At 36.3% G+C, this 62,289-nt stretch overlaps 1 protein-coding gene across 1 annotated transcript; it reads left to right on the forward strand.

Annotated features, from left to right (window-relative positions):
• Positions 1-11,272: 11,272 nt before the first annotated feature.
• Positions 11,273-46,389, forward strand: LOC124359428 (protein hairy-like). Its single transcript, XM_046812164.1, has 7 exons — positions 11,273-11,396; positions 19,731-20,048; positions 37,149-37,244; positions 38,715-38,846; positions 39,713-39,946; positions 40,784-41,011; positions 44,098-46,389. Exons 2-7 carry the CDS (start codon positions 19,845-19,847, stop codon positions 44,335-44,337), a joined length of 1,134 nt encoding a protein of 377 aa, XP_046668120.1. The 5' UTR covers positions 11,273-11,396; positions 19,731-19,844; the 3' UTR covers positions 44,338-46,389.
• The last annotated feature ends 15,900 nt before the right edge of the window (positions 46,390-62,289 follow it).

Here is a 62,289-nt window from a genome sequence, read left to right on the forward strand (position 1 = left end):
AAATGTAATTAATCAAATACTATTTCAAACTAATAATAAATAACTCATTAAGAGCATCTTTATTGTGAAAAAACACTGTTCGTGGAAATAAATGAACAGCAGCTTTAGAGTATCTTATCCCTATTTTTTATTTTTGTCATTTATTATGCAAAACATTTGAAATACATGTTTCAGGCCTATCTAAGGATAGAATCACATATTTGATGTTTAATGAATTTATTTAAAATAAACATCTATTTACGTAAATAAAAATGTTTTAGGACATATTTATTTACAAAAAATTTAGTCAAGCGACAATCAGATGTTATTTCCAATAAAATTAATTTTATTTCCGCTTATCTTTGATTTTGTAATCTAAAAAAGCATTATTGTCTGAATATTACTGTAAGATTTTTCTTTTTGTTTATTATTCTTAATATAAAAACGTATAACTTAGTCACTTTATTTAGTTTTTTTTAACATATAATTGTGAATAAATTTAAGCTTTATGATAAATAAAACAGTGTTGTATTATGTTAATTGAGACGTTTGTTTTTGTCCTTCATTGTTCATAAAGGCGTTCATTGTTGATAAATTTGCAATATCTCTAGTAGTTTTTAATTTTATTAGACAAAAAAGTTGCTTGGCAACAGATATTTAATGTATTTTCCTGTACTATAAATGAAGGGACTAAGATGTGAGCACAATTGGCGTAAGATATTCTGGAGCTGCCGTTAACTCGATTTTTGTATTGTGACCTACTCGCTGAGAACCTAAATGTCGACAGTGTTTTGTTACAGTAAATCTGTGCATATGGTATTTTATATATTTGGTCATTAGATTTGTGGATAGAACCCTCTCAAATTAATTTTCTTGCAATATTTTAGAAAAATTGCAGATTTGAAGAATTTAAAAGGTAAAATATTTTAATAGCAAACATCTTGAAAGTGTTAAAGATAACATCATAATATATTTTTAGCCGCCATAAAATTTTGACCAAGACTTTGTAGGATTAAATTTATTAGGGTTTTTAGATATTCCATTTTTATCAACAACAAAAAAACGCACACTAACCGACAAAGGGGAAATTAAGCAATGTAGATCTATAATACTCAGTATATAAATGTGTTTTGACCTAAGCAATAACGCTTTTGAAAGTATGGTAGTATATTTATTGCTACTTGTTTTAACATTGTTTTCAGCGTTTTTTTTTTTATTATTATATTAGTTTAACTAACTGATATGGATATAACTGAATGACATTGATTCTTGTAGATATAAAATAATATTTCAATTGTTTGTCGAGTAGTGCGTTTGAAATTATACTATTCAGTTAAAATATTATTTATTATTATTATTATTATTATTTTATTATTATTATTCTATTCCGTTGGGGTAATTATTCATCTCATAAATAAGGTATAGGCGCTGATTTAGCAGCCCCCAGACTCAAGGGGGTGCTAAATCAGTACATGAACACGGTCAAGGCGCTGATTAGGACCCCCCTATTCGAAGGGGGTGCTAAATCAGCACATGAACACGGTCAAGGCGCTGAATTAGGACCCCCGTATTCGAAGGGGGTGCTTATTCAGGGCCTAGACACGGCCACTGTGCTGATTTAGCACCCCCTTTCGTGACGTCAAAATGACGTCAGTAGCGAGGGGGTGCTATGTCCAGGGGGTGCTAATTCAGGCGCACCTGTAGAGGCAGGGTGGTGTGACGTTACGGGTTGCTTGTGGTCGCTAGGGTTGTGTGTGTAGTGGTAGGGGTGTGGGATGAGCAGCGGGAGGAGGTGTGGAGGAGCGCTGACGCCGCATCATATCCGCGTAGCATGGTAAGATAGGGTGTAGAGGGAGGGTAGTGTGACGTTACGGGTTGCTTGTGGTCGCTAGGGTTGTGTGTGTAGTGGTAGGGGTGTGGGATGAGCAGCGGGAGGAGGTGTGGAGGAGCGCTGACGCCGCATCATGTCCGCGTAGCATGGTAAGATAGGGTGTAGAGGGAGGGTAGTGTGACGTTACGGGTTGCTTGTGGTCGCTAGGGTTGTATGTGCAGTAGTGGTAGGAGTGTGGGATGAGTAGCGGGAGGAGGTGAGGAGGAGCGCTGACGCCGCATCATGTCCGTGTAGCGTGGTAAGATACTGTGTAGAGAGGGTAGTATGACGTTACGGGTTGCTTATGGTCGCTAGGGTTGTGTGTGCAGTAGTGGTAGGGGTGTGGGATGAGCAGCGGGAGGAGGTGTGGAGGAGCGCTGACGCCGCATCATGTTCCTGTAGCGTGGTAAGATACTGTGTAGAGAGGGTAGTATGACGTTACGGGTTGCTTGTGGTCGCTAGGGTTGTGTGTGCAGTGGTAGGGGTGTGGGATGAGCAGCGGGAGGAGGTGTGGAGGAGCGCTGACGCCGCATCATGTCCCTGTAGCGTGGTAAGATACTGTGTAGAGAGGGTAGTATGACGTTACGGGTTGCTTGTGGTCGCTAGGGTTGTGTGTGCAGTAGTGGTAGGGGTGTGGGATGAGTAGCGGGAGGAGGTGTGGAGGAGCGCTGACGCCGCATCATGTCCGCGTAGCATGGTAAGATACTGTGTAGAGAGGGTAGTGTGACGTTACGGGTTGCTTGTGGTCGCTAGGGTTGTGTGTGCAGTGGTAGGGGTGTGGGATGAGCAGCGGGAGGAGGTGTGGAGGAGCGCTGACGCCGCATCATGTTCCTGTAGCGTGGTAAGATACTGTGTAGAGATGGTAGTATGACGTTACGGGTTGCTTGTGGTCGCTAGGGTTGTGTGTGCAGTGGTAGGGGTGTGGGATGAGTAGCGGGAGGAGGTGTGGAGGAGCGCTGACGCCGCATCATGTTCCTGTAGCGTGGTAAGATACTGTGTAGAGAGGGTAGTATGACGTTACGGGTTGCTTGTGGTCGCTAGGGTTGTGTGTGCAGTGGTAGGGGTGTGGGATGAGTAGCGGGAGGAGGTGTGGAGGAGCGCTGACGCCGCATCATGTCCCTGTAGCGTGGTAAGATACTGTGTAGAGAGGGTAGTATGACGTTACGGGTTGCTTATGGTCGCTAGGGTTGTGTGTGCAGTAGTGGTAGGGGTGTGGGATGAGTAGCGGGAGGAGGTGTGGAGGAGCGCTGACGCCGCATCATGTCCGCGTAGCATGGTAAGATAGGGTATAGAGGGAGGGTAGTGTGACGTTACGGGTTGCTTGTGGTCGCTAGGGTTGTGTGTGCAGTGGTAGGGGTGTGGGATGAGCAGCGGGAGGAGGTGTGGAGGAGCGCTGACGCCGCATCATGTCCCTGTAGCGTGGTAAGATACTGTGTAGAGAGGGTAGTATGACGTTACGGGTTGCTTATGGTCACTAGGGTTGTGTGTGCAGTAGTGGTAGGGGTGAGGGATTAGTAGCGGGAGGAGGTGTGGAGGAGCGCTGACGCCGCATCATGTCCCTGTAGCGTGGTAAGATACTGTGTAGAGAGGGTAGTATGACGTTACGGGTTGCTTATGGTCGCTAGGGTTGTGAGTGCAGTGGTAGGGGTGTGGGATGAGTAGCGGGAGGAGGTGTGGAGGAGCGCTGACGCCGCATCATGTCCCTGTAGCGTGGTAAGATACTGTGTAGAGAGGGTAGTATGACGTTACGGGTTGCTTGTGGTCGCTAGGGTTGTGTGTGCAGTGGTAGGGGTGTGGGATGAGTAGCGGGAGGAGGTGTGGAGGAGCGCTGACGCCGCATCATGTCCCTGTAGCGTGGTAAGATACTGTGTAGAGAGGGTAGTATGACGTTACGGGTTGCTTGTGGTCGCTAGGGTTGTGTGTGCAGTGGTAGGGGTGTGGGATGAGTAGCGGGAGGAGGTGTGGAGGAGCGCTGACGCCGCATCATGTCCCTGTAGCGTGGTAAGATACTGTGTAGAGAGGGTAGTATGACGTTACGGGTTGCTTGTGGTCGCTAGGGTTGTGTGTGCAGTGGTAGGGGTGTGGGATGAGTAGCGGGAGGAGGTGTGGAGAAGCGCTGACGCCGCATCATGTCCGCATAGCATGGTAAGATAGGGTATAGAGGGAGGGTACTGTGACGTTACGGGTTGCTTGTGGTCGCTAGGGTTGTGTGTGCAGTGGTAGGGGTGTGGGATGAGTAGCGGGAGGAGGTGTGGAGGTGCACTGACGCCGCACCATGTCCGCGTAGTGTGAGAGTAACGTCCTAATGTCAAAGGCAGATTGTCGGCTGATTGACACCGGCTTCATTTGGCTCGTTTGTTTCCCCATTGTTGTCCCTCTAACTTAATTGGTCAGCAGCTCCGTGTGGCTCCATAATTCATTGCGGAGGTTCCCATTGTTTGGTGAGGATTATAGAAGGGCGCTCTGCTTTTGAAGTTGAATTTTTATTTATGACAGTATTATTGTGGGAATTATTGACGAATGCAAACCACCAGAATATTTGTGAAGAGATGAAATGACGCGTTCATTACTCCCTGCTCAGTTTTAAGATACCTGCACTGATCAATTATGCTTCTAACGTAATTATTACACGTACGTATTTACTAAACATCTGCCGTTTCCTTTTTCTTTAAAAAAAATGACGTACTATCTGATTCTTTTAGACATATTTCAGCCATCAATATTTGAGTAGTGATTATATCTGCGATTTATATATTATTATGTGAGCATCTTAAACTTCTTAAAATGTTAACTATCACGTCATAGACAAGAGAAGAAGTGTAATGCAAACAAGGAAACTCTTACCAATGGCATCAACAAAAATGTTAAGTATTGAATGATAAATTGGCGATTTACTAAAATATCGCTAGGACTCCACTAGCGCACCCTGTCGTAGCATAGGCTACATTCAAAAAATCGAATTAACTGTGATTTCCTTGATGTCATTGGAAATACAAATCGTGTTTTTCAATTTGTGTGAACTTATGAGACTAAAATGTTTAAACTATTATAATGTATAAGCATTAAATACGAATAAACTTTTTAAAATTGTCGGAATTGTCTTGTTTCTTAGACACCCATCTCAGTCCCTTCTTCAATGGTATCATTACATATTGGTATTATTAGCCTATCAGATTTTAATCGTGATCCCTTTTTATAATTCAAGCTGTATTATAAACCAATTTAAATAAATGTTAATCGGAAAACGCGATTTCTTCTCTGACAAACCAGAGGTCTCACACATGTAGCCTAAAGTACTTACTAAAAAGGGTTTTCGTTTTACAGAAACGAATTGTGCATGTTGTGGCTGGCATATCTCGCAGAAGTGCATGCAGAAATGCATTTAAAGAGCACAGAATTTTTACCTTTCCATCTTTGTATATCTACGAGACCATCATCTATGCCAGGTTTCATTGTGCAAATGTAGTAGATGGAGCTGCTATACATGACCACAACACGCGAGCCCGAGTAGACCTGCGAAAAACCCAACATCGCTTGGCTCCGGGTGGTGGACTGCCTCAAAATTCAGGAGCTAGGTTTTTTGGAAGCTCCCCAGTCATTTAAAAAATAAAAAAGAAAAAACAAAAAACAACTAAAAGAATACATATTAGAGGGTTGTTTTTATTCGGTTGGGGAGTTTCTAGCCTAAACTCTATTTTATTAGTCATTTGTATTCTTTTATTATTTAATGTAAAATTAGTTCTCAGCTTGACTTTGATACAAATATTGTATTTTTATATGTTAATTATTAATAATGTAGTGTAGGCTACTGACGTTTGTCATACATGTAATACATGTCTACGACAGTAAAAACACTGAAATTGAAATTAAAATTCCGTAAAACTAAATACTAACATCAAGTCTATTTCACCGATACCCACACAAATTTGGGTTGCGTAGAAAGAAAATAGCCAAGTCACTGTACATTGGTATCCATACAACCGTGAAGCTGGAGGGATCAGTTGAAATGCTGGCAAACATGATCGGTCAGTATCAGCTGTTACAGGCGCGGTTTGGTGAGAGATGTGGCGCACGAGAGAGCGAGTAGCGGTAATCGATGCCGCACCTCGATATCGACAATCGATAGTGTAATCCCAGTCCCGCGGGATAGGGCGGTGTTCTGGCTGCCCGATAACCGACCTACCCGCATCTGCCACTACCAGGAGATTATCGATTCATCGGACCGCAAATCCAAATCTGGATCAGCGCGGATTTATAAGTGCGATAGGCGACACGTGATTTAATGGATGTTTTCAATAATTTATGAACCGTTCCCAAACACCTAGAGAATAATAGTGCTCTTTTCTATCGCGATTATGCTATTTTGTTTACAATGGTGATTTTTCGACGTGCTCATTTTCTGACAACAGGGAAGAGGATAAGAACTTAAGGAGAACAATTTACTTATGTATGGAACTGCTGAATTTGATAAATCCACACTTAACTCTGAAATTAATAATGAACCAAACAAATAAAAATTTAACACCTCAATCTCTTTTAAAGTCGATAAAATAACAATAAGAGGTCTTCAATTAAATATTTTTCTTAGAATAATGGTTTTGGCAACAATTCTTAATTTTTTTTATATATAAAAATATGTTTTAAATGGAACGAAAGAAAGAAGTAGAGCAGATTCAAAATTACATGATATGTATACATAAATATACATACATATTTACATCTGATTTATCGTGCAAAACAAATTTACAAACACTTAAATAGCAAAATAGTCAATGTTATAAAATAAACGGAAAATACAAAAGGTACAAAACTAGTACTATAATACTGTAGTTATAGATCACCGAACTTTTGGGTGACACGTCTTTTCTAGACCTTAAATCCATATTTAAAATTAAGATTGGCAGTGCCGGTTCTTGACAGTAGACACACAACTTTCACAAATGTACCTCAAAACATTAAAGGCATTAAATGATAAACTGTATCATAAAAATCTTGGGCATATATTACAATACAATGTGTAATTAAGAGGCGTGTCAAAGCGCCGACAGCGACACCTTTATTTCATGGACCCGTTTTCAACAGTTTTTAAGTTCTAACCTAAATCCGATGTAGTCCATAGTAGATTGAACGTTCCCACGTTATGGGATTACAGATGCGGTTCTTGGTACTAGCATCAGCAGTCATTGATAATACATCTTGGGATATGACAATGAAAGATCGCATATAGTACAGCTTATTTTGAGTTTGTGGTGATTGAAGACAATTTAAAAATTAAAACCACTGCGCAAACTTAGCATTGCCATACAAAACTGTTTCATTTCTTTGTAATTGACATTTTGCAGATTCTATGTAACAGATTTGTCCTCACATTATATTTTGGTTTGATCAATTATGCTTATTGCCCTCTATTACACAATAACAGTTGTCATAAAATGAAATCCAAAATTCACAAAAATATATAGATTTAAAATGAAAAATGTAAAAAATTGGAGTTTTGCAGACTTGATATTTGAGTCATCGAAACGACAGTACCGGCAGATAGGCCCGACTACGCGTGTGACAGTGTGTGCGCGTCGGGATGCGACATTCAAATTCTCTTAGGCACTTGAGGCTGAAGACAAACTATCACAGAGAGAGAGCGAGAGGGAGAGGGAGAGAGAGAGAGAGAGAGAGAGAGGGAGAGAGAGAGGGAGAGAGAGAGAGAGAGAGAGAGAGAGAGAGAGAGAGAGAGAGAGTTGCTAAGTAAGCTAAAGTTTTAAATCCCCCAAATCACAATAGACAAGACAGCAAGCTTACCGAGAGAGGTGTTAGCAGTGGAGCATCGGGTTCAAGATAAGAAGTGACTTGTGTTCCTTATCTATATCCCTATATCGTTAATATGTTCTCATCCCTATCCGCTAATTTCTGACATCCCTATCCGTTACCGTTCTCATTCTAGCGAATACAGGCCAAGCCTAGACGTATCAATGAGATTTTAACACCAGTCAACAGAGTTCGCTAGTGTTGGGCTGGGTCCCAGTAAAGGTCCCGAACACTGACAGAGATCGAACCCGCGCATAACCTTATTTTAGCAACTCCCAATTCCACCACGTCCCACTCAGTCTTCTACCATAGTTTTGTACTACCTATATATTTTATCGTTGTAACGATCACGCTTTTCGTGTATCAGTCTGGCTTCTATCTTTATCACAGTACAGGCACTATGCTCATGCCGGTAGCGATATGCAGGTCGATATGCCGCTTTTCACGGATCAAAAACTGTGAACTGTTTTGTTTTCATTATTCAAAGACATGTCTTATTTAAAAAGCGCTGTCATTATCAAAATCAAAACATGTTTTTTGAGTTAATTACTTTTTGGATGAAATCTTATCTTTTGGGTAGACGGCAGTACGTACATACTAAGAGTGCCATATCTGATTCTGATTGGAAAAATGTCCTTTGTGGTGCACCGCAAGGTTGTATACTTAGAGAATTACTGTTTGTTTTTATACGAATGACTTAACTTCCTCAAAACTATTAGCCTCTGTATTACTTGCCCTGTTTCAGTCAACTAACAAATAGTCCGAATACAAACAAGGTGGTGTATGATCGGAGGGGTTACGGGCAAGAAGGGCGGAAGTGAGGGCGATTTGAAGAAGTGAAGTTCTGCCTGTTATTTGTGAGTTTCCAGACATGTAGTATATTATATGTATGTTGGAATGGTATCAACTTAGTTACAGATTTAATTTTAAAGTGAAATACATTTTCAGATTTTATGTTTTAGCATTAGTGCCTTCCTCTAAACGGCGGTGCCCCGTGCAGCGATCTGGGTTGCACGGGCCTAGATCCCCTTGCGTTATGGCTTAGCCATCGCATCAAGTTGACAACTTAGATGTTCCAGTGCTCTATGAATTCCAGTTTCTTTTTAAGGTACTGTTTTACAGACTGTTGCTCATTGAATCTGGTGCATTACGGCTTGTTTCAATTAAATGAAACATATCCTTTGTTTTTTCAGGTGGATTGTTTAAAAGGATACATTAGGGACTTTTGCCATCGCTATATGTTACAAAATGTATAACACTTTGTTTCGAAAATTGAAATCTACTCTTTTTACGCCTGAGGAAGATAGTAGATTTATGTCCTCAAAATGTAGCTAGTGTTATATTGTAACATATAACTATGGCAAACGTCAAAAATCTGTTATGATTTTATTGAAGGTGTGGTTAGGACTATAAATCACATAGAAGAAATTAAAGTACAGTATCTAAGAAAAAACAACAGTGCATAACATAAAATAAACATTTACAAGACGTAACATCTTATGGTAAAAATTAAATATAATGTTAGTACGTACAACGGAAACAAAGCATAAATTTCAAGTAAAATAATTCTGCTACGAGCTGATCAATAAAAGAGTAACAAACTAATACAGTATAAATATTAAACAATTTTTTTTTTTTTTTTTTTTTGAGAATTCATGACAATTTAATTTATTTTAAATGTACCCAGGCCATGATGGCAGAAATTACGAAAAAAAATTGTTTATATGTTTGAAGATGTGTTTTTTTGTAATAATGATCTGTTTTGTGTCAGCATAAAATCTGTTAATACTATTCATCTTTTGGAAATGTAATTCGTCCTAAATCCCTAAATCCAGATCCCTGACCTGCATGACTGGCAGCTCTTCCTACAAACATGTTTTGACTCTGCTGCGTTTTTGGTAGTTTATTGATACGTTCATTGTGAGCATTTTGGATAGGTTGAATTGTAGCAATATGTATGATTAACTCAATTTAATACTCTATTTTTAGAAACCGTGGCTTGAAATAGAGCAACAGTGGGTTACGCAAGTACAGTGGTGGAGGTGGAGGTGGAGGCGACAGTGCGAAGTTAAGAGCGGACAGCAGACTAAGGGACTGGAGCACTGAGGGATAAACACTTGACTTGACAATAGCAGCGAGTGCGGTGGCTAGGGGGTGAGGAGGGGTGGTGGCAGGAGGCGGCGAACTTACCGCCAACGCGTCGGTATTAATGTCTTGTCGTCTGCCTCTGCCTACGACGTCATTCCAAAACTGCGAGATCATTAAATATAAAAAACGTTTTTGAGCGCTAAAGCTTGGAAAATGCTAGTAGTGCATATAGATCTTCATTCTATCTCCAAAAAAATACATATGTACTAATATCAACACCGAAAAACACTGCTTGTTGAGACTAATGTATTACTTCTTTGTCGTATGCTTTACAATACGCATGCTCTCTCAAGATACCTACATCTATTATGCCTAGTTTTAGCCTATCAAGTTCAAATTCCAGATGAATACTTCAAACAAGTCGAAAAATAATACCCAGTATAAGACTGATATTTGTAGTGGTCTGTAATCCATTGACACTGCACTTTTTAATACTTACTGCTCAGTTGGTAATAAACCATTCAATTAAGTTTCAAACACTTTAGTACGTCTAGGTAATGACGTTAGAATTGAGCATTCTTTTGTACCTTCAAAGTGCAATAAAATCTATTTTTGTATACTTAAAAACCTTTAGGGCAAATTTACCTTACTCAATATTAAAGTGTAATAAATTGCATCGCCATACGTTTCGACACATTTTACTTTTAAACAATTGTAAAAAAAAGTGAAAGACTGATGCGAGGATCGAACTGTGGTCTACCATAGACGACAAATTAGACTTGCCATTCTTTGTATATTTACAAAATGCTAACAGAAATTAAGTGATGAAAACTGAGTGAAATGGTGTTTGTTTATTTCAGTTTCTTCAGTTATGAATCTCACACCCTTGTAGGTCAATATTGTTGTTAGTACTCTGAAAGTATTAAAACCAGCTAGGTTAATACTAGGACAAGGGTAATAACAATCAAGAGTAAGATATGTTACTTGTTCAATCAAACTGAGAACATTAAAAGCTTCAATTAAAAGTTGTGTTTATAATCCTGTTTTTTTTTTTTTTTTTTTTTTTTTTTTTTTTTTTTTTTTTTTTTTTTTTTTTTTTTTTTTACTTTCAAATGTATTAAAAAAACAAATTATTGTTTAGCACAGTGTTAGCTATATAATGAGATATTGTATGTTATGGGAAATAATATAGTACAGCAATTGATTTTGTGATATATTCGCAAGGCAGAAGCCAGTGGAGCAAGAAACGGGAGAGGCAGTTGGCACGAGAAACGCGCAGGGGAGTCCGACGGTGTAATAAGCCTCTATAACGAGAGCTATAACGCGCCGCGCCGCTTCTGTGAGCGAGCGAGCCGAGCGCCGGTGGCGGCGGCGTTTCATCGGTGAATTACGAGGGAGGAGTGTTCGCCGCCCGCCCGCGCCCGTCCACGCCACGGAGCCGGCTAACTGAATTATTCAACGCTTAAAGTTTGCAGAGGCGGTGGGACTTTTGTCGCTGCGCCGCGCGTGGGGTGGCCAGCCTGGCCTCTGTGTCAGTCCAGTGCCGCCGTTCCAGCTGTTCACATCTAGATCGCAGTTCTCCCACCTCAGTTATCAGTTTATCATCCCACCCCACCACCCGCGCTCGCGCCACCACCCTTCTCATACGCCGAACAAGGTAATGTATGCGGTGTTTGGAAAGTTTAGGTTAGTTTATGTATGTTTTTAAATCGACATTTAATTTACTTATATTCTTATTCAGTCGGAGAAAAAGTTTGATTTGTTGACACTAAGTAAATTGAATAACTAATAAAGTATTTAAATTACACAAAAGACTAGGTTTATCTAATACAAAATGTAATATTAAATTGTTTTATAGATGAATTGTATAGATTTACATAATATTTGAAAATGTATTATTGTCTATAATAGTATTTAGTATTTATTTTATCGCTCTGTCTTACTGGCAACTTTACATTTAAACTCAGTTTCAACTCGAAATCAATCAAATTAGAGTCTAAAGTTATAATAGTCTAAAATATACAGACCAAGTAGATATGATATATAGATAATTCTTTTATGTTACAAATTATGACATTAAAATACATGTTATACTCAATATATTACAATCCTAAATTTCTTTTAGAATAATAAAATTGTATCAAGTAATTAATATTAATACTAAACGAGATCAATAACTTTATTGAATAACATATTATTAAACATTGTATTAAATTGACGATCATCAGAAGTGAATAAATTAAAAAATAAATAGTTTCCTGACTAAAATTATTAAATCAAATTAACAATACATTTGTACAAAAATCCAACAGTTTTACAGAAACAAAATTAAGTATTGTTGTATTAAGTGTTGTACAAGTAAATTTGTAGTATGTATGTTAGATAATAATACCGACTTTTCAAAAAACATTCCTTTTACTCGTTTTTAATCACATAAGAACTAAAATGATTTTCTTTATGTACAACGAAATAGAGTTACAACCTTCGTGACAGACGTATAGAAATTTTTATAACGATCAAAGTAGTTACGAGATTTCTCCTCTCTAAATTTGTGTCTAAGTGCCTCGTTTCAGAGTTAGAAAAATGCATTTTGTAAGGAGTAAAACTATTCGGGCAATTTGAAGCGTAGCATTCATTTTTAAACATCAGAATTTTTTCTGAGAAGAACAGAACGCATTAGGGATATGTGATAGCCTACTGACTAATGTTATTGTCAATTGTTTCACTTGGATACACCGTCTGATTACACTATAAAAGTAGAATAAATGTTATAGCCCATCTTATATTCTGTTGTTCTGATGTACCATTTCTAGTTAACTGGGTTTGAATGTGACAAACCGCCACGCATGACGTCATCGGCCAAATATTGCCAGTATGGTGACATAAGGGAAAGTTGTCGAGAATTCGTTCTGCTAATGTACTTAAACTTCAGTTATGAAACCCTCAAAATCACTAAATTATTTAATATATTTAATTGAGTAGCGCAGATAATATAAATAATTTGTTTTATATACTTTGAAAGGCACTAACTGGAAAGGGTTTGATTACCTAAAATAATAAAATCCTTACATACAAAATAAACATTCAATAATAACTATCAGAACGTATCAGTGACACTCACAGGACTAATGTTTACTTATTCCTACTAGATTACAATAAAACAAATTAAGCTTACGAATTGAATTGTGATAATTTAGGTTTAGTAGATAATAATATATACATCCATTGTATGTGTCAGAAAAGTATAATACACAAAGATTATGTAAAGAATCGTTAAATACATGTAATCGCGAATCTCACATCAATAAAGTATAAGATTTTTGACAAATAATTTATATAAAGGTAATACGACGGTTTCTCCTGCATAAAATCGCAAAAATAAATGTGTTTGCATATAAATTTAGAGAATTTGTGTTAAAGAAAACAAAGATTCGACAAACCATGAGTACGTCGTATTGTTTTCGGGGACCCGTGTCGTGCTTTACTTGGTTAGGAACGACAACTTGCTTTTGGAAAAAAGCAGAAAATAAAATAGAATTTGCTTGACTCAGATACCATGCTTAAGAACATAATCACCGTAAAATGGTTTGGAAAGAACTAAAAAAACAATTTCGATATCCGCCCACTTCGGTCATATGAACTTCGGTACACCGGAAAATCTCTTCTTTGTAAAAAGATGCAAAGAATATAGATAATTAACAATTGCGACATCCGCCCCTTTTGAGTCAAACCAGGGCGACATCTGTCCCATTAGAGGTACACCATTACATCACTGCACTGTAAAGAACGTAGATAATAAACAACTGCGATATCCGTCACTATCGTGTCGTACAGTCAGTAGTACACCGGTAAATCTCTGCTCTGTAAAGAACGTAGCTAATGAAAACTTGCGATATCCGTAACTGTCGTGTCGTACAGTCAGTAGTTCACCGGTAAATCTCTACTCAGTAAAGAACGTAACTAATGAAAACTTGCGATATCCGTCACTATCGTGTCGTACAGTCAGTAGTACACCGGTAAATCTCTGCTCTGTAAAGAACGTAGCTAATGAAAACTTGCGATATCCGTAACTGTCGTGTCGTACAGTCAGTAGTTCACCGGTAAATCTCTACTCAGTAAAGAACGTAACTAATGAAAACTTGCGATATCCGTCACTATCGTGTCGTACAGTCAGTAGTTCACCGGTAAATCTCTGCTCTGTAAAGAACGTAGCTAATGAACAATTGCGATATCCGTCCACTATCGTGTCATACAGTCAGTAGTACAACCGGTAAATCTCTACTCTGTATAGAACGTAGCTAATGAACAAATGCGATATCCGTCACTATCTTGTCGTACAGTCAGTAGTACACCGGTAAATCTCTACTCTGTAAAGAACGTAGCTAATGAACAATTGCTATATCCGTCAATATCGTGTCGTACAGTCAGTAGTTCACCGGTAAATTTTCTACTCTGTAAAGAACGTAGCTAATGAACAATTGTGATATCCGTCACTATCATTTTATCGTACAGTCAGTAGTACACCGGTAAATCTCTGCTCTGTAAAGAACGTAGCTAATGAACATTTGCGATATCCGTCACTATCGTGTCTACAGTCATTAGTTCACCGGTAAATCTCTACTCTGTATAGAACGTAGCTAATGAACCTTTTCGATAACCGTCAGTATCGTGTCGTACAGTCAGTAGTACAACGGTAAATCTCTACTATGTAAAGAACGTAGCTAATGAACAAATGTTATATCCGTCACTATCGTATCGTACAGTCAGAAGTACACCGGTAAATCTCTACTCTGTAAAGAACGTAGCTAATGAACATTTACGATATCCGTCACTATCGTGTCGTACAGTCAGTAGTACACCGGTAAATCTCTACTCTGTAAAGATCGTAGCTAATGAACATTTGCGATATCCGTCCCATCCATGTCGTACAGTCAGTAGTACACCGGTAAATCTCTACTCTGTAAAGAACGTAGCTAATGAACATTTGCGATATCCGTCACTATCGTGTCGTACAGTCAGTAGTACACCGGTAAATCTCTACTTTGTAAAGAACGTAGCTAATGAACATTTGCGATATCCGTCACTGTCGTGTCGTACAGTCGGTAGTACACCGGTAAATCTCTGCTCTGTATAGAACGTAGCTGAATAACAATTGCGATATCCGTTACTATCGTGTCTACAGTCAGTAGTTCACCGGTAAATCTCTACTCTGTAAAGAACGTAGCTAATGAACATTTGCGATATCCGTCACTGTCGTGTCGTACAGTCGGTAGTACACCAGTAAATCTCTGCTCTGTATAGAACGTAGCTAATGAACAAATGCGATATCCGTCACTATCGTGTTGTACAGTCAGTAGTACACAGGTAATTCTCTGCTCTGTATAAAATGTAGCTAATGGTCATTTGCGATATCCTTCACTATCGTGTCGTACAGTCAGTAGTACACCGGTAAATCTCTGCTCTGTATAGAACGTAGCTGAATAACAATTGCGATATCCGCCCCCTTCGTTCCGTATAGAAAGTAGTGCACCGGTAAATCTCTACTCGATAAAGATCGTAGCTAATAAACAATTTGGAATTCCGACCCCTTCGTTCCGTATAGACAATAGTGCACCGGTAAATCTCTACTCGATAAAGATCGTAGCTAATAAACAATTTGGAATTCCGACCCCTTCGTTCCGTATAGACAATAGTGCACCGGTAAATCTCTACTCTATAAAGATCGTGACCATTAAACAATTTTTATATCCGACCCCTTCGTTCTGTATAGAAAGTAGTGCACCGGTAAATCTCTACTCTATTAAGATCGTGGCTATTAAACAATTTGGATATCCGACCCCTTCGTTCCGCATAGACAGTAGTGCACCGGTAAATTTCTACTCCATAAAGATCGTGGCTATTAAACAATTTGGATATCTGATCCCTTTGTGCCGTATAGACAGAGGTACGCTGGAAAATCTGCTTTGTAAGGATAGAAAGAATCTCTGTCTTCGTGGTGAGCAAGAGTGACCTGACGCAAATTCCTTAATGGAGGAATATTGGGGGTGAAAAATGAGGAAATGAATGCAAAAGGTGGACAGTTTTTAATAAACGATCCGTTAATCATTTATTAATACATTATTAAAAAACACACACATTACATTTTAGGCATTAGAGCAAAACACTGCATTTGAGCATATTGTAATGCAAATAGAAAAACTCAAATTGGACTTGTTTTGATATATATTGAAAATTTAAAGGTAGTTATATGATTAAAACGTATATTGATGGGTAAATGTATTTTGTGAGGCTATTATGTTGTAGCCTATATATATATATATATATATATATATATATATATATATATATAATATATATATATATATATATATAAAGAATTATCAGTATAACATAAAAATATAAAACGTATTATGACAAAATTAATCTTTTACTTTAATAGATAAATATAAAAACAAGGTGTAATAGCGCCAGTGCAGTTGAGCTGATAGAAATAAGAGCTAGTACTTGACACTACAGACAACACTCAACATACAACTGAATCTAACAGTAGGTCACATGGTACGGCATTACGCGTGCGCAGCGATAACTTTCCCTGGCTTATCTTTGGGGCTTTGGAAATCGGAAGAAGTTGTTGATGTAATGCCACTAATTTCGAATATTTAAACATTCACTAAAAAGCCGGACATTTTAAATAATTTCCGAAGCCGGGAGGACAGGAGCACACACATGAGGACATGTCATCCTAAAGCCGAACGTCTGGTAACCCTGATTGGAGTCCCAATTTTGACATCTTGCATAACTAATCTCAAAATTCGGACAATATACACGCAGTCACGTAGATTGTATGGTGTACTCAAATGAAATACCCTAGTTCTACTATATTACAAGAGATGTCACAGAGCGTGTACGGCAACCGCTATTTTTTGCTAGAAGTGGAGAAATGCGGTTAAAGTACGAGCAGTATGGGGCGTGAGGCAAGTGCGGAGCCAGGGTCGGCAGTATTTCTTGATTAGCGAGCCGCCGCCTGACAAGCCCGAGGGGTTGGGGGTGGCGTTGTGTGAGGGAGGGTGGCGGCGATAAGCTCTGCGGGCTCGGAGCACGTCAGTCGCCCCCTCGTCTCGCCACCCCCCCCCAACCACACCCCCCACAGTGGGGCAAGTGTAATGTTCGTAATTACACTTGGCGCGTGCACCTCTGGACCGTGTACTACTCAGCACATGCTCCTCTCTGCCTTGCGTACATTGCTTATTTCACAGAAAAGTTGAGTTACACAATTTCTTGTAGGCTTACTATACTATTTTTCTATAACCTGTCAATATCTGTATAAGTTTTACAGTTTTGTTAATTATAGTCCTTGTTTAATTCCCTTCATATGAATGGTAGACTATCCGTAGTAAAAAATTTGAAATAAGGAAGTAGTAAGCTAACTAAAAAGTAATTTATAATAATCTCCATAAATATTGCTGATAAAACTGTTAACTTACAACTTTTAACTCTAAAACTAAAGATTCTCGACAATAAACAATATTCGAGTGTAAAATTTTAGCCAACTACAAGCCCACAATAAAAGTTTGTTAGATACTATTTATATTATTTGCACTATAGCAAATAACATACCTTATTTTTATATGATCTTTTATATCAAATAATTAGACTATTGGGTATTGTGGCATAATTAATGTTGTCTGTGGCCTACAAATTACACAGATTATTTTAGATTTCATACTTAATAATTGTTTTGAAAATAGATATAAAATAATTTATTGTTATTAAGGATAACTATTATGCATGATACCGCTGTGCACAGCGACTAGAAACTGACTCGTCACCACGCACAAGCCTCTATGGCCCATGTGGGACTAATTTCATTTATATTATGTGTACTGTGCTTGTTTGCAAATTTTGAAATAAATTTGATTTTGATTTGATTTGATATTAAACTGCGTTTCTACTTACGTACGTAATATGTTCGGGATTTTCTACGAACATGATGTGTTTATTTAAATTCTCTACCTTACTTATTGTTTGTGGTTAAATCGATTTAAGTGTCTTACATCGCGCCTGGTCGTTACTTGAAATTGGTTCGATATTTTTTCAGACAAAATCGATTTAGTTCTGATTTTTTTACGCGAAGGAATATCAATTTTTTTGAAAGCCAAACGTTTTGTTACTATTACTAGTTGAATTATAAAATGATAATTATTAAAATGTAACATCGTAAGACATCACTGGCGTAATGACTTGTTTAATAATGGAATGTCTGAGGCAATATAATTAAAATTTATTTTCACTTAAATCTAAGACCAACATTATAAATATTAAAGCATAAAGGTTGAAATTGCGCATTTTCTGGTAAGCACTCGGGCATTACTTAAGGGATCATCCCAAATCCATACGGTTTGGACTGTACGTGTATCATAAAGGTTTTGGTAATCAGTCGCAGTACATCTGTATCACATAGCTATACATCACAAAGCGTATAGCTATCACGTCCACGCCACCCATTCTGTCATACTAATTATAATCATCACATGTAGGTAAGTGTTCATTTCTTTGTTATTGTAGTGTAGTAGTGAATTCTCCCACGAATTGGACAATATGTTGCTTAAATTTGAAACTTCTCTGTCTACATCATTGTCTTCATAATTTCATTTCAACGTACCAAAGCATAAACGTTGAGATTTCTGCACCTGTTTGCTTAAATCCCAATCATAATTCCTATTGGGTTGCAGACAAAATTGATTCTGGAGAGATTGTTGGTTTTAAATTAAGGATCCGCTTTGTTCAAAAATTATATTATTGTTTGTAAAGAGGTATTACCTCTCTAAACATATTTTTGTTTTTCTCAACACAACGTCAAAACTGAACACTAATGCTGTATGACTCTCCTGCTGGAGAATGTTGTTGAACACAAACCAGAGTATTGTGACTCAGGTCGGGTAGAAGCGGAGGTTGGAGTATGTCCTAGCAACGGCGCGGTGTGGAGTGGAGACCACGAAGTGACTTGATTAGTCTGGCAGCGCGCGGAGACCGCTGTAGGGTGGGTTGGGTCGTCGGGGGATGGTGTAGGTGGTGGCGTGGAGTGAGGGTGGGGGGAAGACGATAAGCGCTCTGCTCGACGTCGTATTCAAATTAGTCCCCGCCGACACCGACGGCGTGCAACGCCGGAGGCGAGGTTTAAATATCGCGTTCGCTTCTGCCTCCGTCCTTTTGTTCAGATACGTTGCATATTGAACGTCTCTATGTCGGTGTCTTTGAATGGAACGCGCTTAATTCAGTAACTGAATTTAAATCTCCCAGGAGAATAAAAAACACACATCCCAAAACTCGCCTGTAGCGAATGTAACCCTTCCCTGGTTACAAAATGGGAGTTTTCTTACCTGTTGTAGGTTTCGAACTTTATTTAAACCAACGTCGGTGAACTCGAATGATCGCAAACAAATCGAAGCCGAACCACTGTTGATAAATCATTAATAGGGGCAAGGTCCGAGGATTACAGTACTTCCGTAAATTCTGAGGAACGCTAGTGCCGCATAACTTTGTTTTTTACCGTTTAAATATTTACTACTTGAGCTATCTGAATCCCTCACTTCATGGAGGGCCATCCGAACGCTCATTTTTGCCGTGCATCAATTTGTTGCATTGGATGAGTGATATCTTGTGTGACTAATACAATCAAAGCTAATATGTTCGCCTCTCGGAATACGGTGGAACCTCGATAGTCCGCCATTAATGATACTAGGTCTTCCACACAAATCGCAATTCACTTATAACATTCATATTCGTCAATTCAATAATATTGTTTGATCAACACAATCGGTCATGTAGATGGAGAAACTGTTACACCTTTGACATTCCAATACACGACGACTTCCAGTAATAAAACTTATAAACTGCCAGTGTAGTTAGTATTGGATTACCGAGAGTACAATCTCCTAATTTCACAACATAAAAAATTTTAATCGTTTTTTTTTATTTTCTTCTGTTTCAGAGTACTAAAGTTCTTTGTATCCAGTCTCTGATCTATGTGAGCCCTGTTGCCTCCAAAAGTACAAATGGTTAGTAAAGGTTCTCGCGGCACTATCTGGTGGCCTGCGGCGGAACTATGACGGCCAAACTGGTGGCGCCAAACGAGAGCAGCGACCGGAACAACAACACACCCACCGATACGCTGATCGGCCAAGAAGCCAGCTCTTCGACTAATAGGAGCACGGCACGGGCCTGCAGGGGCGGAGCGAACAGAAGAACCGCCAAATTGGGCCCCGGCCTGCCACTCTCATCTGTCGGCATCAGTAAGGACGGCCGTCGGGTAAGTCACACTAACGACACGGGGTCGAGTGACGCCTTGTTTTTCTGATACTAGGCACGCCGTAACTAGGAAGCCATAATTTTAAGTTGCCATTGTACTTTCAAATCCGCTAAGCTTGTTATGTGCGCATGACAGACTTCAGTATAGATCTATTCATCGAGTGTTGAGAGTGATACTCCGCCCAGCGCATCGAGCCTCTGGATCTGTTACTAGTTGGGGAGACGAATCTGGGAAGAGCGGATTCCTAGAATTTTGACTCGCAGGTTCACAGCCAGCCACTTCCGCCTTGCTTTCCCCTAAAAAAGAGTGCCAGCAGCCAAGGTGAAAGAGAGTGACGTTTATTCATGACCTTGTTACCAACGACCCACCGTCATTTAAGTAATAACACGTTTACTAACAATTAAAATGCCCAAGCGGGGCACTGCTGTTGATCGCATGTGAGCCGGTCTGCTGTAACGTTGTGGCTGAAGTGGGCGGCGCATCTCTCTCAACACTCGGTGAATCGACCACAGATATAACTAATGAAACAGGCTATAATGTGACTATATATGAAAGTGATGTGTTCTTTTTCAGCTTGGTGTATAGTCAGATAATTTGTAGGACGATGTATCATTAGAAGTGGTTCAGAACTTAATATAGATAGTCACTTTAGAATTTTATCTGGTCACCAAGATACTATTACTTATAGTGAATGACCTTACATATAACCAATTAACTTGACAATTAGTTTTTCAAGTTTCATAGGGACACATAAAACGCAATTCAATACTATATTTCATACATAGCAATTATCTTAAGAATTATATTTTAAATACGTTGAAATAGAAGAATATACATGGACATGTGTTTAACAATACGTAATAACTATGTATAATTTAAATGTATCATCAAGTTCCTATTTTAAAGTTTCAGAAAGAAGGAAATGTGGATGGATATTTTACTACACTAATGTACGGTCAAGTTTACGCAATTCATTTTAGTATATCCTTCTAACTTACTAAAATATATATCATACGGAACAAATTCTTAAACAGAACTAGTCTCAACATTTAAATTTTAACCCGTTTTTAATGCCAGAATGAAAAGATTAATGGAGGCGATTAAGCGAATAATACGGCCCATTGGAGTGTGGAGGGTGCGCAATTAAAATTATCGCCGGGTCGAGCAATTAACGGGGAATAAGTGCGGACCAGCTGACCGCCCTGTAGGGGGTGGGAGGGTGGTGAAGGGGGAGGGGTGGAACAGCTCAGACTGTCTTTTTACGTGTCTCTTGCACTAAGACAGTATCTAGATCGTGCAAACTGCTCCTAAACCCCTTCGCAGGAGAAATATTACATCTCTGTCGTGTACGTTACACAGTGCACTAATTGTGTTTGTGTTTTTACGTTTTCTACCATTTTACGTAAACAATTATATAAGAATAACACACGTATATAAGTAACTTGTAGTTTTTTCAGAGAGATCGTGTCGTTACCGTTACGAGTGTGAGTATGTAGATTTAATCATTGACAAGAATTACATACAATGTACTCATTTTGAAGAATTTAAATATAGTGTGTGCGTTTCATCATACTAATATAAAATTATATTTCGATTCTTTCTGAAATCATACAAAGAGCCCTGCCTGGCTGAAAGGAAGTACCTAGTGCCTGCAAACTATTGTAAGGCAAATTCTACAGTACAAAGTATAGATGTAGCGGCAGCGTCTACCGTAGCGCCCGCACAAAGTACATAGGCAAGTCCCGCAATACACGGGTGTTTAAGTGTAGCGGCAGCGCCGACCGTAGCGCCCACACAAAGTACATAGGCAAGTCCCGCAATACACGGGTGTTTAGATGTAGCAGCAGCACCCGCCGCGCCGTGTCGCATGACGCATTATGTTGACACTACTCCAACATAAACCTTCTGTGTTGACGCGCCCGCACTCCTACCACTAACCAGCTGTGTTACGTCATTCACCATATTGTGCATTATGCCCGTTCACGCGCCGAGTGCCAAGTTCTGTACACATGTCATTACCACCGTATGTACAAGTAATTAATTACTTTGAATGGAAAATAAAATTTATCACCCTACACAGTTTTCATCATTGTGACTCTATACATTTTTATAATACGTTTTTTGTTTATCAATTTCTTTTGTAGTGTACAATAAAATCATAATTCGTCTTGATTGTGTCAAACCTACATATCATTTTCATTTACAAGTAACACTGATAGTACACCTCTTTCTTCCAGACAACTTTTTGCATTTTATTAAATTATTTACGTAATCAATATTTTTAATCTATCAGATGTAGAATTTTAAATTTTATAAACAGTTTTATTTTGTTTGCTTTTTATTGAGAATACAAAGTACAAAATACCTATTAGAAACCATTAACTAGAATCAGCAAAAAAATATGGGGTGAATAAATTAGACCTAGTTCTAAGTCTAGATAGGCAGACAAATGTACTAGGTTAGTTATATAGGTAAATCTTAAAAGGTGATACACACATACGAAGTCAACCCCAGCGATAGAAAAAACCATACCGATATTTGTTTGGTTTGCAAAAGTAAATTTAGGATAAACTAATTCGAATTTCAATAATACAGGTATAACTATAACCGTACAAGACAAATTTATACTTGAAGTACCGGGGATATTCCATAGTATGAATAAAGTTCTGTCCGTGACTCACCCGGAAAATACATTCACCACGATTTCTACGAAAATATCCACTTGTGGTACTTTCGAGATTTTAAAGAACGCTATACTTTACACGTTAAGTAATTATTACATTCTACATTACACGTGGACTCAGAATAAGCTTTCAGTAATGTAAAGAAAAACTTGCCAATATTGCATTTCTAACTCATCTCAGTCCCGAAGCAAGTCTGGAATTGTTTTGAGACACATTTTCAAGTTCTTCCGGACCTTATCAGCTTATCTATATCTCAAGGGATCGTTCTGGTAACAGTTAACTTTCTTTCATCACTAACTCACGGGGAAAGGAATAACTGACGGCTCATATCTTTGCCTATGTACCACACTTTCAGCAGTATGGTACTTTTTGCATTTACTGCAAATACAGCTTTTGCACTATCTACATGGATCACAAGCCTCTTAAAGAGTACTTTTCAACGACAACAAGATCCCGTCCAAATCGATAGACTTACTTTCATTTCGCAGTTTTCAACCGACATTCATGGTCCAGCGAACTGAACAAAAGTTACTTAAGATATTTCATTCTGGATGTATTTCATTTCTCGACAGTGTTTCAGGCATTATCACACAACCTATCTACATTTACAGATTATCGTTTAAAAATTAGAGAACAATACACTAATAAAAGCATATGTTAACTGATGCAAACATTATACAGCAGATTTCATTATACTACCTTTTTACTAATACATTGTAGCAGTTTAATACAACATTTAAGGTCTCATCGAATATGATAGATTTCTCCTTGTCTTATAGCCATAGCAAAAACGTGTTTACTACAAAATGGTACCGGTTGTAGTCGTACTGTCATTATCGCCTCGTCGAGTATGATAAATGTATTCCTCTTATTTGCATAAACAATAAAATGGTAAAGACGTTTTTACTATAAAATCGTAACGGTTGTTTACGCCCATTCACGCCTCATTGATTATGCTAAATTTGTTTCTCTCTAGCCTAGTTCACCATTAACATTACGAGAACGTGTTTACTACAGAAAGGTAACGGATGTATTCGTACTGTCATTAACGCCTCGTCGAGTATATGATAAATTGTTCTTCTTTTATTTGTATAAACAATAAAATGGTGAAGACGGTTTTACCACAAACCCGTAACTGTTGTTTACAGTCTTCCGTATCTACTTGAATATAATATATTGTACCTCTCTAGGAGTAAATTACTACCATTAAAATATATTCTCTATTAGATTAGTAAAAACAGTTTTACTACAAATTTGTAACGGTTGTATACTGTCGTAAACTATTTGTCGAATATGATAAATGTATTCTTATCTTATTTGCATAAACAATACAATAGTGAAGACGTTTTTACCACAAAATCGTCGATGGGTGTCCTGCCTTGTCGTACCTGACAAAAATGTTTCTCACTGGCCTTATAAACAATAAATTGGTAAAAAACTTTTTACTACAAAACTGTAACAGTTAGTATACTTACATCTCGACAAATATGATATATTTGTTCTCTGACAAACACCAAAATTTGTGAAAATGTATTTACTTTTCAATCATACCAGTTGTTAACGTCGTTTATACCTCATTGGATTTGATAAATTTGTTTTTCCTCTGTGGAAAAACATTTATACACAAGTGCTTATTGTCAACTAAACTGTAAATTGCAAAACAATCTGGCTGACCAAAATTATAAAAATTATTAGATGCAACGAAACCTATGAATTGGTATCTTTTCTTTATTCGCTACAATCTTAAGTTAATTAGCTACAAGTAGAGACAAAGTTATGTGAACACTTTCACTAATACTGAACCATAACATGCACCATCATAAAATTCTATGTTAACTATGCAGTATAAACAAATTAAACTCATGCAAAATTTCAACTCTATAAGTCAATTCATGCTCTGGATATCTCGCGATAGACAGACAGGAATTATTGTATCAGCCCCTCCGGTGATGATGGATAGGATTCCCCAACGCTCAGCCAATAAAATGTAATTAAATTTAATCCTAAATGTATACGTTTAATAAAAGTATGGTCTGAAATTTTAAGGATTAAATATTTTCTTTGTCCTAGCATTCCATTTCATAAAGTAATACAAACAAGTGTTCTAAGAAGGCAATAACTCGACTAAATTCAACGATGAATAAACAGCTGAGCGCGTGGAGTATTATTTACCTATAATTAATACTGACTGATAGTCCTGATGCCCCACATATCTACTGTATGTACATACAGCGCGAGTGCGGCATCCCACACATGCATAGCTTACGTACACATAATTCACAGCACACATGAGAGATTATATGCGTATTTTTCAATGTGGTGTTTACAGTATGACACTCCCCATGCAACATATGTAATTTTTAACGAGATAATTAAGTTCGCAGGGGCCAATATTTAAACACGAATGAATTTATTTTTCAAATATAAAATTCTTTACATACCACTCAATTTTGTGTGGATTTGTTAACTGCTAGGACGTCAAATTGAAAATCCACATATACTGTATGTGTTCTGTGAATTGTGGGTGTACGTAAGCTCTGAATATGTGGGCTGCCGCACGCGCCCTATTTCTATGTACTATGTAGATATGTGGAGCATCGGGACTGTCAGTCAGTATGAATTGTTGGTAAATTTGAAAAAATAAAATATGATAATGGATTTAAAAATAAGTGAACACGAGACAAAACTGTTCGTACCGCCCTATGATTCGATGAAAAACAGTGAACATGTCTTGTTGCCGTTCTTTTTCGACAAAATAAACAGGAAATTTACAAATTATGGATCAAGATTACTGGAATAGGAAGTATTTAAAGTTTATATTCAAGCGTTTCTAATACAAAGGGGTTCCAGCTAATGGTAAAGTTCGAAAACAATTAGTCGTAACATTTATACTATTATTTTAAAAGAATTTTATTTATATTTCTAAACTTGGTTATAGTAAAACATACAGAGAAACATGCTAAGCACTGGGATACATTCTACATAAATATGTTTCCATAATACTTTTTTGATAGTCTGCACTCAAGGAACACTAAATAACCCAAACGAGCAGATGCAACTAATCCTTCTTCCTCTCCGCATGGACCTTACAGATACCAGGACATTGTTGTATTTTTTTAACTGACAATAATGTTTGTTAGCACTTTCTTTGATGATAAGTTTTTACTAAACTATATAGCCTACAACAGTGTTTTATGTAGCTACATGTTGTAATATCTCCTTTCTCCAAATCCGAAATATGGAGTTTAAATCCACTTCTGGACAAGTGCTTCAAAATCACAGTATGAATGTTTAGATTATCTGTTTTACGCCGTAGTTTCACTTAGAGACTAATATATGTTCCACCAATAACTTACTAGCAGATAACTGAGCATCTCTAGGACTCAAATAAGTTTAGAAAACTAGATTTAGGTATTGTAATTAGAATTCGGCATATTAGATGGAGCATACTCATATCTCTTCAAATATGGCCATCGGCGATATTGCTCATTGGTTCTCTTCAAAATTCAAGATAATTCGATACTGGTATTTTGCATGGATGTAGTACATTTTGAAAACAATATTATTCTGTATGACGAAATGTGCCCCGACAGGAGACTGAGTCGTATATAAAATAAGAGGCAGGAACAACTTCAGAACTTGGAAACAGAGAACGGTGGTTTATGAACACTTCCTCTCGCAGGCTGGTGTCCACCTTATCAAAAGATTGCCAGATTCCATAAAAGATTCCACGACAACCAAGACGTTGAAATTTCCTTTGAAACTATTTTTAACAATAAAGGCACTTATTTATAGCGTCGATGTTTTTGCTGATAATTGGGAGACCGCTCTTTTTGAAAACTGACAATGGTGTTGGATGTGGAAACAATTGGTAAATAAACGGGTTATAAGAATGTAAAATTGTGTTTGGATGGGTTATTGTGGTATGAGAGCCAATATTTTAACCTTTAAATTGTTACCGATAGTAAATAGTTTCAGATTCTTTGTGAAAATTATATCTTCATATATTTAGTATAAGCGGATAATTTCCTGTACAATGCCTTAGTTACATTTGATTTCAAAACAAGCAGCCGCCAGGATATGCCGAGTTCAATAATGAAATTACTTTTGTTTTATGAACTTAAAACTGAAACCGTATACCGCTACCGGACTATAGCTCATTGGTGGGCGAAAGTCGACATTAAAATTGGCAGACGGGTGTGCTAAAATATACAGAAATGTGGCGGCAAGCGACCGCGGTATTTACGTCAATATTGTGCGATGGCGGGAACGGGAGCGCGGGCTGGCGCGGCGGACGACAAAACCGCACACAAATCGCGGGAAATGCGGCAGGCGCGGCGGAACGGGGTGGTGGTTTTATCATCGCATCGCATTGCGGTAAAAACCCGCGAGCGCTAGAGAAGATGCCCAATTAATTGGTAACAAATGACGCGGTCTGGTTTATTCAGCGATGTGCCCGAGCGTGCGGGAATAGGGGAAGGGAACTAATTGTGCGTTACAAATACTGGCGATTTTATTCATTTTATTTGCCCACCGCTTCAACAATGTCGATGCGCGGTTTAAACAACCGTAATATTGACAGTCATTTTCCTACACAAGATCATTATTTTGACAGCCGCGTGCATTCGAAATAAAAATTACTCTCAACTCCGGCTGTGCTGGTACACCAGTGCTGATGAGAACTCCCCGTTAACAAGGCGTGTTCGTTCGTGCATATGAATCTATATCAAAGAATTAGATATTAATTTTCAACGACGATTTCCTGCCAAACTCTATCCGCTTACTATCATTTCGGAGTTCTAACCGACATTACTGGTTCAGCGGTAGTTAAAGTTACGGTACTCCATTTAGGATTTATTTAATTTCTTAATAATATTTCAGTTGTGAACCCACAATTTATCCAAATTTCCAGATTTTAGTTTGTAACAAGCTTAGGAAAACTCAACTAACAAAAGAATATTTTAGTGCGAAAAAGAAACTGTACACTTCATGAAGCTGATTTTACTAATAATTATATCCATAGGTGTATCCTGATGGGAGATGTGGGGGTTGTAACCTCCCCCCCCCAATATTCATGGTATAATTTTACTTGTGTTGAAATGAAGTAGTCAAGTTCAGTTTCGTTTTTATTTGGTTTGATATTTAATCTACCACAGCTTACAGGCAGTACAACACAAAACGCGTGCTTAGTAACTTTTTGGAATTACGAGTCACGTGCAACCTGTATGGGTTGAACGAGTAATCAAAATGAACGGCTACCGATCATCTCTTGGAACTGCTAATTTCAATAGTCTAACATCGTTCTCATCGCTTAAGTTGTTGTCGTTATAGCCTTCTATTTGTGGCTTTTGTTAATAGTAAGTGCAAATGAAAAAATAAAAGTATAACCCTTTTAGTTTGCTGGCCGTACTATTTTAAAATCTTTTATTTCACTCATTACTGTTACACTTGTCGGTAAATTAAATTTATGGTACCAAAATTATATAACTATAGTAAACATTCTATAAAAATATCTAAGAGTTATATATATATATATATATATATATATATATATATATATATATATATATATATATATATATATAAACTAAATGTTTATTAAAACTTTTATTTATAGTTGATATACCGTACCAATGGAAATAAAATTTCCGATGTGTCGGAAGTTATGCAATGATGAGTTTAATTGGGTTTACAACATATTTGAATAACTAAATGTTTGCATAACTGTATGAAAACAACTGTAGTACAGTAAGGAAATGGCGTGGTATTTTAAATAATATTGTCTTGAAGTTCGTATTCTTTAACACGTTCGCTACCGATATGTTAAATAAAAAACATATATATAGACCAGCTGTCCCATATATGCGCCGTACGGTTTTTTACTCCTGGACCAGCGTCCCACATATGAGCCGCTCGGGCCCGCTGATACAGACCGACGGCGCATATTTGGGACAGTGTTCTATTGTTACTAATAATATCCTGACAAATCACTGGTCTATTTTAACGGTTTAATATTTTCGTATCGGTCTCTCTGGGGGTGTCTGGCGCAAATATGGGACGGTTGGTCTCTTGGATAAGTCAAAGTCAATGACCTGTATTTACGGTATATATTTCACTGGTCTCAACAGTATTAGTTTGTGAAATGCTCGTCCGGCCGCGCCACTGCAGCAGAGCACGTGGTTCACTAAGTTTGAGGTTATGTTCAGTGAATGAGGTTACGTTCTGTGAGTAAGTTTACGTACTGTATAAGCTTCTATCTGATTTTTTATGAACATGGAGCCAAATAGAAAACGAAGGCGTGTGTGTACCAACAGTGAGATTGACCGTGAGTTAATTGATAGTGACCAGTGACACTGAAAATAAGTTCTTTATTTTCATCAGATGGTAACAGTGAGTACATTCCAACCTCTAACAGTAGTGATGATTCTAGTAGTGAAGTAGACCGCAATGAAGTTGTTACTGAAGTAGAGGCACATGAATATGTGCAGAATCAAAATAATTTTACCGATGATGTTAATGTACAGTTCGTTGCCAATGAAGTCCACAATGATCATATCAGTATTAATGGTTGTTGGACTGACACGAACAAAGTCCCACTAATTCATGATTTTGTGGGTGAAGAAAAAGTTGAATATACAACAACTGATCCAGTTGAAGTGTTTGGCAATATTTTTGACACCGCCCTGTTAGAAAAAATTGTCACATGGACAAAACACCAGAGCTGGAATCATGCGAGGGACACCTCTTTCCAAACATGCTCATCTCAAACTTTGGGGAAAATGTTTTCTGTTGAAGAATTGAAAAAATTTTTAGGTTTGTGTATGTTGATGGGTAATGTAAACCTTCCATCTATAAAACACTATTGGTCCAAGGACGGCTTATATGAGCATCCTATCTTTTGGCCGGACCATGTCCCGCAATCGTTTTGAATGTATTTTAAGATGTTTGTGTTTTTATGATCCAAACATAGACGTCCACAGACAATAGGATGCATAAAATTGAGAATGTCCTCAATGATATCTTAGCAAACTCTGTTAGGGTTTACAGCCCTGGGAAGTCACTTTCTCTAGATGAGGCTATGGTCCTCTTCAGAGGCCGACTGTCGTTTCGGCAGTATATAAAAAACAAATCACACAAGTACGGTATAAAACTGTACGAACTGACAACATCTGATGGATTCATTTTAAATATCATCATCTTACTTAGGAAAGGGGACACTTATTGACAAAGAAAAGGGCCACGCCTTTGAAGTTGTGAGAAAGTTAATGCAGAACTACCTCGGCAAAGGCCACATAATCTTTCTCGACAATTTCTACAACAGCGTGGGACCTGGCCGAGTACCTCATGACCAACCAGACTACATGTGTGGTACTCTACAGTCAAATAGAGTTGGGAATTCCGCAAGTTGTGGTGCAAACAAAAACTGAAAAAGGGGGGAGTGTGTGAGCCGTCAAAGAGGTGACGTTACCGTCATGAAATGGCGAGATATAAAAGAAATGTTTTGACTATTTCAACTTCAAATGGCCCCGAGATGGAGGAAACAAGAACAAAAAGGGGAGAAGTGATCCAAAAGCCCAGCATGGTTGTTCGCTACAACAAGGGTATGAGTGGGATTGATCGCAGTGATCAAATGATCTCTTATTATTCCACTCCTAGAAAGTCTCTTCGGTGGTACATAAAATATTTTTCCACCTGCTAGATGTATTCACTGTGGAACAGCACATTTATTTTTTCCAAATTGACAACGAAGACAAACCTATCTGAATTTCAGAGACATTATTATAAAACAATACATTCATGTAGAACCCATTCCACGGAAACCTCGCCCCATCCGCTCTTCACAGACGACTCATGCTCCTGTCAAGCTGGAAAAGCGACTGAGGTGCCATGTCTGCCGAGAAGCACACAATACAAGGAAGCAAACCTTTTATGCCCTGCTCTATTTGCAAGGACTCTAAAGACAAACCATTTGGCCTTTGCATGCCAACTTGTTTCAATCTATGGCATGAGAAGTAGGCCCAAACATCCAATTTATCTCAAGTACACTTTTGTTTGAATTTATTTGTAATCTTTGTAATGTAAAAGTTTGATTTATATGTCTTATAAAATATGTAAAATAAACTTGTTCATGGAATAGGTGTGGTTTTTTGTTAAAAATTATCCTTGAATCTAAAGTATTTCAACAAATAAATAGTGGCTCATATTTGGGACACTCGGTCTATGATACCATTTTGATGCTATAGGACCGACCGGCTCATATATGCGCCGTAATAAAATAATGCTAAAAAACCGCAAAAAAAACAGAAATATACATCAAATATATATATAATTAGGGTTATTACAAAGTATAATAACCTATTTAAACAAAAATCTTACCATCGGTCTGTGATGAAGGGCACACCAATATTAACTTGGTCTGTGTGTAAAGATCGTATTTCTGACGTCGGTCTCTCGTAATAACCCGGCCGGCGCATATATGCGCCGCTCGGTAGCGAACGTGTTAAACTTGTATTTTATTTCACATAATAGATCATTACATTTTTGTGTACACCATATACATGAATAAAATATAAATAAATAATAATAATCATAGAAATTTTATTAGCAAGTTAATGTGAAGCTCATATCTAAATAATCTCGATAACGTCAGAAAATTGTAAACACCTATCCAACCAGGTAACGTACAATTTTGTCCTAAATAATATTTAACTTTAAGCTATTTTTATTTCAAGTTTTAAGTTACGTTATGGTAGTAGCCTATGCTGGTATATCACAAGGTACGGTTACCACTGCATTTGAACACCTCAGAAGAAAAAACAGACATACACACAAGACACTTTTGAGTGTAAGTGTGACACTGATTGGGTTTAAAATTGGAGCTTAGAACGATGATATATATATATATATATATATATATATATATATATATATAAAACATTCATTACACGCATGCGCGCCCATGCAACCACACGCGCGTTTGTGTGTGTCATACATGTAAAACTGGTCCCAAACAGAACACAATACATAGACATGTGTTTTTATAGTGTAATGGAAAGTATTATGGAACATATCATCCACATGTCGAATTGAGGCGATACGTTCGCTGATTAGATTTCTATTTAGTTTTGTGTAATAGACAATTACTGTATATGTGGATTTCTATTGGCTGTACTTTAATTTAAAATTGTGATACTTCTACCAACCCAAAGAACACGTAATAAGAGAGGAGGCCCGTCACCCACTCTTTGAATAGAATTATGGATACGGTTCCCAAGAGTTGAAAATTTAAAGGCCACAACTACAGAATTCTTTTGTCAGTAACAACAAGTAGGCCACATACAGGTTTTTAGTGTTTTTCACCAAGCTTCAACTTGGGAAATTCATCTTAAAACTTGTAATTTGATTAAATACAAAATTTAGTAATGTGTGTGTTAAGGTTTAAATATAAGTATTATTGTAACAAGTTGTTTATTATTAAGTAACCTCGTAATTACATGACTTTAGACTGTTATGTAAGAATAGAAGTAGTTAAAATATATAAGTATAAAAGTAGTTATCAAATGTTTAAGTATACAAGCTCGTTAATGTGAAGGTCATATCGATTCGAAATGTTTATTTTATTGAGCTTGAACGTTAAATAGTTTAAACAACAATAAAGTACGTTTAATTTATAATGGGAATCAGTTGAATATGCGCCTGCTAGTCGAACACGCAAACCGTTTGTCAGACGGTTTACTCTTTGCGCGTTTGATAGTGGAGGCGCCGCGCGATCTTGCAGTAAATAGAAAAAAATAACATTATTACGCCATTATTGTTTTTTACATGAATGATCAGCTCATTGAATATTCTATCCTCAATGGATCAACTCAAGGCACTTACTGTCCAAACCCTATAACGCAACCAATCCAGAATGATTGATGTTAAAATGAATAACTTTCAACTTTACAATTTTTAAAAATGTTTGAAAATGAAATTGATTGTATATCTTAAATTTAGGGATATTAACAAATTGTTGAGCAGTGGCCGACTACAGTCGCGTAGTGAGGATTTTGGCGCCATGGAGCGACTCAGTCCCTGGCGCCCCTTCCCCAACTTTTTTACCTACATGATCAATCAGTGCCGACAGTTCACCTCACTACCGTAACAAACGTTTCTTGGCCATCATTTCATCAGCAATGTAAGGCGTCTTTGACCAAACATCATTTTTTTATAATAACTTACAGTCTACTATTCTTTATAAAGTTTTGTTCCTTGTAAGAGACCTAGTTTACGTGTATAGCAATATGTATTTAAATCTCAATTCAATGCCATAGAGTTTGGAATGAAAGTACAAATTTCAATATATTTAATAAATATGTATTGAAAACCCTAGTTTAAATTTGAGTACATTATCTAAAACGTGAACATAGTAGTTAAGTAGTTACAAAACCAACTCGCATATTACTATCTTAACTAATCTTCTTTCGTGACTTCATGCTAGCAAACTGTGTTATTGTGTCGTCCAAGTTTATGTGCCTGGCTCTGCTGCGCTCTATAGATATAGTTGCTAAGGCACTCAGACGTTCTTGGGACATGGTGCTGCAAAGATAGTTCTTTATCAGTTTAAGTTTTAAAAATGATCTCTCTGCACTTTCAGTTGTAACAGGTAGTGTCAAAAACATCAAACAAGCATTCACAACATCTGGAAAGCTGGAACCAACTTGAGCACGCACTATTAAAGTATCTGCAAGATCCCTTATACTTTTGAGTTTTTCCACGTGACTTAAAAAACAAGTTTTTAGCCTTACAATCTGTGGACCTAAGTTAAGAGAGATGTCATCTTGGTAGTTTAATATCAAAATTTTGCTTGATTCTAAGATTTCTTCACCACTTGCTCCAACTAAAAAAGAAGGCTTCAGACATTGGAAACTACTAGTAATGTGAGTAACAACCTCAAAATGCTCTGTCAGCTGTGTTGTGATTATGTCAAGGCTACGGTTGAACACCTCAAACGTTTCTCATTGTCTTTAATAGGGTCATCAACTTGCACTTCGTCAAACATTCTTGTCTTCTTTTTTGTTCTTGAGTCAATGAAATGTGGTACAACTTTCCATTGCAAACAAATCTTAGTTGCATCTGCTTTAACTGTTTGCCACTCATTCCTAAGTTTGTTAATTTTTGTTTTGAGATTTAAGAGCATTTTTGTTGCGTGTTCCAAGTCTTCTTCGGTACTTTGAAGTTTTTTAGAAATTATGTCCATAGTTTCAAGCAACACACTTTCAATAAACTATCAATATTACTGTAGGAAACTGCTCAAAATATTTCAAAAGTGATTTAGCTTGGTTTACTTCTTCTTGGTCTTTACCTTCTAACGTAAGGAAAGTCAGTACTTTCATTATGTCAAAATAACCACATCGAAGAGCGTCGACGGCTTGATTTCTTGAAGTCCACCTTGTTGGACACACTTTCTTTAAGGTTTTTTGTAACATAGCCGACTTAGTCAACAGTGCCCATCTTGATATAGTTTTAAAAAATACATAAAGACTTTGAACATTATCAAAAAAGGTTCTGATATCAGGAATGTTTGATACTGAATCGTTGATTACCAAGTTAAGGGCATGAGCACAACAGTGAATATACTTAGCTGCAGGATTTTTTTGTTTTATTCTTGCTTGAAGGTCTGAATATATACCACTCATATTAGCGGCTCCATCGTAGCCTTGCCCTCGAACTTTAGATATATCTGAATACTTTTCTATGATATTGAAAACAACATTTGATAAGTATTCTGATTTCTGGCTTTCCACTTCCAAAAAGCCCCCGAACGCTTCTTCTATGACTAGTTGTACTGGCCTGTCACCTTCGTCAGTTTTTATCTTTATATAACGAAACACTGTATTCAGCTGGTCGGTTTTCGCTATATCTTGAGTTGTATCAAAAATAATAGACACATAGGGGCTTTTTTCATTTCTTCCTTGATTTCTTTTTTTATCTCTTTGGAAATGAGGTTGATCAGCTCATTTTGAATCTGAGGACTAAGGTAGTTAACACCACGTTTTGGTAACTTAATTAAATCTGCAAGGACCTGGTCATATCTTGCTAGCATATGTATTATCTCAAGGAAATTTCCTTTCGATTTAGTTGCATCTTCATCGTCATTACACAATCTGTGCTCTCTCAGTGGTAAGTCGTTTGTAGCTAACGTAATAATGACGTCCACCACTCGCCTTAAAACTTGTCTCCAGTAATCAGTGGTTTTTTTAATCTCCTCCAGATTCTCACTATCAACTGTTAGGCCTAACTGCCAGCGATAGTATATTTCACACGCAATTGCATGACTTTGCGAATCTTCTTCATGGTCTTTTATGTTTCGACGTAAATGTGCCCAATCAGACGTACCTTTCGAAAATCCCACATCAGTATATGCCATATTGAAAAGCCAGTATGGCTGACAATAGAAAACATTGAGGATGTTTGAATAGCATAACTAATTACGTTTTATTCTCAATTGGTTTCTTTATTCTTTTGAAAATACCATTTCTCGTCAAATCCCCTATTTTTATTTCTCCCTTCTGATTCTTTTGGAAATGGCCCTTTAGGCTGATGAGGGCCTAATTTTATTATTTGCCGTTTTTGTTCGGCTGTAAGAGTGTTTTCAAAATTACCCTTATCAGAAGAACTTATAACAGCTGTTACATTTTCTTTAAGGTTCAACTCGCAATCGGTACCTTCAGTTTTAACTAGGCCTACCTTAGAAAAAGATTCCTGAAGAAGGCAGTGGTCTTCTGCATCTTCAGGTAAGCCTATAGTTGTTTGCTCCAAGTCCTCATCGCTTGTGGGTACTTGTGAGCTACAAGTGGGTTCTTGAGAAACTGCAACTACTGAAGTGTCCCTCGAAAAGTAGGTAGATAACTTCTTTACCTTCTTAAGTTCAAGATTTTCTGCGTGACTTTTCTCTAACCTTCGTTTCCGATACTCAGCACCAATTAGTTTTTTTGATATTATATACCAAAGGTAATAAATCAACACCACACAAATCACATCACAACAAAATAAATAATATAATCAATACTTTGCACTAACGCTAAATCTGCAATCACTATGCAAAGGTAAATTGAAGTAAGTCAATCACTCGGTGGGTCTGTACGGACGCCTTTTGTCTCAGCCAAGGTCAATGACAGACTGACTGACACAAAGACACTGCGCGGGCGTGATGCGCGTGGAAGGGGCTGCTTCACGCCATATTATCGTCCGCCCGCCCAGGGCCTAGTAACATGTTACTAGGCCCTGCGCCTGCCCGTCGCCCCCGCCCTGGAGCGGTCGCTCCACTCGCTCCTCTGTCGCTACGCCACTGGCCGACTACAACTCTGTTTTTAATTTCAAAATGTGAGATAGTTCTCTTTTCATGATCTATAAATGTACATTTTATATTTTGTACATTGAACAACAGTTAGAGGAAATCGGTATTCGTTGGTATAATTACTTTTGTTTTTAAAGTTAAGTGTGCAGGAGTATAGATAGTTACAAGTGTATTGGTATGTTGTTATTAAATTACCATCTTAACTTTTTTTCTTGACTGAGTTGGTAAAAAGATTCGGAATTGATCTCGTTTCAGAGTTCTTAAAGTCATTATCTTGGTGGTGTAATTTTGAAAACCTCTATTTAGAATCTTTAATTTGAACACTGCTAATATGAAATCTGTTAATTTAATGTAAAATTTGTTAATTTACAGCAGTCAGTGTATGCTCGTTTAATAGTAAAAACCGTCAGACTGCTGAGGCAAAACCGTCCTAAAATTACGGTACTCAAAAACAGTATAGGTTATTTGTTATCTGCTGGCTGTAATCAAATCACAAGTTTTAGAATTAAGAATTTCTAAAGTTGTAGTTTGGTTGAAAAGCGCCAAAAACTGATACCCTTTTCTGTTGTTGTTGACATAAAACTGGAAGTTATTGTTTGTACATTATTTGCTTTATATGCCTAAACGCAGACAATAAACGGGCAACATTTAATGTAGTTCCTGTAATTACAGCTCTACTGGTTATTTTGTTAACTTTAAACTCGGTTATCTAAATATTTTTATTCAAGAGTAACTTTATTCAATTTTTTATAATATCAAAATTTATTCTAAAGCTAAATCATGGGGCAAATACTGTGGGACTATAAAAGTTTATTATTGCTAAGTAATAATCTAATTCAATTTAAAACCAATACCTATGTTTGAGATTGTGAGGAAAAGAAAAAAGTTTAAGGTAAGATGTAATAAAAGATAAAAACTGTACCAAAACTAAATTTTTGTATTGCACTAATTAAGTTCGAGTTTACTCAAAAGATTCTATTTGTTTTGGTTCGGAGTTCTTAACTGTTATATTTAGATAGCTTATAAAAGAATATATTGTTTATATCCATTCACCTCTGACTGAGCCAATGGTTGCAGGCCAACAAACCTCTGATGGAGAAGCGGCGTCGAGCTCGCATCAACCAGTCTCTGGCTGTCTTGAAAGCTCTCATTCTTGACTCAGCTAAAATGGAGGTAAGTCTTTGACTTTGTTCACTACACTCACATTAAGGAGTTGAATTTAAAGTAATCGTACCTCAAATAACTCTCTATACAAATTTTTTAATATTTATTGGCTTATGTTTCTGAAGATTTTTCATTAAATTGCCAGCAGTATGAAGAGAAATAAATGAGAAAAGGGATGATAACAGTTGAGGAAAGGACCGATAGAAAGTACAATGCTATCCACAATACTGAGCACTTGTAATTTATCCAATTCCTAGTAACCCAACTTTTCCCAGTAATTGTAGTGGACATCTTGTTCCACCTAGAAAAATTCATATACAAGAATTAGTCAAATATAAATCAGACATATTATAAACATATTACTCAAGAACATAAAAAACATCTGTAACTTTTACAATGCTGTACAAACCCTTTCCTTTATTTGAAACTTTTAAGTTCCTATCTTTGAAGTCATGTCGTCAACCAATTGCACATGTGTTCCTTAACATCTACACTACCTACAAATCGTCTCTCTCACACTATTTCTTCCAAGAACTTAAGTAAAAGTGTCACATGTTCAAGGCATTGTACTGGAAACAATAAAACCTTTGACAGCTACAACATGTGTTTCTTTCTGTAGGAACCTCTTTGTTGTTTTTTATGGGCATTCCCATGCCTAAGAGCCATCTCTTTAGCAGCTCCATCAATAGTAACTGATAACCACTAATGTTCTTATGTAAAATTTGACCTAGGACATCAAACATAGATTACATGTTCTTCACTTTCTCATCCACACTTAAACTTGCTGGCCAATCCAATATTTAAGCCTGAGTCAGGGTGTCATTTCTACAATACTTTCAACTGAGTCGAAACTTTCTACAAAATTAATATATTCATTTGTTAAACACTTTATAATAATATGTTGTTCAAGAAATAACCTAACCTCTTACTTATTGATGTTGCTCTAGTGAAAATACTATGAGAAACAAGTTACTGAGCTGGTCCCATAAGAGCCCCTAATGGTGATTTCCCTAAGAAGCAACTGAGTAAGACCAAAACATGTTAAGAACTTCATGATCTTTCATTTGAGATGACCAAAGTACATGATGAGTGAATACATATAAGGAGACTATGTTATCTCTGTTAGTATTGTACCTACTTTTACTTTTTAGATAGAGCAAGTTAGCTACAACTGGTCATCTCGATTCTATGTCACCTTAGTGGTATGTAAACCACACAATACAGAAGCCCACTCACTATGTGTCCATGAATAATATATGGATCGTAACCTCTTTTACAGACCACATCAGGTTAACAGCATTTTTATCATTATCATACAAAAGATCTTGTCTAATTAACACTAAGTAAAGCTGTTACCATTGTGTCACGAAAGCAAAATTTATGTTCAAGATAGTTGCTAACCTAAAATCTACACATAACTTTGTGTTGACTTGAGCTGGAATTTATATGTGGATTAAAGAATCCTAAATGTTGTTACAGAACACAAAACACTCCAAACTAGAGAAAGCTGATATCCTTGAGTTGACAGTAAGACATCTCCAGAGGCAGAAGACATTGAGCTCTGCCACTCTAGACAAGTACAAGGCAGGATTCCAGGAGTGCGCCAGGGAGGTGAGACGATAGCTATCTCTTTTTCATGCATAAGATACAGAAATTACGAATTCAACAATTTGCAATTTTTGCAAATAAACTTCTACACAGAGTAGGTGTAAGGTGTTGGCTCATTCAATCATTTATTAATAGTGGAATGACAGAAAACCCAACACCTTATACTCGTAATTTATTGGTTGAGCGTTAGCGAAGTCTTAGGTGTTGGACTTTAGGTGCTGGACAAATATCATTTTTGTCTCAGTTCTCATGATATCTCAAGAATGAAGTGACCCATAGACTTGAAATTTTGCATGAAGCTTAACTTCTATATAGGAAACACAGAATTTAGTGCTGCTGCATGTCACTCAGTTGACTTTGATTGGGAATTGGTGATCATTTATACATTAGTCTTATGGGTAACCATTATGGCAACAAGAAAATCACAGAAAAAACTAAGTAGAATCATATTACATAATAATATGTAGCCCAAATATAGGAATAAAATTAGCTATAAACTTGAGAGTTTGCATGCAACCTCAGTGAAGTCTGTTACACAACATTGTATATTGTATAATATAAGTTAAACCTAGAATGACATCAAAATGCAATTAGAAGTATTATAGCATAATGAACAGTTAAAAAATAATATATGAAATAACAAGTTGACTATCATTATATTATCTGTTAGGTTACAGATTTTTTGTTAGAATCAACAAAAGCTCTAATTCTCTACTATTTTTGATTAGAAATGAATAACTGTAGGCAATAGTAACAATTTTTCAATAAAAACATTTTACCAATTTTGAGTTTATGCAGAAAGAGAGGGTCAAATCTATCCTGCCTTGTCCTGTAATAGGAATCCCTTAGAGTTTCTTTTTTTTCCAAAGGTCTCAAGGTTTCTTGACTCACCAGAGCTGCAGTTAGGCCCCACAGCTCCCCTGGGCACTTCACAACAGCTGATAGACCCAGCTATTAAACAGCGACTGCTGCGACACATGGACAGCTGCGTCAGCGAGATCGACCTGGACTTTAGCTTGGCGTCCGCACGTGGCCTTGACCCCGAGACAGACCAAAGGCTCGACCGGTTGGAGGACATGCTCATGGGCGGACCTAAGATACAGGTGAGACTGCATAAAAATGTGTCCAAAATGAATTCCAAGAAATGTTTTAAACTTCAGATTAAAAATTCTATTGTCAATATTTAGGTATAATCAGTTATTGAAAGCATTGAAATATTTTTAAACCAGCAATCTAAACCGTTTCTTAGTTGAAGGAAAGAAAAAAGGTTAGGAAGCAGCAGGTAAAAATATCAGTGGTAGAACTAAGGTATTATTGTAGCATTTATATTAGTTACAACATATACTTATATTTTCTGACTGAGTTTAAAAGATGTTTTGTTCAAACCACCAATATTGTTTTATCAGTAGTATTTACTTGTGTATGTGCTAATGGTATTAATCATATGGGCCTTCATTTTCTTAATTGAATGAATCTTTCCAAAAGTGAACATGTTAAATTTGAGCTATACTATATAATACATGTATTCTACATTAAGAATTCCGTAGTGATGTCAATGCTAAACTGCTAAACTCTTATAAATCAGATAATAAGAGATCATCCTAAGCTAAATTATAAATAAACTCGTTTAATTTTTCGCACTAACAAAGCGCAACAGCAAATGTGCATAGAATCAAATCGCACACTTTTTAAATTAAAACAAGCAGGACCTAAAGATATATATTCTTTTTCTCCAAAAAAGTGAAAGATGAGCAGATCGCAGGTGCGGTTTCCAAGACATAACATTTTAAATTGACATTTGATAGTGAAAAATGTAATACGATTAGTAGGACAAAATCACATCAAGTTTTTTAACGTGTTGAGATCACTTTGCAAATTAACCAAATTAATCTCTTTTCATGAGTTGTATGAACATGAACGCTAATTGTGGACTGATGTAGACTGAACCTCTGGAGAGTGACGAGATGACAAAGCCAGACAGCAGCACCATCTCCCCGGGAGATGAAAACAACAACAGCCACAACAAGGCAAGACGGAAGCCTTCCTTGACCTCTCGTAACCGCAAACCTGACAAGAAAACAGCTGTCACATCCAGCAAGTCTGCTGACCCTAGCACAGCCTCATCCAGCCCTGCCTCTTCCAGTCAACCTAACCTTTCTGTAGTGCAGGTCAGCCAAAAATTCCTTTCAATGTTGTGTTTGGTTTGTTATTGCATCAAAAATTGTATATATAGTAGTCTACAATATACTGGCTCATTATCTTCAAACAACACAATATTTAAACATGTAACATAACATTATATAAGTAACTAAATTTAAAATTTAAGATTAACATTTAAAAAATGTTAAATGATTTTACTTTCAATTATTTGGATATCTTCTAGGTTATATTCATTTAAATTAAATTAAATTTATTTTTAATGGCAAAATATTAGTAGTAAACATGTTTAGTAAACAAATGTTGTATTCAGTTGACATTGATAACAAAATTTAATGTTGTTAAACATCAATAAAATGTTTGTTATTGTTATTTAATAAAGCCACAGAGTAGTAAATATACCCTTATAGCTAAAACTATATATAGTTAAAAATTTAAATAATAAAGAAGATTATATTATTAAAGAATATAGAACTTATCGCATACATTTATTGTGCTCAAACACAAATTTTATTATTGTAAAAAATCATGTTTCTTGAACTTAAATTGTTATTTGTAAACAAAAGTTATTGATAGGGAAATAAATTTGTCACACCATTCGCTGACAAATGTTGACATTTGAAAAATAAATTGACATCTAACAAAATGCAGGGACACATTTTGTGTCAAATAAAAAATAAAAATATACGTTAACAACATTTTTGTTTTTATGTTAAATAAACTATATACAAATATCCGGGACATATGAAATTCTTTAATAATTACCAAAATTAACATAAGTAAGTATAAAATATTGGGCTGAAAACATAAATGTTTAGTGTGTCTTGCTTTACATAACAAATAAAGTAATGTCCTCCTCTGTAGACTAATGGTTATAGTCTCGGCTCTCTAACCAAGAGATCACGGCTACACATGCCGGGGAGGTCCAATCATGTACTTAGTACTTTAATACAAAACCAGTGTACTCCGAAGCCGACAAAGCTGACGCTGAGGATTAAATGAGATTTTTTTTAAATACAGTAAACTTATAAATGAAGTTCATAGCAAGGAAATAATCCACAATGTAATAAAAACCTACATAATTTTTAACAAAAACAGTAAGCAACTCTGAAGAAACACAGTGACCCTTTAATACAGGTTATTAAAATGAGATCTCTTTTTGTTTAGAGTTTTAAACAATACCGTACTCTGTGTATTCATGGATAAAGCCAATTTAAAATCTATCTTAAGGTTTCAACATATTAAAATTCCCCAATGGTGGGAAGGGTTAATTCTATGCGAATATTGAGTTTAGCTCCATTTCACTTTCCACTTATAGCAGCATCTGAAATTTGATACTGTCAAAGACTTGAATCCTGGAATCTAGAGTTCAGATGTCAGATTCAGATATCGCAATGAAAGGTGAAATGGAGCCAAACTCAACATTCACACGTTAAAGTTGTTTTACACTGGTAAAATTTCAAAATGTTCAAATTAACAATATAAATTATCCATCTTATATGCTGAACTTCTGTAATAAATTTGCTCAACAAATTCATTATTAATATACAGTGTAACAATAATGAAAATTACACAAATGAATTGTGTTTGATGAAATAAAAAGCTGAAGGCTGTGGCACATTTACACAAGAAATTCTATAATATAATCGAAAGCCAATCATGGAAGAATAAACAAACTTCAATACATTTTTAGAATATAACTGGTATTTAAAATATAATTTAAGGTTAATATAGGTAGAGTTCTTAAATTAACTTTGAAATTTGCTTCTTGTATGAAAAATAATTGTTATTAGTAAACAGTCATAACCATTCAATATTTTTACATGTAATATTAATTAGTTGTATTTAAATGAACCATTATTTATATACTCCGATTCTCGAAACTTTCCTTACTTTCTTCAACTTTCCTGTCAAATATTCAAAACAACAACTAAAATTATATGTCTAGTTTTTTTTACTTAAAACCACATGGCTCTAATGAAAGCCTTAGTACTACCTACTAAAGTATTACATATTTCACTATGTATTAAGTATGTATATCTTGTCCAGGCAAACGTGTTTTATCAGCAAAAGCGATCACATAACTATTGAATTTATCATTCCTTTATTCATTAATAGAAATAATTGGAAAAAAAGAACAGACACCAAGATTGTGACTTTGGTGTTTCTAACATTTAACATGATCAAACTGATCTACAACATTTCTTACACTTTGTTCCCTTTTTTAGAGAATAATTTTTATGGTAACCCTTAACACCTGCCATATACCATATATAAATCAAAATGTCATAAACGTGACAAAATCTGTGTGATAAATATAAATAAAGCAAAACATTTTTCGCTACAATTAATTGAGTTGTATACACAATGCTTTTAATTTATATAGAATAAAACCACTGGTTCTTTCTGGACTTGATTTATTATTGATTAACTGCTTCTAATTCTCTATTGTAGGTAAATACAGTTTGAACATTCTCTTTTGAACACCAAAAACTATAATTATGCTTGTCATTATGTTCTTAATAGGAGAAAATTGGTTGTTCTCCATGATTTAAAGTAATATAAGATAAGAACCAGTCTCAGCTTGCACTGCAAGAGGGTGGGCAGCTGCTACACAACTATGATGTAGTAACAAGATCGGAACATCATTGTGATGTAACATGTTAACTGCACCAGACACCTTACAATGCAGTAGCAGTATAAGACTGCTTGGTCTCACTCAGTATAGCCAACAGTAGAATCCAAATTTTTCCTAACTCAAAATGTATAGGAAAAGTACCTGTGAAGTTAGCTACACAATGTTCCCTTACATCGATGTAATAGTTTCCCAGTCATATTCTCCGCATATTTATCCATTAGTTTGTTACAATTTATGGATAGTACAATCTTGGATCACAGCAGCAGTGTAAGGACCATTTCACTAATTTAACGCTTCTTATTTCATACAGTCAGATTTCTGAGTACCATATGGAAAGGAATTGCAATTCTAGGAGGTTAAATTACATCATTAAACGTTATTTCTTAGAAAAAGTCCTTCTTGTACTGAGGACTTGTATTTTTTCCATCAGAATAATAACTTTGATGGTGTCCTTTGCAGGTGATTCCATCACGTTTGCCTGACGGACAGGTGGTCTTCTTGCTGCCGAGCCACTACGTGCAGGTGCCCCCGTCAGAGCGAGGTCAGGCAGGTGCGGAGGGAGAGGGGGAGGTGCCCACCCCCCACCAGGATGCCCCATTGGACTTCAGTGTCAAACGTGAGGACGAACTGCTCCCAGGTGTCAGGATCAAACAGGAGCTCATGGATGCCAAAGATGAAGACGTTTGGAGGCCATGGTAAAGAAGCTGACTAGGTCCGAAAGCTTGCTGTTTTTAAATAAAACCATACTCCAAATTATCATTAAAAGCTGTTATATTTCAGTCCAAGAAGGAAAGAATTTAATAATTGACAAAAGAGGTAAAAATATAGACAGTAAAAACCAATTTAAAATTCCTTGTGCACATAAACATAATTGGCTATCGTCATAAAAATGTATTGATACACTATATCATATGAAATTTTTCATGGGGAGGAAGGATTGCATATGGCCTAAAGAGGCTAATGGGCCACTGATTACAACATAAATACTGTTCCTAATAAATGCTATAATGTTATGTTCCAACTGGATGGAGACTATTGTAAGCAATCAGGCTATTGCAGGTATTCAGTTAAAGTTTTTTATTAAGAAAGTATTCTAGCACAATGTTTAGTACATTTAATTGTGATACAATTGTGTTGTTCAAAGACGATGGAACTCTAGTACAGCGTGCTATATGAAACCTATCTTTGTATCCATAAACTTTACATTCTGAGCATTGGTGTGTTACAGTATTTGAATAACTAACCAGTTCAATATTTCCTGCTTAGAACCTGAAATTATCAGCTTGTAGTTTGATCTAGGATATTACACTACCCCAAAGCTTTCGGACTAGATCATGGCTGTGTGACAAGACTGTTGCGTCTGTGGTGAATGTACTTGTAGAACTGTTAAATACGGAATTGTCACCGTTTTAAATACAGTACGGTAGTTCTTCTTTAATCATTCTTCAAACAGAATTGAACAGTTTGCGAAGAAGAGATGAAGTCTTTTTTTGTGTTAAATTTACAGTGTTTTGTTTGTTATAAAACTAAGTGGTGCAAATTGAAATAATTTGGTAGGTTCAATTCAATTAGAAAAAATTTCTTATAAAAAATTAAAGAGTTAATCTTAAAAACTTACACCCATTGATAAAAATCTCTGTTGAAAATAACAATATTATTCTGTAAAAGAGACAAAACGTTTAAGTGCTACACATTTTTGTTTTCCTACCCATAACTGTTTTTCTAAGTAAATTAGTATTAGAGGTAAATAATACTATAGCAGTCTAGAATATTTGTACTGAATGTTGAAACTTTGTTATTTTCTAATAAAATGTAATATAAACCACTAGATTAAATTACAATTATTTTAAAAACAAATACATAAGAGCGATTGTAGTTAAGATCAAGTTTAAATTAATAATATCTAATACCTAACAATTAAAAAATTACAAACTCTCATTATACTATTTTTTAAATTTTAACTTCATGAGTAAATACTTTTACTAAGTTTATACGATAAAACCTTTTTCTATTCTCAGTTCTTCCAAAACAGTAACAAATGATATATATATATATATAAGAATAGATAATTAATTATTAACCCGGAGATGAAGGAAACTAACAAAAACTTATTACTTAATATTTACTTTAAAAATTTGGGTATTTTTATAGTGACTAAGTGACAACGAAGCTCAATTTTCATCAATCAGGCCTGAGATGCCCGGGGCCGCAGTAAGCACATGAATATAAAGCTAAAGGTATATTTTTATACCTCAATTAATGTATAGATGATCAGTCATTTAATGAATATGATTTAATCAGTATTTCAAGTAATCACAATAAAAATCATTGTTAATTTTCAATCGAAACATTTAATATAGACAAAAAATATCAAACAGTAAAAAATATTGTTAAAAATTATTGTGCTTCAATCTGACTATAACATTTTCTGCAATACTGACTAACGATGCAACAAAATATGGAGATTACAACCTTGTTGTAGAGAGTTTGTTTATGTTTAGTGAACATTGTATTATACTGTGGACTATATAAAATGCAAGTTCTCAGAATACAATTGAACCTAGAGTTTTAAAGGGACTTTCACAATACAGCCACAGAGTAAAACTCTCCAGGGCTGACTCTAATACTGATCGCGAGAGAAAAGAAGAGACCTGGATTCTGGCCTATCTGAAATTTGCAGGCGCTACTACTAGTATGTTGCCGCGCCTTGTTTCGTAATTCCATTATTGTTTCACTGTTCCATTGCTATGATAATCAATTCGCAGGGTTGGCTGTGGGGCGAAGCGCCTGAAATTACCGCGCGGCAACACACTAGTACACAGCTGTGCGCCGGCACGGGCCAGGTCTCTTCTTTTCTCTCGCCATCAGTACTTAACCTAGCAAGGACTTCATCTCTTTATAATAGGAATTGATGATTTAAGTTTACCGATAGGCCTAAACTGTTTAAACTAAGCTATACATAAAACCTAAGTTATGCAGTTGGCAAAATTATACCAGTCATATTTTGTATATATGGGTGCTATGCAAAATGCGAATCGCACAAGTAAATATATAAAATGTATTACAAAAGCACAAATTGTAATCTGAGAAGATAAATACATATATTATATTATATAATCAAAATACTGTGATAATATTTTCATAGGTTAATTTAAATACTTAATATTAGATCTATGGTTTTTTTACAGATGTTTGTTCTTTTTCAAGTTGCAATTTCACTTTAATGATAAATAAATTTTATTTACATGTTTTGGTCGTGTTGTGTTCCGTTATAGTTTTTAACAAGTGTATGATTAAACATATTTTGCTAAATTACACTGAAAATAAATGTAATTATATGTGAGTATAATTTACATTTTAAAAGAATATTCTTTATCTTGAGGGTTTGAAGGATTAAAGATACATGTACAATATAAAGAAAATTTAGCAGTACGTCCCAAGTTAAAAAAATCATATTAAAATAAATACTTAACAAGACTTAGCTATGGATGTCCTATGTTAGCATTAGTCATCATATGTGATATTTAATTTTAATTAGTATTTATTTTTGTAATTAATATTTATAATTAATGAGACATGGATGTTGAAGTAGTTTTGAGGTTTATCAACAAGCTTTTAATGGTAGATGATATACTATATACATCCTCTTAAAACAGAAGTACTATTTATCAGATATTTTTTAGAAAACTGCCATCAAAAGCAATTTTAAAATCTTACATAAATTTTTCAAAATATAACTTCTAAATTCATATTGTTAATATGCTGTAAACTTCTGCTTGCTTTATAAGAAAATTAATTTATTGCAATTAATAAGTTTTTAATCAGTCACTTGCAAAAATGGGGCTAAATTTCACTTTTTATTGTAATGAATGGTTTGAAATATACAATTTATTTTTATCTCTATGGAACTTTTACTTGAACACCCATGTCTTGTTAGGGAGCACCAAGGTTCCTCTGTGTAAAGCCTGTTAAATGATTTTGTTGTTATCGCTGTACCTAACTTATATTCCTCTATGCCACTCTTTCTGTTTATGTTGAAAATGTATAAAAGGAACGTGTTTTAATCTCTTAACCGTGTATTTTTTACCATTCCTATATTCTTGATGACTCTAAAGTGCCAGGGTATTTAGGTTCACACTTCAATAACTTCTTTGTTTAGTCTTTATTATTGGCAATAGATCATTTGAAATGATAACAGAATTTTGGATGTTTGCTATCAATACAAAAACACAACGTTTTAAGGATTGGAATCCATCCCCTTCTTCAGGTATCAAAAGTAAACTTATGGCAAGGTTAAACAAGCACAAATCACAACATATGACAATGAATTCACCAATATCAAACATAACAGCTCAACAAGTTGTACATAAAAGATTCTAGCATATACCTGAGATAGTTCTGAGCAGTCAGAAGAAGCACAAATCCATACAGATGCTCTTTACATTCCAGACTGTATAATCTTTAGTGTGTACAGCATGTTCTATGCTGCCATATGTTTTATACTTTTTCTGACCCCTCTGGACTTTAAAGCAGTTATGCTGAAAATTTTGATGGTACAATATTTTGTGTTTTTAAGTTTCATTTTTAAACTCAGTTTATATAAAAAAAAACACCATAGGCGTAATTTTTGGATGACAAGGGATGGCAGTTGCTACTCTATAATTTTGAGAATAGGACATTCTTGAAATGAATACCATATGCAAAATGTTTTATTTCATTGATCACTACAGATAAAACAGTACACAATCACTAATTAATATTGATTTTACAATAAAAATATGATGTTTATGACAGTATGTACAAGTTTTGCATGTTTAATTTTTACACATTTTACAAGTTATAATTTTATTGTCTTTACAATCACAAAATTTCATACTTATAGAAAATACAGTTGATTTAATTGAAAAGGAAAATGTGCAAAAATAAAATTAACAATGTCCTGTTATTCGGACATTAGTATTTTTCAACAGTTACTGACACATCCATATAACAGAGGAGGTTAGTATATTTCAGAACTTTTGCACATGTGTAAATAATCATTAGTACCAAAAGTGTTAAACATCAAATGTCTGTTCAGTGTTATGATGGGGCCTAGGACATGACGGCTCATATAAAGGAGTTGCCACTAGAATTATTGAAGAAGCCCCACCGTCAGAGCAGCCGAGTTGCCAAGATAATGCAGAATTTGGGGAGGGATAAAGCTCCATTTTAATATATACTCGTATACCAGTATTACAGATAACGTATAGCAATGGTAGGAAGGGTTGAGTCAATAAAAATGTCAAGTTCAGCTCCATTCCACCTTCCACTTAGTGTGCAGTGTTTGAAGTCTAATGTGACAGATTTTACTCCTGGAATCTGGAATTAACACCCATCTGAAGAGATGGGTCCAAAACAGTCGGCGATGAAGAAGCTCAAAACGAACTCTCTACATTGTTTTGACATCAGAGACAACTATATTGCAAACAAATGTAATCTAGATGAAGTGGTGTTCTCATTGTCTCATCAGGATTGCTCCACCGTGATTTGGGAACGTTTCAGAAATATCATAGTGCACTCAATTGTGCATCTGATTGCAATTGTGTGTGTTTTTCTTGCTTGCATTTGAAAACATACTCTAAGAATACAACCAGTCAGGATAGGTTGTCCTTATTAGCTTTTTTGGCAATCAAAAGTGTTGGTATATATTCTTTCATATATCTCCAAAGTAATTGGTGTCATTTTTTTAACCAAAAAAACTAAGACTTATTTTTTTAATAAGGAAAATTTATTATAATACTGAGTAAAACTTGAATCAACATTTTTTTAAATAATGTTTGCTTTATTTTTACTTACATGACAAAGGATCAAGCAAAGAAATCAATCAATTGAAAATACTATGGAAAAACTTAAAAACAATTTAAGCTATTTTATTTATATAAATTTCTGAGAGATGCTCCAGACCCGTTTCCTCCTTCTCTTTTGTTCTCTTAGGACAAGAAGCTTAGAAAATTGCACCTAGTACTATAAGGACCTTTGTGCTGCTTTCGGAGTGACAGGGTATTTGGATGCGTAAAGTTAGGAGTAGGGGCCGCCTCCTGTCGAGATTCATAAGGAAAGGTTTAGAGCTCTAATATCAAGTCATGTCCCCTAGGAAGGAGAAGCCAGCTCTGAACTATCCTCTACAGTCAAAGCAGGCAGGGGGTGGTACACCCTTATGTCTAGGCTTGCATGAACCTTTAACTCTTAGAGAACAAAAACCCTTCCAACTCCAACTGTCACCTCCCGCTGTAAACTAGACCTTTGAATTACCCTTACACCCCAAAATCTCGACATTTGCGATTAGTGATGCACATGCACATCCATAAAGTTGCCAAGATTGAAGAGACACATCGGTTTTTTGTTTTACCCACTGTGGTTCAACTGGAAGGTATAAACCAGCCAGAAGTGAATCCTACTGGGGAAATCTCTTTCACCTTATTTCATGTCCACAATAAGCTCCAGTGGGCCTTGCTACCCAAGTCATGAAGCTGAAATTACCATAGGTGCAAACAATGCCAAATATCCAGTATTCAATACTTAAGAACTTATAATATGTATCATTAATATAATAACTAGTCTAGAAGTATGCTTATTCTTCACTAACAGATGAGAAAGCTATTTTTAACACATAAAAAGCAAACCAAGAATGTCAAGAGCCATGTTTGTTGTATATATGAAAAGAATAAACAGTAAAAAAGTAATCTAATGTGGAGTAAGTAGTAACATAGTAAAAAAGTAATATGTACTGCCATTAATTTAGTTGTCAACTGGTCAAGTACAGGCACAATGCCTAATAAATTTTCACTTAAAAACTCCAATACATGAAAGATATAAAGAAGCAAAAAAAAACTAATATCAGATTTCTATTTGGTTGGATTTACTATCAGGCCTACCATGATTATACATCCTAATAGATGTATAATTATAAGCAATTTATACATCTCTCTTACGAAACCTAGAAACTCACAACAGTACAGGAGCCAAGAGCAAATTTGCATAGTATAAGCACACAACTTTGTTACAGTCTTTTAATCGATAGGGGAAATTCCTCTAATAAAGAAATTAATCATCAGCGGAGCTAGATTTAGTGGAGAAAAAATGAGAGGGTTTCAAAAAAGTTAAAATTATGAAATAATGAATTGTACTCAGATTACTTTATTAGCTTAAAACACTTTAAAACTAACACAAAAATAAATTAAAAATCACCATCAGATAACCATATACAGACTATATGGTTTAAAGTGGTGACTTTCAAACTTCTTTATTTAATTATACAACTAGATACAACAATGGTACAATTACATGGGCGATCCACATTAAAACCTTAACTCTTTAATGTTGTGCGATAGAGTTGGTAGTTGACAGTGTTGTGTTGTTCCTTCCTTGAAGTTCAAGAAGTGATAGGTGCCAGAACGTTGCTACAATGCAGGAGAGGACAGCAGCATCAGTAACAAGATGGCCGCCCCACTGTCAACATACACGGTGATTGAGCAGCGATCTGTGATTCGTTTGTTCTATAGTGAAGATGTCAGACCGATTAAAATTCATCGTAGAATGAGAGTGAGTACAGTGATTCTGTTTATTGATACAGCAAGTGTACAAGTGATGTAGGAAGTTTAAAAGTGGTGCAACTTCTGTGGAAGAGCATGACAATGCCCAAGACAGTTTAAAATGTTAAAAAAATTAAATTTCAACTTCAGCCACATCTTCCTTATCTACCAGACCTCGCTCCTAGTGACTTTCATCTGTTTGGTCCACTCAAAGAATCAATGGGAGGCTGGCATTTCAGAAGTGATGAAGAGGTGAAAGCCACAGTGCACGAGTGACTAGACAACCAAAAGAATTCTTTCATAGTGGTGTCTATGCACTTCCCAAGTGGTGGAATACGTATATTCAACGCCAGGGAGGCTACGTCACAAAAAATGACACGTAATTTTTATGTTTATTCTTTCAATTAAAAGAATTATAAGGTTAACTTATAAGGTTTTCATTTGAATTACCCTTATATTATTTATGTGTGAGAGAGTCGGTTTTAAGTGTCCAAGTTAAAAAAAATATGAGATAAGACAAAATATCATTTGATATATTTAACCATTTTTATTCCCTCCCATTTTGTGTTCCAACAAAACTACATTATAAATTTCTTGCATAGGAGAAATTTTTCTATTCAGTAAAAAAAATTTGATACAATGCAAATTGGCTTTTTATTCCTAGAGTATAATATAGTCATTTAGAAGAGAACAATGCTATATTTAAAAAAAAAAACACATACAAATAAATTAGATGTATAGGAGTAACTTATTTGGTTTTTATTGTGTTAACCACAACAGTGAACAAAAAATAAAAAATTCTCTCTAAAAATACTCCAAAACATAAGCACGTTTCAATAATAGAACTATATTTTATTTTCATTATATCAGGAGATGGCTCACAAGGGGTCCGAAGAAAACTTTATATGACAGCATATGTCGAGTATCACATCAAATTCTCTTTACTAGGATAACACAGTCTGCAAATACTCCAACCATACTCTGTTCAAAATTGTGGTGATTTAAAGTTTCTAATTTGAACTGTTAAAAAATGGATTGATATTTATTTTGATTTTACAATAATAAAACATTAACAAGCAAAACTTGATTATAAGAAACAATATGAACCACCATTTTGTATAAAGTGTTAATGTCTGCATCCATTTGTGTAAAAAGATTCGGTGCGTAGAGCTGGTCTGATTTGAAGATAGCACTGCTATGTTAAATCTTTTGTTTATAGTAGTAATCCATTTAAATATTCTAGTAATAATCTCATTTGCCCCTACTGAACAGCAAGAAACCACAGCGTTCGAAGTGCAATAGATTTTAGCAGTGGATGAAATATCATAGAATAAAATCAGTCAAGAGCGAGTACTTTTTGTTCAACAATATTTATTGATATTAAATTAGGTTATTCCACTTCCCATTATAGTACAAATGTAATAAGTAGTAATGGTCCATGTAGAAAACCTAGGTGGCAACATACAGTAATCGTAAATTGTTTAGGGAAAACCAACATTTTTTTTATGAGAGATTTTTTTTATGTTGGAATTTCAAAACATAGACTAAAAAAACGATTAGTACTTCTGTGTGCTTCTCACTTAGGAAGATGGATTAATAGGTGTTAGGTGTATTCTATTGGATTTAAATCGTTTCATAAAATGGGGAAATATGTTATAAGCACGGTTTCCTTATTACAGCCAAATTTGTTCGCATTAATGATCTGCCTACAGATTTGGGTTAGTCGTGATACAAGTGGTTTGTTATATGCTGATTAACTTGGAGTATGTGTGCAAGACCATTATTTCTTCTTATGACCAAATAAATGTAAACTGCAATCATTGCTGATTGATGCGCAATGCCAAAATTAAATTATGTGAAAATTCCAGACATCTCCATGTCTAAATACTAAGCAACAGGCAATCAATAGATTAAAATTTTCGGCCATTGTTATGCCATCTAATTTGAAATGGAATAGTCATCTTGATTCTGTTGTTTCCAAAATGCCCAAAGATATTTCTATGATCTAGTCACTGAGAGACACAGTAAATCCGGACGTCCTTCTTGTCATAATATTGCAATCATGTACATTTAGCATGTGGGACTTTTTTGTGGGCTTACTCAGGTTATGCTCGTAAGATTTTTATTTTACAAAACAAGGCCGTAGTTTGATAAGTGGTGCATCTGGTCGAGATTGATGCATGCATCTGTTTGTTAAGCTTGGTATTCTTTCTTTACCTACCGAATATGTACATTCTGTAAATTTTGTTTTATATATAAAACAAAATCTGTCTATTTTAGAGATCGACGCAGATGTGCACAATTATCCAACTAAGCTTAAGGATAATGTCGTTTTTAAACGTTATAACTATACTGCCTCTCAGTTAAGCTTTCTTCATCAAGGAGTTAAGTTTTTTAATGTATTGCCTGAAACTCTGTCCGTAAATTACATCTTATAAATTTCAAAAACATACTTAAGGCCTTTTAGTCTAAGGTTGGCATGTACAACACAAATGAATTTTTGAAGTTGTAACTTATCTGTTGTAAATTGAGTTGTATTTATCCTTAACTTATTGACATTGTCATATATAATGGTGTGTTTGAAGACAATAAATTATTTATTTTACACATATCGGCACAACCGGAGTCGGATGATTCTACTCTCTGAATGTCCACAGTCTAGTAAAGAGTCTGCTTGTGTGAAGTGAGGATGTGTTCCTGCAGTATTTCAGCTTGCTCCTTTTTTTTAGTAAAAATTACTGAACACACAAAAATGTAATCATTTTCGAATAAGTCAGGGACATTTGATTTTTTTGGTCAATTATATCAGAGCATAACAAGAAATAAAATACAAATGAGATTGTGTATGGAAATGTTAGCAGTAACAATAAGGTAAATTGAGATTAAAACTAAAGTAGGCTTATCCAAGCACTTGTACTATTCGGGGTTACTATACCTTACTGTTGTAAAAGTCACTCGGTTTTAAAAATAGGTACGTTGTTTTTAAATATTGATCCAAGGTAATTGCCAGTGAGGGGTTCAAGGGGGTCCAGACCTCCCCTACAGTTTGTTTTTCGATTAATCTTTACAAAGTGTTTACTATTATTTAATTACGCTGACATGTACTGCTAAAAGATCATTCTCAACATTGAAAGGGGCCAAGAACTTTTTAAGGAATAAAATGGGGAATGAGCGGTTGACTGCACTTGCCTTACTTTCTCTCCACTACGGGAAAATAACCGTCGTCTAGCCTCCCCCCTTCACAAAAGTTTGTCCTGGCTACGTTCTTGGGTTCATCGAAATATTTAATGTAACTGTTTTCTGAGCTAATTAGATAAAGTGAAAAAAGGGAATGAAGCAATTTGAAGTGTGTGATAACATAACCTACAATCAGTAAGGTTATCAAATTTCAAACAAATGTTCTAGCGTTTATTATTTTAAAGGTGATATACAACTGACAACTTATACAATAAACTGCATTCGTATTGGTCGATATTGCTGAAACTACAACATATCGAACATATTGTGTTGTATAACCAAGTTAACCAGACAATTCTGTAGTTTTCCTTCGTAATCCTGCCACTTTGATGACTAATTTAATGGAGTTGAAACTATTGAAGATGAAGTATAAGGACAATTAAAACACTGGTTTTTGTGTGTACGTGCCTTGATCTCCTTCACAATCTACAAAACACGCATTCTAAAATAAATTTTGTCGTCCTCATTTAATTTTCTTACAATAAGAAGTAAAGACTTGAAGAAATATTCGTCTTCACCTGGCTCCGTTTTTAGCACTTTTAAGCACTTCAAAATCTCTCTATCAACTTATCTTTCGTTGGTTTCTTTTGTGTTTTTTTTTACATTTGGTCTTTCTTCTTCCATTACATTTTGCTTTTCGTATGCCATGTCATCATTGAGATTGCATACACTCTCTGCTGTATACAATAAAGGGCCCCATACACCTGCGAGTCTGGACCAAATCCGTCAGTGTATGGGCAATAAATAATGAGCCGAGCCGAGTCAAATTCAGGCGAGCCGAGCCGGATCCGCCACTGCTTGCCGTGCGGCTCGGCTCGGCTCGGCTCGAGTATCAGTTCGCCAGTGTATGGCGCATTACGGATCGGACTCGTGCCCCCCCACCACCGAAAAATCTGTTCATTCCGTTTTCACTACTGTACGCCAAACGTTACGCACCACTCGTTCCGCCAAGGGTAAGGTGTTTTGTTTGTTTTGAGTTAACATGGCTGACTCCAAGTTATTTATGAGCCCTGATTTTTTAACAACATATATTGAAGAGTATCGAAATTTGCCGATAGCATTTATTATGTAGACCGTCCGGTAGCCAGAAAACGGAGAGTAGCAGTGAGGCGTTCCTCTGGTGATATAGCGTTTCGCAGTATAGTGTATTTTTTGTTATAAGCGGTTTAACCTCGTCCAATAACATGTTAAAACTTTCAGCTGACATCCTTAAATAGTTTGATAGTCTTGGTGACTATCATTCCTAACAAAATTCAATAAATTCATGTGACTAATTCTCTTTCTATTTAATAACCAATTCTTTGACCACATTGCCCTTTTCTTCCGTTTCTTCTTAAATACACCTAGCTCATCTAACACTATGACCGCAGCTGCAACCTTCTTCGAAAAACTCATGTTTGCAACTGGGCGAGCAAGATATGTAGGTGTATGGTGAATTATCAGCGGGTCCGGCTCGCGAGCTAGGCTCGGCGAGCCAGGCTCACGAGCCAGACTCGCAGGTGTATGGGGCCCTTAACACTCTCTGCTCTGTGTGCTTGGTAAGTGTATGCTGGAAACAGTGTTGTCTGTAGTGTTAACAGAAAGTAGAAATTGTAGGTTAATGTGAGTATATATAATAGTCTACGTATGTGAGATATATATATATATACTTTTTGGCTGTAGATTGTTGCCATCAGCGAAATATAAATACACTTGGGCATAACACCACACAAAATTTTAGTTGCATTATTCCAATCTTTGTTCCACAACAAATATTGTCTGTGCCAACGGACTGGTTAACGAAATGCAGAAATGTTTTGTTTACGTTTACATTTACAATATCGTCATAAGTATAGGTATATATGTTGTTTTCCTGTATCTAGGCCTACACAAAAAAATAAAATTTTCAGATCTTTGGCAAGTGGAAACCCCTTTAACAGACACGTGCTACACCTACAGATTGGGCGGGAGCACGATAATCATATCTGTATCTATTATGCATAGTGGTATACTCTGCAACTAAAGTTTTTGCAGACACCAACAGAGGACATGCGGATAGAAATTGCCAAAGGATTCACTAAGACAAGTTTTCTAAACCGTTTGGGAGTTATGCATGGATTAAATGTATGGATCATGAAGTTAATTATAAACACTTTCAAACTGTTCTCATGGCTATTGCTGATTCAGATTACAAACTCTGGTCAGATTCCGTTATATGCCCACAACGCTTAAACTTTTTTCAATGAACTTAGAACGTTATAGAACGATGTAGTTGAGTAACAGGACTAACATTCCATCAATCAACAAGCATTTCTAGGCATTGTTGTCGCTGTTATCTTATCTTTCTCGAGAATCCCGATTACGGCAGGCCGCGCGCAATCACACGATTATTTAAATTTTTGCACGGTACATAATTGCCTGTCCATTACAATTCAATTTATATTTCTGATCAGCCCCTCTAGAATTTGATATTTTACTGATAGGTACTATCTCGAGGGATGTTTTTCTTTCGTTGACATCAGCGCGGGCTTAGGCACTCGCATTTTGGGTGGCGGAGTGTGATCAAGAATAAAAACAAGATTTGTGTGTTTTTTCAATAAAGAGTTTAGTTTTTGTTTGGTAATGTTTGTTTTTGTTGAATTTTTGTGTTTGGGGAAATGTAGGGGTGTGGTCGATATAATACGTAAGTACCCTTTTTTCTTATCTAGTAACCAATTGTAATTCATTATAATCATTGGTAAATGAAAAATTAGCGTTGGAGGCATAATGTTAGTTCTGTTACTCAACTACATCGTTTTATAACGTTCTAAGTTCATTGAAAAAAGTTCAAGCGTTGGGGGCATATAACGGAATCTGACCCAAACTCTTATATTTTATTTTTAAATTTTTATTTTACATTTCAACGGACATCTTATAGCTTGATGTATGATCATTAAGGAAAGATTGTGATTCGTCTGTTTAAGATGGAGTTTTTTTTTTTTTTTTTAATGATAAATGAGCAACTCGATATTTCGGTCTGAATTAAAACTACCTTGAGTTTTCCCCATAAGAGCAATGATAAATCTTAAGCACTTTTACATCGTAGCATTATGGGTCTTGTCTAATTTTTAAGGTCTTAGTCTGTTAATACGTATCCCGAATCTTTTCAGTTCTTCTTCTAAAGTTTATGCTCTTTTAATAATTAAATACTAAAGTAACAAACAGTTTGAGATATTTTTCTGAATAACCCATACAATACTGAAAAAACTAAACAGTGTTTGGATGCATGTTAATTATATCTTTAAAATGATACGCCTCTCTTATTTCTATGACTAAAATTAAAGCCGTAAAGTGCATGAGTTAACATTGATTTTATGAGGCTAAAATAAAGATATCCGCCACCAAAGCTGGATTTTAAGTTGTTATTTGGGTATGTGGCGGACGATGCGTGTACTTTATCGCAACATGTGATGTGACCCTTCCATAGACGTAACTTGTCTGTGATTAAAAGGATTTTTAATTACCGTCTTTCAACAGCACGGAGATATTCGGAGAGCGTGCATTCAGGACGTTGTGCCATAAACAAATGGGAAATTTTTAATCGCGCTTTGAATGTGAAACAATATTGTAAAGACATTACGAAAGCTTGTGTAACACTGCACAATATAGGACTATAAGAAACTGAGACAGCTCAGGTGACGTGTAGGCTACGTTAACAATTAGTTGCCTATTGCGTGTCAGACATCAGCACACTCGAGATACTCAAGACGGAGTTGCACAGAGAAATATTGCTTCGCGCGTTATTTTGTCGATCCTGAGGGACAATTGCCATGGCAAATGGAAAATGTTTACTGGTATGATTAAGTGTGAATATTTGTAGCCTACGTATTATTTCATTCAAATTATAATAACATTTATAAAACCGAAATAATGTTTTATTTGTTTGTTCTAAACTGTACTTTCTTGCTCCTTCTTGTTCAGGTGTCCAAAGGCGTCCACCAAGTACGTGAATATTTCCTTCCAGGCCCTCTGCTTAAGACCTTTATCCTTGTAGTCGTCACTGTATTTGACACACAAACAAGATTCCACAAGTTCAATTAAGGATACAACAACATATTTAAATTTCGCCATGACTATTCACCCATGCACACTAGCAATACTAAAGAACACAAGCCTCCCCCCAGGACTGCATGCCCAATCGCCGGATGCCGGGCCGGTAGTTAACTACTATTAATACATTACATCCGGTACCGGAATAGTGTCTAGCTCCGGTTTTGCCGCTGTGTATGAAAACTCCCTAACTGTATCACTTCTCAATTTTTCAACCTCGCTGTGCATAGCGGAGTCGAAAGCGGCACAGCCGTAATCGTGAATCGTGAGTCGTGAGGGCGTTTAATTTTTGGCAGTGGCACTTTGCAGTGCGGCAATTATTTGTGTATTTTCGTAGTTAGCCAGCGAGTCTGACTGTTAATTAGATGTGTACAAAAATGGAAAACAATCTACAAAGATGAAGGTTTTACGAATCTAACATTGCTGATGTAGGATGCGTTTTGAACTAAGAGCAATTTCTCACCATCTCCACGGCTCAGTAACAAACACTGAAGAAGTCCTAAACTCGCTTACCAACATTACATTGAATAATAATAATAATAATAATAATAATGTTTTTATTGCGTGAACATATTACATGTTATGCAATCGTCAAATAACTGAATTAAGCTGAAATGTTTCACTCATACTTGCATCAAAATCCCTTTCTAACATACAGTTTTGGACGTTCACTCTCTCCCAGTCATTTGAATTGTTCCACCCTTTCCCCAGTCAGTAAGCCAATTGTTATGTCTCCCAGTTGTGTGCCATGAACTCGTCCGTACTTGTAAAATGCGTAAGTGGTCAGTGTTGTTTTTAGACGAGTCTTAAATGCCTTCAGCATTGGGGCACTTTTAATCGAGCTTGGCAATTTGTTGACCAATCGAACTCCTGCCTGAGAAGGCAGTCGTTCATGAGCTACCGTTCTATGTCTCACAGATCGGTAGTCGTCCCTGCCTCTCGTTGCATAAGGGTGTATGTCACTACCTCTTATGGTCTCGCATTTGGACTTGAAAAAAATGCAGGTTTTCCAATATGTTAGAGGCAAGGAAATGTCAACAGTTTCAGGTTTTTTGAAAGCTGGTCTGCACGACTCTCTCCTTTTCAGTTTTGCAATTGTTCGGACAGCTTTTTTTTGAAGGATGAAAATTCTGGAAAAGTTTGCGTTTGTGCAACCTCCCCACAAAGCCACTCCGTAGGAGAGGTGCGGGTAGATTAGTCCGTAATATGCCGTCATCATACCTGGGTTGGGCAGTATTCGGACAGTTTCCGCAAGACATAAATGCCTGAGGATAGCTTTGAACAAACGTGATCTACATGAGAATCCCAAGTCAAACCTCGATCTAGGTGTATTCCTAGGAATTTCATAGCGTAGACTTCAGTGATTTCAGTTTCATCCAACATGACTGTTGGACTATAATCTAAATCTGTTTGTCGCAAACTGAATTTGATGAAAGATGATTTCGATGGGTTTGTTTTCAGATTGAGCTCGTTGAAGTGTTGAACTAAATTGTTTAGCTCAATGAAAGACATTTTTTTCGAGCGCCTCTTGTGATTCTGAGTTGAGATAGAGAGTCGTGTCATCTGCGTATTGGGACGAGCCGCCCTTGTTGCACAGATGAGCCAACATCATTGACGTAGAATCAAAAAGAGAAAAGGGCTGAGTATTGAGCCTTGAGGAACTCCATAGTTCAGCCCAGCTCCTCCGATCTAACGCCTGAAATGCCTACGAATTGTGTTCGATTACTAAGATACGATTCAAGCCACTTGAGTGACCTTCCTCGTATCCCGTAATACTCCAGTTTGTGAGTGAGGATTTGGTGGTCGACACAGTCAAAAGCTTTTGATAAGTCAAGGAATATACTCAAAGTATTCCCTCGACCTTCAATTCCCTCTACCACTGCATCGACTAAACGGGCGACTGCGTCTACTGTCGATTTACCGCTTCGGAATCCGAATTGGTTTGCAGTTAGCAGGTGGTGCTTATCCAGAAAATTTAGACATCGGGGAAAGAAAAAGCTTCTCAAAGATTTTGCTGAAAACCGGCAGCATTGAGATTGGGCGGTAATTTTGAATAGAGAAAGGGTCGCCCTTCTTGAAAATTGGCCTGACTTTGGCCTTTTTGAGAGAGGAGGGAAAGGTTCCAGCGTGAAAAGAGAGTTAATGAGATGTTCAAGTGGCCCCAATAAATGCTTAGAACACTGTTGTAGGAGCCACGTTGACACGTGATTCGAGTCATTTGACCGTTTTGTTGGAAAATCTCTTATCACTCTGGCAATCTCCTCCTCTGATACCGGGACCAGTGCCATTGAAGCCACCGGGCTCGGTACTAAGGGGGGAGCAGGCTGACTATGTGGTGGACGAAGTCCTTGGTCAGCTCCAACCGAGGAAAAGAATTTGTTAAACTCATCAGCTATCCTTGAAGGGTCGTTGATGAGTTTATTTTTTTATGTGCAGTTCAATTGGTTTGTCAGTCAGTGGTTTTTTATTGTTAATGATGGCCCATGCGGTTTTTGAAACGTTTGAAGACGTGAGCAATGCTTTGTTTACATCGTAAGCTTTTGCAGCCTTGATGACTTTTTTATAAATCCGTTTGTAATTTTGAAAAAAATGTTTTGAATTCCTCGTTGGTTGTGTGCTTGTTAGTCTCTGAGAAAAAAGAGGAGTCTTTCTCTAGAAACCAGGATACCTTTGGTAATCCATGTGCACTTCCTTTTTTTTTTTGCATTTTTTGTTGGGTATTCCTTAGGGGACAGCTCACGTCTAAATTGAAATTGAAGGTGTTTTCAAATGTTTGGAATTGCAGCTCAAGGGAGTCTTCAAAATTTAGAAAGCTCCAACTCTCTTTTTTCAAAAGAAAAGTTGAGTAATGCTATGTTTGCGGGCCTTATGTCTCTAGTTGTTTTTTTCTTTTCGACTGGATCCCTTGTAGCTTCATGACCATTGACGATGACCTGTTGGCCATATAGTGGTCTGAAATGGCTGTGTCAACCACCAATACATCAATGTCTGTCATGTTTGTGACGACATTGTCGATCGCAGTCGCCGAATCGGCCGTCACTCTTGTTGGAGAGGTGACTGACCACTTTATTAGGCCAAACGACCTCAGTATATCGGCGAATCTCCTAGTCATGGGGCTATCAACATCCAAAACATCAATATTGAAGTCCCCCACGACAATGAAGCCGCGATTTCTCTCTGTCAAGTCAGAGAGAGTTTCTTCGAAATTCAGAAAAAAAGATTGCTTCGTTTTCCGCTGGGAGACCTATATAAGTCCAATCAGATCAAAATTTGAGTTTTTTTGTTTGTACTTTCACCCCCAGTGAGTTCAAAGTCTTTGTCTGTAGGTTTGGCAAGGGTGAGGGGGGTAAAGGAGATTTCGTTTTTTAGAAAAACTGCTACACCTCCTCCTTTGAAGGAGTTGCGGCAATAAAAATTTGCCAATTCATAATTTTGAATTTTGAAATTTTCAATGTTGCTGTTGTTAAAAACCGTGCTCGGTTACAACTAGCAAATCAGGATTGAGCTCCTCACACATGAGGAGGAGCTCATCTCCTTTATTTGTGGCAATTTGTGCGTTTTTGGTGAAAAATTTTGAAATTGTTTGAGATTTGTGTTTTTTTATTGTTTTTTGCTTGTCAGTCAAATTTGTATGGGTACTTGGAGTGGAGTCCCTACTAAAAAAGATTTAGAAATATGTACTACTGGTGCCGGTGGAGACGCTGGCAGGGCCGTTGTAGAAGGAAGTGGCTGCGGAGGTGGAGTAGGCGGCGTCGCAGGTGCCGTGGAGACGCTG

Source organism: Homalodisca vitripennis, chromosome 4 (assembly GCF_021130785.1).
Source record: "Homalodisca vitripennis isolate AUS2020 chromosome 4, UT_GWSS_2.1, whole genome shotgun sequence".
In the NCBI taxonomy this organism is placed as follows: Eukaryota; Metazoa; Arthropoda; class Insecta; order Hemiptera; family Cicadellidae; genus Homalodisca; species Homalodisca vitripennis.

What these genes read in the sequence shown, in the direction of transcription:
- LOC124359428 (XM_046812164.1), top strand. Translation starts at nt 19,845, where the DNA reads ATGACGGCCAAACTGGTGGCGCCAAACGAGAGCAGCGACCGGAACAAC. An exon ending in TCCAGGAGTGCGCCAGGGAG is followed by an intron (nt 38,847 to 39,712) that starts GTGAGACGATAG and finishes TTTTTTCCAAAG; the next exon opens with GTCTCAAGGTTTCTTGACTC. An exon ending in CTAACCTTTCTGTAGTGCAG is followed by an intron (nt 41,012 to 44,097) that starts GTCAGCCAAAAA and finishes TGTCCTTTGCAG; the next exon opens with GTGATTCCATCACGTTTGCC.